General features: G+C 36.2%; 2 protein-coding genes across 2 annotated transcripts; one reads left to right on the forward strand and one right to left on the reverse strand.

Annotated features, from left to right (window-relative positions):
• The first annotated feature begins 31091 nt into the window (after positions 1 to 31091).
• LOC111916313 (ubiquitin C-terminal hydrolase 13) lies at positions 31092 to 40085 on the forward strand. Its single transcript, XM_023911953.2, has 31 exons — positions 31092 to 31249; positions 31607 to 31676; positions 31819 to 31966; positions 32086 to 32243; positions 32408 to 32673; positions 32754 to 32972; positions 33599 to 33707; positions 33777 to 33892; positions 34054 to 34152; positions 35262 to 35371; positions 35506 to 35580; positions 35673 to 35751; positions 35842 to 35988; positions 36074 to 36274; positions 36356 to 36478; positions 36565 to 36642; positions 37086 to 37174; positions 37263 to 37371; positions 37451 to 37519; positions 37610 to 37723; positions 37808 to 37863; positions 37958 to 38135; positions 38215 to 38316; positions 38400 to 38471; positions 38562 to 38627; positions 38708 to 38773; positions 38859 to 38942; positions 39019 to 39135; positions 39228 to 39302; positions 39401 to 39487; positions 39606 to 40085. The coding sequence occupies exons 1-31, from the start codon at positions 31220 to 31222 to the stop codon at positions 39645 to 39647; spliced, it is 3354 nt and encodes a 1117-aa protein (XP_023767721.1). The 5' UTR covers positions 31092 to 31219; the 3' UTR covers positions 39648 to 40085.
• A 28954-nt stretch (positions 40086 to 69039) lies between these two features.
• Positions 69040 to 70150, reverse strand: LOC111916223 (uncharacterized). Its single transcript, XM_023911842.2, has 2 exons — positions 69803 to 70150; positions 69040 to 69722 (listed from the first exon to the last, which is right to left on the reverse strand). Exons 1-2 carry the CDS (start codon positions 70136 to 70138, stop codon positions 69246 to 69248), a joined length of 813 nt encoding a protein of 270 aa, XP_023767610.1. The 5' UTR covers positions 70139 to 70150; the 3' UTR covers positions 69040 to 69245.
• Between the last annotated feature and the right edge of the window lie 1939 nt (positions 70151 to 72089).

Raw genomic sequence — 72089 nt, forward strand, 5'->3', positions numbered from 1 at the left:
CTCGTCGAGTAGAAATCATAAATCACGCGAGCTGACTAGGGTCGACACGACGAGTTGGGGTCTCTAACTCATTGAGTTCCCTCAAGAAAATGAATATAAAGATTTTAAAACTTATACCTAGGAGTCGGGATGTCACATGCCCTAAAGCCCATCCAAATATCCTAGTCCATACACTTGTTCTCGGATGGCCTAACAAGAACCCAAACACCTAAGCCCAAAGAAGGCCCAACTCAAAGCCCAACATAATTAGGGTTTTTACATAAAATGATGATTAGGGTTAAGTAAAAACACTTAACCCGTTAAGGACTTCCATTAAGTCCATCTCTCTACTAGGTCAATTATACAATATGGTCGGGCATAATTCATAATTCCAATTCGACGGTTCAAACGCGGGTCTCGACAAATCCCAAACTAAATTCTCCAAAAATTAGGGTTTTCTAAACCCTAATTAGGGTTTCCAACTCAAGCACTTGTCGTAGGGTCCAAAGTTAAGTTTTTTGGTAAATTCGGGTTTTACTAGGTCGGGCACCACCCACTGCCATCTCGGACGGTGGTGGTCGACGGTGGCTCACGGCGACAGCCACCACCTCGCGGCGGTGGTGGTGGATTTTCCTTAATCTTTCCAACCAAAAATTTCTTCTACAACCTCACGCCATACTTCACACGCATATTATCACAAAACACACACACAGCCACCTCCTACGGTGGTTGGTGGCGGCACGAGATGGCAGAAGGTGGAAACCACCATGGTTGGTGGCCATCGTGGTTCTTTTCGGTTTCCGGCCAACAAACACGCTCACATAGTTGACAACCACAACCAAAACACACCTACACACATTGTGAACACAGTTGGTCCCTTCTTAAGGTAGCGAACCTCGACCGGAGCAATTCTGAAAGGCAGGTTGCACGAGCGGCGGCGGAGGCTAGCTGTTGCGGAACGGAATCAGGATCGAAAGGGCAGCCGAAATAGTGCCAAAAACTGTTGAGTGCGACTGTGGACGGCGATAGAAAGAAGATGAAGAAGAAAGGTGGCGGAATGGTGGCAACGGACACATCCCGTACTCACGTCGACAATCTGATCTCGTCGGAAGGGTAACGTGGGCAGTGACAGCGACATCGACATTAGGGATGGCAGCGTCGGAGATGGTAGAGACAAGTGTAACAATGTAAGGTTACAGTTCATCCGTGAAAACTAGATGGGAAGGAGGCATCAGGTTTAATCCTGTGTTCCTTCAAACTTTTATTCATTTTTCCAAGTTTAGTCCATCTTCATAAGATCTTTTCAAATTAACTCCCAAACTTACCACCACTGCCTTCAAAAATCTTTACAAAAGTACTCCGAAAATTACATTTAACCCCCAATATTCCCAAAATTATGACATTTAACTCCCGAACCGAACAGCCTGCTAAATTATTAAGGAGTTAGGGTTACAATAAAATAATATGATTTACATCTCGGGGTTAAGGGTTTATTTATTTATTTTCAAACGGAGTGTTACAATCTTAAAAAGGATAAAATTTTGAGAGTTATTTAAGCATGAATAAAATCACATCTCCAATAAAAAGAGTAAAAAACCAAATCTTGTCCTTTTAACGGGGAAAGTCACAACAGTGGTTGGGGAACATTGGTTGTGGTGTAGTTGTTTAGGGTTAGCAAAAGGAGAAAGTTGTTTTTTTAATGTTAATTGAAAAACTTAAAATTCTTATGAGTTTTAGAGAAAAAAGAAAATAAGAACCGCCAGAATTCAAAGAAAATGCACAATAATTGCTTCAAAGTTCGAATAGAAAATGACATAATAAAGGCATCAACTTGCTTGTTTAGATCAGTTGAATTGCTTTGAAAGATTGAAAGCCCGACTTCAAATCTCCTATTTAGCTCAACTCACTGATTTGCGTTTCTATTATCATTTGCCAGAAAAATTCGCTGTGGATATTATACCCATGAGTAGTGTGGACCATCCCAACACTAAAATTGTTGGAATAGTGTCTAAGGCTGCAACTATATTAGGCAAGTATTTGACCCGGTTGTGCATGGTCCTTTTGGGTTGCCTTCACCATAGCAACTTGATAGGATGATTTATTAAGAGAGAATAAATATTATTAATATATTATGGGAATAATATAAAGAATAATAATATTGTTATTTGATTAATATAAGTCATAGAATTAATTAGAATTAATTTGGTGACTTAAAGAGATTAATTAAATAAGACGGTATAAACTGTCAATTGTTTGATAGTTAAACTTTAGACTGTAAATCCATATTGGATAGGGGTTGGACGAATTCTAGAAGCTAAGGATAGCTTAAAATCATCCAAGTCTATCTAAGGAATGGATTTGGATTGCTTTAAGAGAAGATTATCCAATCAGGGTTTAAGCTGTAACCCTTAAGGAGTCTACAAGTATAAATAGACCCTATGGCAAAGGGAAATCGGTACTTGATCTAAAGTAGAGAACCCCTGGCCGAATTCCTCCTCTCTCCTCTCTCTCAAATCATCCTCCTTGCTATTTGGTGTCTATAAGCCGTTAGAGGAGTGACAGTTGTGACTCTAGAGCTCCAAGACAACAAGATCAAACAAGAGATTCAAAGGTATGATTCTAGATCTGTTTTTGTATTGTTCTTCAACCTAATTAGTCATTAGAAGTCTTGGATTCAAAGCATGTTTAATTAGAAAGCCTAGATCCAAGCATTAGGGTTTTGCATGCGCACATAGGAAAGTTCTTATGGCTAAAACCCATCAGTGGTATCAGAGCCTAGATTGGTTTCTATTAAATTGTTGCTTGTTTGTTTGAAACTTGTGTGCAAAATTCGAATTTTGTGTTTCTGAGTCGTAAACTCGACGAGTCCCATGGTGGACTCGACGAGTTGGCCTAACTCGACGAGTCTAGTTGGGAACTCGACGAGTCTAGTTGGGAACTCGACGAGTTCAAGCGTCAGGAAGGGCCAGATTCGGGATTTTTTCATATTTATCTTATGGAAACTTACCTTTATCATATTAGATCAATCTTAATCCGATTTTCTGAGAAGTTAGTGGAGCATGTGTGGTTTACCGGCACACTAATTGGTTATAAGCAAAGGTGGCAAAGGGTGATTCATTGTTTATCATAGTTCGATGGAGCGTGTGTGGTTTACCGGCACATCGAATAGGTGATCGTTACAATGAAGGCACCATGTGAATTTGCATGGTAATTCACACCTGCTTTGTGATCCTCGGTATCCCAATCACAAACAAGAGGGGCATATTGAGATTTAAACATGTCATTGAATAGTTTCAATGAATCTCATCCGTACCTAGGAATTCTCAATACATTTAGGACTTAAAGTTATGTTTTTATGGTGGAGAATTAGTGAATCGTCATTCACTTACCTTCATATTATTTGCATGTTAGATTACGACATCCCTTTTCTAATATGTAAATATTGTTGTTGGATCCTAGCCCTAATTTTTCTTATTGGGTGATAATTAGGGATTCATATTCTAATCTATCTTTGTCCTTTCTAATTGTAGATGTCGAACGCAAACAACGTTGCTGCTAGTTCTTTCACATTGATGAGCCTTTGCCAAAAGGTCACTTTCGATGGAACGAACTTTAGCGAATGGATAAGATACATTCGCACCATTGCTCGCTATGAGGATAAGGAGTATGTCCTCGATGAGAAGCTCGAGAAAATCAACCCTGAAATCGCTACTCCGGCTGAAATGACCGCTTTTGAAACTCATGAGCGAGATGCAATGAAGGTACATTGCATCATGATAGCCACCATGAACTCCGAATTCCAAAAGTCCTATGAGGACATGTACCCGTACGAGATACATCAAGACTTATTGGAGAGATACCACCAAAACGCGAGACAAGAGCGTTATGAGATTTTCACTAACATGATTTCCGATAAGATGGGTCATGGAGAGTCTCTTACCGTGCACCTGCAAAAGATGCAAAGGTATGTCGACCGCCTTCGCAAGTTAAATGTTGACTTTGGGGAAGACTTGGCGATCGACATGGTGCTTCACTCTTTGCCTTCGAGCTTCAATCAATTTAGGATGACCTATCACATGAACAAAGAGGAGGTCACCCTAAGCAAACTCCAAAGTCTCTTGAGGGTCGCTGAGAGCAACTTCAAGGACAAGTCTGTTGCACCAACTCCCAATCCGCCCGCTGCTCCTATCTTGGCTATTGGACAAGGAAAGGGAAAGAAGAGGAAGGCTTCATCTAAGAACTATTGTAAGGTTAAAGCCCGAGATGGCGCCTCTTCTAGTGGGACCAAAGTCGATCCTGCTAAGCCATGCCCTAACCCAAAGGATGCAGAGTGCCACCACTGCCATAAGATAGGACATTGGAAGAGAAGCTGCCCAGAGTACCTGCAAGCCATTAAGGAAGGAAAGATCAAGCCGTCTTTCGCAGGTATATACACAATTAAATCTAACGATTCTAATCATGTTATTTCTTGGGTTCTTGATACCGGTTGTGATTATCACATTTGTTCTAATGTGCAGGGACTAAGAAGAAGTAGGGATGTGGAGCAAGGAAGGATCAATCTAATCATGGGAAACAGAAGATCGTCGCCTGTGACCAAGATTAGAGTGTATTCTTTAGTGCTTAGGAATAATTTATGTTTAGATTTGAACAATTGTTGCTATTCGCCAGAAATGGCTAGAAACATCATTTCATTTCATGGTTTGTTTAGACAAGGTTTTAGATTTTCTTTTAATAATGAGAATGGTTCTATTTTGGCTTATCTAAATGGCATCTTTTACTTTGAAGCTATACCATGTAATGGAATTTATGAAACCGTTATGATTGTTGATAACTTAGGAAATGATGTTTTGAACATAGATTCTTCCACTAGTATGGATAAAGCATCCTTGTGGCATTGTCGTCTTGGACATGTCAACAAGAAACGCATAGCCCAACTCCAAAAGGATGGAGTGTTGGAGTCATTCGACCTTAGGGAAGATGACACGTGCGAGTCTTGTTTACTTGGAAAGATGACTAAGTCACCCTTCACAAGTACGTGTGAAAGGGGTGAGGGTCTGTTGGACCTAATACATACCGATGTATGTGGACCGTTTAGATTAACCACGAAGGATGGGAACCGCTTCTACGTGACTTTTACCGATGACTATAGTAGATATGGGTATATCTATTTGATCAAGCAAAAGTCAGAAACTTTTGAAAAGTTCAAAGAGTTCAAGAATGAAGTGGAGAATCAATTGGGCAGGAAAATCAAGATGCTTCGATCCGATCGAGGAGGAGAGTACCTAAGTCTTGAATTCCACGATTATCTCAAGGAGTGTGGAATAGTTTCACAATTGACGCCACCTAGGACACCACAATTGAATGGTGTGGCAGAAAGGCATAATCGAACCTTATTGGATATGGTTCGCTCTATGATGAGTCGTGCTTCAATATCAATCTCTTTTTGGGGGTATGCCTTAGAGACTTCCGCCCATATCCTTAACCGAGTCCCTACTAAGAAGGTTGCCAAAACACCTCACGAGATGTGGACAGGGAAAGCTCCCTCGTTGGCACATATCAAGGTTTGGGGTTGCGACGCTTTCGTAGGACGAGATACTCACGAAAAGCTAGAACCTCGAAGTGAGCGATGTATTTTCATCGCCTACCCGCAGAAATCCTTTGGATATCTCTTTTATAGACCGAAGGACAATGTCGTCTTTGTTGCGAGGAGAGGAGTTTTCCGAGAGCGAGAACTCATAAGCCAAGGAGACAGTGGGAGGCAAATCGAGCTTGAATAGATTCAAGAGTCGATAGATGAAGGAACCTCTACCACTGGCACTCAACTCGAGGAGGAAACTCAGGTTGAACTGATTGACGAGTCCTTACCTCTTAGATGTTCCGATAGAGTTCGAGTTCAACCCCAATTCTATGGTTTTCATATTACTACCAAAGGGGACACGTATATTAGTGATGGTACACTAATAAATCTTGATGAACCTAATAGCTATAAGGAAGCCATGGCAGGCCCGGAGTCTGCAAAATGGAAAGAGGCAATGGATAGCGAGATCCAATCCATGTATGATAACCAAGTTTGGAATTTGGTTGATAATGTACCCGGACGTAAGACCGTTGCGTGCAAATGGATCTTCAAGAAAAAGACCGACGCGGATGGAAAAGCACACACATATAAAGCGCGATTGGTCGCGAAGGGCTTTACTCAAACTCCCGGAGTTGACGATGATGAGAACTTCTCACCAGTTGCGAAGATAAAATCTATTAGGGTGATGCTAGCAATTGCCGCATTTCATGATTATGAGATTTGGCAAATGGATGTCAAGACCGCTTTCCTTAACGGAAAGTTGGCTGAGGATGTTTACATGGCTCAGCCAGAGGGGTTTGTGGATCCGAAGCATCCGAATAGAGTGTGTAAGCTTGAAAAGTCCATTTATGGACTTAAGCAAGCGTCTCGTAGATGGAATCTTTGCTTCGATGAGAAAGTCAAAGAGTTTGGATTTGTACGAAGCGAAGATGAATCTTGTGTATATGTCAAAGCCAGTGGGAGTATAGTAAGCTTCCTCGTTCTATATGTCGATGACATATTACTCATAGGAAATGACATCCCGACTCTGCAGGAATTTAAGTCCTGGCTTGGGAAGTGCTTCGCTATGAAGGACCTCGGAGAGGCTTCTTACATTTTGGGAATAAGGATAGTGAGAGAAAGAAGTAAGAAACTAATTGGACTTAGTCAGAACACTTACTTAGAGAAGGTACTAAAACGTTTTAGTATGGAAAACTCAAAGAAGGGAGAATTACCGATACAAAGTAATGTCAAGTTGAGTAAGACTCAAAGTCCGAGTACCGAAGCTGAAATAGCATAAATGAGCCGAGTACCATACGCTTCCGCAGTTGGCTCAATCATGTACGCTATGACTTGTACTCACCCTGATGTAGCCTTTGCTTTGAGCATGGTTAGTAGATATCAAGGGAACCCTGGCAGAGCCCATTGGATTGCAATGAAGAATATCCTTAAGTACCTTCGGAGGACGAAGGAATGGTTCTTAGTCCTCGGAGGGAGTGATGACTTGAAGGTGCGAGGGTATAGTGACGCCAGGTTTCAGACCGACAAGGACAACTACCGTTCGCAGTCGGGCTGGGTCTTTACCCTGAATGGAGGAGCAGTGACTTGGAAAAGTTCCAAGCAAGAAACCGTAGCTGATTCAACGTGCGAATCATAGTACATTGCAGCGAGCGAAGCGTCGAAGGAGGCAATATGGCTGAAGAACTTCATCGGTGATCTTGGAGTTGTACCTGCCATAAAGGAGCCCATGGAGATTTTCTGTGATAATGAAGGAGCGGTTGCCTTGACCAAGGAACCGAGGGATCATGGTAGATCTAGACATATCGACATAAAATGTCACTTTATTAGACATTGTGTAGAAGAAGGACAACTCGTAGTGAAGAGGATATCATCAGAAGATAACCCAACAGATCCGCTTACGAAGGGACTGAGCAGGGTTAAGCACTTGCAACATGCTAGGAGTATTGGGCTGAAGGATGATATTAGCATAGATTAAATAGTAGTAGAAACGTGTAATAGATAAATGTAATTAACATTTGATGATTAAATAAAGAAGTTTTATTTATGAGTAATGTTACTGTCTTATATTAATTGTTTAACTATCGTTTATTTTGCATGTTTTGACTTCCAGAATAATTGAAATTGTTAAGAATAATCGAATTATTCAAATTGTCCACAGTCGTTCATATGTTGGAAGTAGATATGAATGATGATTGTCATGAATTGGTGCGTAGATTGTCTTAATGGTATTAGACATGGCAAAAGATTGTTGTGACGTTCATGAGTGCTTATGAACTGGTTTTGAGCATTTGAACAAACCCGTGCTTGCTGGAATCACCTTATGGAATATGATATAAAAAGGGTGATCGCAAGATGATAATATCATATAGTCTTAAAACCTAGATATATGGTTTGTTATTTGTTAATTGGTTGTACATTGATAATGCGAAAACGCATCAGTAACTTGGTGTTATAAAACGTATTGTTGTGTATAGTTGATTAATGAATAAGTAAATGCATATAAGTCGAAGTTTATCTGTAACTTTTATCCTAAGTAGGTAAAAGCGATATCTCGGCCGCTCGATGATTTGATTTGACTTATGTGTCGGGCCCTGTCAGAACTGAATTGATGTGTTTGATTAAGTTCTATGTCAAATAAATCGGAGATCGAGAAACCAAAATGCTAGACGAATTATTCCATAGAATTGTCAGCATGATATCTAACAGAGGACTGTACGATCCCTTATCTAAAGGACAAGATTGATTAGATCAGAGTTTGACAATGTCTTTGAGAGCTACGATTGCAAATCGAATTGTACTTGTGCATATAGTTACTAGACTTATCCAAGTGGGAGACTGTTGGAATAGTGTCTAAGGCTGCAACTATATTAGGCAAGTATTTGACCCGGTTGTGCATGGTCCTTTTGGGTTGCCTTCACCATAGCAACTTGATAGGATGATTTATTAAGAGAGAATAAATATTATTAATATATTATGGGAATAATATAAAGAATAATAATATTGTTATTTGATTAATATAAGTCATAGAATTAATTAGAATTAATTTGGTGACTTAAAGAGATTAATTAAATAAGACGGTATAAACTGTCAATTGTTTGATAGTTAAACTTTAGACTGTAAATCCATATTGGATAAGGATAGCTTAAAATCGTCCAAGTCTATCTAAGGAATGGATTTTGATTGCTTTAAGAGAAGATTATCCAATTAGGGTTTAAGCTGTAACCCTTAAGGAGTCTACAAGTATAAATAGACCCTATGGCAAAGGGAAATCGGTACTTGATCTAAAATAGAGAACCCCTGGCCGAATTCCTCCTCTCTCCTCTCTCTCAAATCATCCTCCTTGCTATTTGGTGTTTGTAAACCATTAGAGGAGTGACAATTGTGACTCTAGAGCTCCAAGACAACAAGATCAAACAAGAGATTCTAAGGTATGATTCTAGATCTGTTTTTGTATTGTTCTTAAACCTAATTAGTCATTAGAAGTCTTGGATTCAAAACATGTTTAATTAGAAAGCCTAGATCCAAGCATTAGGGTTTTGCATGCGCACATAGGAAAGTTCTTATGGCTAAAACCCATCAAAAATAACTTAGGGTTAAGAAGAATGTTGAAATATAAGTTTTGTGGAATATGTTCCTAATATGATTTTTTGTACCGAAATACTTTACGATACTAACACTTATTTGGAATAACATTTACGATTTTGAACAAAGAATCCAACAAAGAAATGAAAAGGAATTAGAGGGATTTATGGAGTTGTTTAGATTCTTGGATGAATTCGCACTTCATCAATGGTCATACATCGTCACTGAATCCATTTATGATATCCTTGAATCCTCTGTAATTGTAATGAAATGAAATTGTAAATTTTATATTAAAAAAAATAGACAATGATTTGATGGCATCCAAGAAATTGTTTTTTTACTCACTTCAATTTGTTTAATCGGGCATGTAAAATCCTCATTTTTTGGTTTTTCATTATCGTTAATGTTTTTAGTCATAGACGGGTAACCGAAAAACCAAAATATTAAATTTTATTAGATAATATGGTGTTTAAGTCTACACTTTAGTCTTTATATTTAAATAGAATTTACTTAAATTACCATAAATGAAATAAAATCATCATTTTGAAGTAAAGATACACGATTATTGCCCTAACCTATTTTATTCGAGTTAGAAAACAAAATAAGATATTAATTTATCATAAAATTACACAATCAGTCATTGATACCTTGCTAATTAGACAACATCGCTTATTGGTGATCTCATATGTCATCTTTTATTTAAGTGTTAGGTTATTATCTTTTGGAAATTATATATCCTCCCTAATAAATCAAAAGCTTTTTGCCAAATGCCATTTTATCTTTCATTACGACACTAGACATTTTTCTAGAATTTTTTAATATTTTATTTTTCATTTGTCATTTTATTGTAATTTTTCATTTTATTAAATTAAAATTTCCCATTTAATATGTAATATAATATATGTGTAAGATATTTATTAGAAAGTGTTTATATATGTAATGTATTCAATGTATTAAAGCCTAATTAATTGTAATAATTTAAATTTTTTTCTCATTTTTCTTATAAATTCAAACTTCTTAAATTGTTAAAATTTCATATTTAATTTTTTTTTTAAAATAAACTCATGTAATACATGGATCTCACACCTAATCTCTAAATATTATTAAAAGAGAAACTTTATAACATCATCTTAAACAATTATGACCCTTGATTGTGTTTTAATCCTATGTTTTCCACCCTTAGATCAAGTTGTTGACATCATCTTTCCCAAATGGAATGTATTTAATTTCAATAAAAGCTTTCCATATATTAAATCTTGAATTTCCGGTTATAAAAATTTTAATATTGTCAACCAATTTTATAAAACGTAACTTATATTAAATTTAGGAAATGTAATAAAGACTATTAAAACTCACCAAAATTAAATTGAATAAGACGGAAGTGCCCTAATTTCAATTGAGTCTATGTTTTTTTCTTCTTATCAAGGCGCATACACAGACACACAAATCCTCCATCCCGATATGTTGAAGCTTCCTTCTTCCCTACCATTGTCGTCACTAGCGTCTCTGCCTCCGGTCGGGGTTGACTATTACACCTCCGACGACTTCTTCAGGTAATGTTTTCAGTCTGTCTATTTCTCTTGCTATGTAACCGATCTTCCCCTTTTTCCTAAATTCAAGGATTTGACATAAAATTTGTTGTTCGTCAATATGCCACTATAATTTAACTTATGGTTTGTTCAAAATCGTTGGTAATAATAATAATGATAAAATTGGTTATGTATGTTTTAATGGATTTGAAAATTGGTTATGTAACTTTGGCGCACTTTTGATTTTCTGAATTGAAGATGAAACACTGAAGTTTAAGAAATTAGCACTCATCAACGTCAGAATTCTGTTGCCATTAGGATATTAGAGAGTGAACAAATGTTGAAACATAAAATTGATTCCAGGCTAGTCTTTATTTGTAACAATCCTACATTGTTATTACTTATGAGATGGTCGTGACCTTTTTTGTTATTTAATCTTTACTTCATACTACATATTTGAATTTAAATTTGGGGGTGTGCTCAATTGCGGGATTCTGAGAAGGATTGCTAAGAATCAGTCATTTCATTCATTTCCCCAATTCCATCGTATCAAACTGTAAACTTTCTTAATATTTATTTTTGGCAGGAATCTCAGAGTTATCCAACGAAACATCTTTTATTGTTATTTTCTTCTTGTGCTTAAATCAAAATCCTTATTCTTATAAACAATGGGTGGGTTTTGTATAAACCGTTTTTTACTATTTAGTTCACACAAAAAAAAAAGTTATCATTGGTTTTGTTGCTTATTGGTTTGGTTTTATCTATCTTTCTAACCATAAACCAAACCGAAATCTAATAAAATTTATTTTTATTGCAAGTTTTTGATTTGTTTTAATTAGGATAATTATTTTACTTATTATAAATTATTTTTTTAGCTAATTGTTATATATTTTGTTTTATATTTATATTTATATTTATATTTATGATTTTTAATTAGGATAATTATTTTACTTATTATACATTATTTTTGTAGCTAATTGTTATATTATATATATATATATATATATATATATATATATATATATATATATATATATATATATATATATATATATATATATTTATGATTTTTATCGAGGACTTTAGAATTAATTAACTTTGATTCAACAAGGTCTATGTTATACTTTAGAGAAAGTTTTAAAAATCTTTTTCGCTTTTTCTCATATTTACTAAAAATCGTAACTTGATTAGTATCAGTCCATGTCATAGCTTTGTAATGATTTTGGGTTTCCCTTGATTCATGAATGATTGTTTTGGCATATCATAATTATTATCACTACTAGACAACTGATTTATGTACACAAGCAATCGAAATAAATAGTAGTGATTGATCCCAAGTATACATAAGTATACACAAGCAATCTGAACACTATTTCTTATAGCATTATGTATTATAGTAATCGTAACATTTTGATTAATTATTATCACATAATCATTTTCTATCTTTTTTTTACATTAATTAATGTATATGAATTGTTTTAAACACACTGATATAAATGAAGTTGCATCAACATTCACTATGGTAAAAAGACAAACGGTGGTGAACCACTGCTCTTAGAATCCAATAATGATGCTTAAATTCTTTCTGAATCATCTTTAAACAAGTTTGTTGGAGCTGCTGACATGCACAACTTAGAGGTACATTTAAAATAATTTAACTTATGTCTATTAATCTTAGAAATAAAGTCAAGAAACATCAACACACTTTCATTTATATGTGCCTTATATCGTTTCTACTTTTATTTCTTTAATATACAAATTAATGAAGTACAACCATCAATAGTACTTCATTTTTCATAAAAATGACTAAAAAGCCCTTGTATTTTTGTAGGAAATGGATCATCCAACTACCCTTACATGTAATTTAAGACCATATGAGAACCAAACTATTTATTGGATGACAGAATCAGAGAAAGGTATGGATGTTGAAAAAGCAGAAGAAACACTTCATCCATGTTTGGGTGCATATAATATATGTGATGAGTATGATACTTTAAATCTCAAATTTTAATTATATAAAGAATTTTTTTTTTTTTTAATTTATAAATTATTTACTTTAACAAAAGGGTCACGCAATTTATGTAAGTATGTTCTCTAGGGAAGCAACTACTAAATTACCAAAAGCAACAAAAACAATCATTAAAGGGGTAAGTTTGTTTTTACTTAAAATTGATTAATTACAAGAAATATTAATGTACTTTTACTTCCATTGATTTATTTATTAAAGCGTAATGTTTTAATTTATTCTTGTTACAACATTGTACTTTTAAAATTAGGCTAATCTGATTAAAAACCTTATATTTTGTTATTTTTTCCGGATTAAAACTCAACTTTATTTTTTTTCTTAAAAATACCTTATATATTTTCATTTTTTCCAAAAAAAAATCATCAACCTTCTAACTATTTCCGAACAAATCCTGAAATCTATTTTGTTTTTTCAAAAAACCCTCAAATTCTACAAGTTTTCAACAAAAAATAACTAAAAGGGTCTGATCAGAAAAAACCAAAAAATACAAGGTCTTTAAAAAAAAAGAGGTGAGGTTTAATCTGAAAAAACACAAAATATAAGGTCTGTTATGAGATTAAACCTTAAAAATCTAAATACAAAGTGTAGATTTAAAGTATAATGTCGTAATAAAAAAGACCAAAACTTTAATGTTGTAATTGACTGAATTCTTCATAGTAAATTTTATTAATAAGAAAAAAAGTTAAAAGTAAAATGTTTTAAAAGAAAAAAAAAGAAAGTTAGATGCTATGACACACAGATAAATGGAAGTATTTAGTTTTTTTTGATAATAAATAGTTAATGTAACAACCCAAAAATTTCGTTTTTCAACATAACCAAAAACCATAATCTGAGTGTCATATCATAAACCATACATGATGTATCTCAAAATAATAATAAAACACTGTGCGGAAAACTGTATCATATCCATGTCATATAAAAATCAAGAACCAAATCAACTCCCAGGATAAAAGCTGAAGCTGTGGTGTGTGCGATGCCATCATCCCGAGCTCTTCCCTCTACAAGCGGAAGTATCTGAAACCAAAACTGAAACTGTAAGCACGAAGCTTAGTGAGCTCCCCCAAACTACCACATACCATACAATACATATAAATCACATACTGGGCCTTGCCCACTGCATCAGACCGAGGTTTGGAACTAATGGACCATCCAGCTCCCCTGGAGCCCTACTAAATCTCTTGCTAAGCGCAAGTGATACGAATGATCGGGTAGCCCCCGAATCGAATAATACCAAAGCAGAAATGTCGTTCACAGAGAACGACCCTGAATAAAACATACCATCATAAGCAATATTCAATCAGTAATAATAAAGAGATAAAGGGAAGATACATACCCGTCACCACATCAGGAGTCGCTCGCGCCTCCTCTGCTGTCATCTGAAATGCCCTACTCTTCGCCACTGGCGCATCAGCTCGGCCCTGCCGGCCATCTGTAATCCTCAAGGTAGCAGGGGCAGGTGCAGCCACCTTCCCTGCTGCAGCTAAACTCGGACACTGGGACTTTTTATGTCCCCTCTGATTGCACTGAAAGCAAATCAGATCTGATGCTACGACGGCAGTAGCAGGGGCCGTACAATCCCTACTCAAATGCCCGATACGACCGCACTTGTAGCAGTCGGAACTCCCTGCCTTGCACGCTCCCTCGTGCAATCTCCCACACTTGCCACATCGACCGTGGCTCTGCTGACTCCTAGGTCTGTGATCCAAAACCTTGGGCTTTTTGCCCGAACCGCCTGAACCCGAAACCGCCTCCGGTTTCCTCTTCTTCTCCATCTCGAGATCAATCTCCCTCTCCCGAGCCCTAGCAATCATATCTTCCAGCGTTTTACAGCTGGACCGGCTCACAAACTGGCGGATATCGCTCCGCAACATCTCATGATAACGGGCCTTCTTCATTTCCTCATCAGCCACGTACTGAGGAACGAGAAGAGCCCTCTCCCTGAACTTGGCGGTGATCTCCGCCACTGTCTCTATAGTCTGGGTGAGGTCCTGAAACTCCCTAGCCAACTGCTGCACCTCAATAACCGGTGCGAACTCCGCCCTGAACCTGGTAGAGAAATCAGCCCAAGTCATAGCGTCCAATGCTGCGTCATCTCCAATGGAATGTCCGACCTCCTCCCACCAGTCCCGTGCCCTGTCCTTCAGAAGACAGGATGCCAATCTGACCTTGTCCCCCTCGGGACACCTGCTAGTGCGGAAAGCGTTGGCCACATCCGCCAACCATCTGGTACTCGCTATGGGGTCCCGCGCCCCATGATAGTCCAGAGCTCCACATGCCCTGAACTCCCTGAATGTAAGGGTGCGCGACCCCATCATGCCCGCCACCTCGGCACGGAAGGTGCCCAATCTCTCATCCATCAGCTCTAGAATCCCCTCCTTGATCGAACCGAAGATCACAGGAGTCTGCTCTATAATGATACGCGTAATCTCCGAAGAAAGAAACTCTCGGGTCTGCTCATCCATGCGCTCATCCCCCGAGCCTGAACCTGATCCCTCCCCGGCACCTCCGCTGCCGGCTGCTGGTCTCGAACGCAAAACCACCATTCTGAAACACATCACAACTACATTAGAAAACGGAAATATCTCAAGGGATCATTGATACTACAACTAGATTCCTGGTCTTGTCTCAGCCTTTCTTGATTCGAGTACGGATCCTCTGCTTCCAGTAGTACGGGCCCATACTACCTTCCACATCTATCCGTACTTTCTTCAAGAACTGCTCTGACTCCACCAAGTCACTTCTACTACTACTGATCTCTGCTACTCTCATCCTAGGCTTGCCCCAGGGAACCTCAGACTCAACTCAACTAGTCCTCAGCTGCTGCAGGTCTCCTTATAATGCTAATTAACCACCACCTGAACACCATCACATGTGACGAAGATCAGATAATCCTTCAAGTAAAAGACCCGTCCCTATAACGGTTGGACTCAAACAAGAGCTGCGCAATAGGGCCAGTTCCAGCACTCCGGGATTATTCAACCCTGATCACATGTGGTGTAACGTGTTCATCTAATGGCTAACTTCCATCACTCAGAACTCCCACAAAGCACAAAGCAAGCAGCATTCGGATAAAGGAAACATACTCAGGCAAAACTATTCTCAAAACGAGAAACTGATCTAGCATACAGTGCTAAGCTCATACTATCAGGCATAACCTAAACAGGCTATCCTACTGCTGTCTACTCAATACTAGCATGCAATACTCATAAAGCTGTAACACATAAAGCAGGCACATAAGGCATCCTCCTAGATCCTTAGTCCTATACTAGCATGTTGTTCTACTGAAACTGAAACTGAACAAATAACTTGTATGGGTAATTTGGGAGTACTTACTTGAGCTCAGCTGATCGCATGCACCACACCCTTATCTTGTTTAAAAATTTCTTTCTTTCTAAGTGCTTTCAAAATTCTTTTAGAAAACATTTTCCTTTTAAAAATCTTTTTATTTCCCCTTAGTTTGAGTTCAGATACACCCGGAAGTGTATCCGAATCCCTCAAACTAGGGCTCTGATACCAACTTGTAACAACCCAAAAATACGACCCAAAAATTTCGTTTTTCAACATAACCAAAAACCATAATCTGAGTGTCATATCATAAACCATACATGATGTATCTCAAAATAATAATAAAACATTGTGCGGAAAATTGTATCATATCCATGTCATATAAAAATCAAGAACCAAATCAACTCCCAGGATAAAAGCTGAAGCTGTGGTGTGTGCGATGCCATCATCCCGAGCTCTTCCCTCTACAAGCGGAAGTACCTGAAACCAAAACTGAAACTGTAAGCACGAAGCTTAGTGAACTCCCCCAAACTACCACATACCATACAATACATATAAATCACATACTGGGCCTTGCCCACTGCATCAGACCGAGGTCTGGAACTAGCTGCATCGGACCGAAGTCCGGAACTGACTGGGACCTTGTCCCCTGCATCGGACCAGAGTCCGAAACTAACTGCATCGGACCGAAGTCCGGAACTAACTGCATCGGACCGAAATCCGGAACTGACTGCATCGGACCGAAGTCCGGAACTAACTGCATCGGACCGAAGTCCGGAACTGACTGATCATGACATAGCATAACACATATCAACTAATATAGACACATATACTGCATACTGCATCGGACTAAAGTCCGGAACATGTAACACATAAACATGCTTGAATCACATAGACATCAAGCATACTGAACTACTGCATCGGACTGAAATCCGGAACTACTAAATGGGCCGGCATTGTGGCCGTAGACCCGTTCCTACTGGAAGGAAACTCACCTTGTGAACTGGCTGCTGAGTGTATGGCTCTGAAAGCTAGCTGCTGCTGCTCCGGTATCTCCCCGGCTACAAGTCCATAAACACACTCAATCAAATACTAAACACTGCGCTTGGGGTAAAATGACTCTTTTACCCTTGGTCAAAGTCAACTCTCTTTTGGGCTGACTCGCCGAGTTGGGCCGCCCAAATCGCCGAGTCCTACTCTCACTTCTCAGTTCTACACGCTGCTACTCGTCGAGTGTGGCATCGACTCGACGAGTACCCACTTGATCCAAGAACTCAGACAATCTTCATCCGACTCGCCGAGCCGTATGAACAAACTCGACGAGTTGTTCTTGATCTTAAGAAGATTGCCTTGGACTCGCCGAGTTGTATGAACAACTCGCCGAGTCCCTCCATCACTGAGTCTACTCTCAACTCGCTGAGTCCACTCTCTAACTCACTGGATCCACTCGACACTAATAAAAATGAAGGAATCGGGAACTCGCGACCCAACTCGCCGAGTCGTTCTTCCCGACTCGCCGAGTTGCCGCCATGCAACTGATTTTTACTCGATTTTGTTTGAATCCAACACGAACAATTGATAGATCTGAGTCCAATAAGCTGATTTACCACGTAAAGTTTCCAACTTTACGTGTACAACCTCATGAATAAGGGAAATAAGGCTAAAAGATGCACAAAATGGGTAGATGTATGATTAATATGCAAAGTAACTCCAAAAAGGCAGTAGATCTGGGCTCTACAACACCCAATCATTCAGATCTAAAGATATCTCGACTTATTAAGGCATTCATGCAAACCTAAGGCTTGGAACAAGCATCAACTAGATCCTAGGAGAGCTCTAATGGAGGTTTAAAGCATATAACAAGAGGGAAAATCCGAAAATACCTCAAATAACTCAGATTTGCCCTTGGATCTTTGCACTACACCTCTTCTCCTTGCTCCTTTCTTCTTCTCCTTCTTCAAACCTTCACAAAATGGCACAAAACACTTAGCTCACACAAGGGAGGATTAGGGTTCTTTCTCACAGTGTTCTCAGGGTGAGGGAGGCGAGAATGGGGCTATAAGGTGACTTAAATAGTGGGCAACCCGGGGATTTAGGGTTTCACCCAGACGGATGGACTCGCCGAGTCAGGGATATGGACTCGCCGAGTCCCCGGCTCACATGTGCTCGAAGTCCCGACCCTACTCGGCGAATCAGGCTATGAACTCGCCGAGTCCCTCATGCAAGACTTACAACAATTACCAAAGAATTAACATACCGGGAACGGGTCGTTACAGTTAAATACACATACAAATGATTTTTTTTCCTTTTTTTGATTTGATTATAATTGTACAAATATTAGCCGTTGCAATGAGACTTGGTAAATTTGTGATGGGAATTTCTTTGATCCTTGCAAGAACAGGAAAAGGAACCCTAGAAATCAAGGGAAAAATATTTCATAAAAAGTAGAATAAAGATTCTTAAAAAATACCAAGAGGTGGAATACTCATTGTTTGTCCTATGGCTTTGTTGAGTCAATGGAAGGTTTGACTTTTTTGTTTTTATATGTTGCACTGACAATGACTTACTTGATTTTGTCTATGCAAAAGACGTAAGTGCCATTTTCATCTTCATAATTGAGAATAGCCATAGAAAAAGTAATGTTAACTCTGAATCATGAAAAATCAACCATTTTTTCAGTTATTTTTTGTATTAATGAAAGGTTTGACTTTTAGTCTTTATATGTTACACTGACATGACATGACAAAACAAGTTGTGACAACGATTGTGACATATACTGATAATTTACTTACATGATTGATGATGTTGTGTTTTGGAAGGTTTTTGGCTTCTTTGCTTCGGCTGCAATCAGGATTAGGATAATAGGAATTAGAAGGTAAAAAAAGTCAAGTGCAAACTCTAAGACCAATAAATTCATAGTACTGAATGGTGTTAAAAGAAACAATGCTAGTTATACTTGGGACCTAATTTTATCAAAGGTATAGCTGAAGATTAATTTAGTAACAAAATTAATCTTTTTTTTTCTTATTTTTCTTAATGTTGTGTTGGTTAGACTCTTGGATTTCTTCATGGTATTTTCAGGTCATCAATAATCATTTTGACATGCTTTTGGTTGCTGGTGCAGGTTGTCAGTCCCTTTCAACAAGGCTAGATCTTCTATTAAACTATTTATGGTTAATTATGTTCAGTGTAGACTTTATGGTTAATTCTAAGTTATCAGAATGTTGTCTATTATAACCTTTCATGAATTATTTTGAAATGACATATTGTAGGGATCCTTGATGAAATCTTATAGCACTATAATTCTATGTAATGCCTTATCGACATATTTACAAGATTAATAGAGCTTGCATCGGGATATATGGACATCAATCCAAACTAGAGGTAAAAGGCAACAACATTCTGTTCATATTACAATTATATTTTATTTCTAATTCCGGAGAAGTGGTTTTTATTTTGGGTCTTCCTCATGGCTGCTCGATGGTGGAATCAAAACTACCCTAAAAGATTTATTTTTAACTCAAACTTGAGCAATGCTTTGGTTCATCAGATTTAGTAACCTCTGAAATTTCCAATTTCCTATTTCACATTTTTTCTATAATTTACTAACCATGTTAGTATTGAAGAATTTTTGCTTAAATTTATTAATCAAACTTACATTTTTTTCTTTAAGTTCCAATTTTACACGGTTTGCTCTTTTGTCGTGGTAGGGGGCAGTTTTGATGAAGTTGCTCTAAGCAAATACGTATAATCATTGAAATGAATAAATTACATTATAAGGGTTGTTTTCTATTTTTATGTTGATAAAGTGCAAGAAGCATCATCCAAATTCCGTGCGACATTTATCTTTTTCTTTAACCTCCTAATATGTACTGTATGCTTTCCTAAAAGTCAAAAGGTGCACAATGTTTACAAGTTTCTTGACTTTAGTACCCACTATGTGTTTGACAAAATTTTACAAAGAAACCTACCTTTCCTTTGTTTCTTTCATTAAATAGAGTATATTCAAAGATTTGATTTTTTAGGGTTTGGTTGAGATTTTAGTAATTCTTTTTAACAATATTTCATTGAATTGAAATTTCATCAGTTTGATATTAAATGAAAATTTGTTTGAGAACTCATCATATGAAACTTCTTTCATATGTATCATTTGGATGTCATTCTGATACGTAATTGTATGCTTACTTCTCTATTTTAATGTCATTATTCTTCATTTTCAAAAATAAGTTATGTTTTTTTGTAAGCCTATTAATTATAACTTATATATAAAAGTTTTTTCCTATTATTTCAAGAATTTTGTGGCTAATAACTACAAATTTGATAGCATAAACACAAGGTAACCATTTAAAGTCTAATTGTATCTAACATAATCAATGTTGGAAGATGCTAAATAGATTAACTGAAGCTCTTTGTTGGTTTTAGTTTGTTCTTACTTATCTTGATAAGAGACAAATTCTTATTCAAACAAACCCTATAAAACTCATCAAATATGGTACATGAAAATCACATACCATTTTCGACTTTCCATTTTTTATTCTCCTTAGCAAAAGTTTTGGTTTTTATGTTAAAATTAAAGACTTTTTTCTTAAATTTGATTAATAATCTTTTCAAAAAAAAGATTATAACCGGTAGGAAAATGTAAGATTTGGTTTGGATGTAAGAAATAACAATGCACTTTCATTGACTTGTTTATTATATAGTTGTATTTTGGAAAATCTATCCATTTATTAAATGTCATCTATATACAAATCAATTTTCACTGTATAAAAATATAAAATTAAAACGCTATAATTCGTAATGTCTTAATAATAAAACTGAAAGTACATTGTTGAAATAGAAAGAACTTAAAGTAGGATTCTATATTACAAAAATAATTAAGTTTACGTTGTTATTTCTTGTAATCATTTTTTATATATTAGTCAATACGATTCAAAAAAATGAGTCGCTTTGGGTATAATATTGTATTGCAAAAAGGTTAAACTGATAAAAAAAATAAAAAAAGAAATTGGGTGTACAGTTTATAAGTTGTATAAAACATACCAATATATTATTATATCATTATTTCTTTTATATCTGTTTTTTTATTTGCAAGAAATAACAATTAAGTTTCACGGGTTTTTTTTACTAAGCATCTTACTATCAATTTTTTTTCCTAATTATAATATTGTATTTTGAAAAGTCTATCAATTTATAACAATGTCATTCATATACAAAGCAATTGTTATCTAGGTATAAAAAAACGAAAGTATGCTTTAATTTGGGTAGATTCTCTAAGTTGCATTGTCTTATTATGAAAAGAACTTAAACTACTGTTGAAATGACATACATTGACATGAATTAGCAACTAAGATTTCGTTTGTGACGAAGAAATACGTTCAACTAATAAAACAAAAAATATTGTCCAAAAAAATTTCCTTCAATGATTATAGATATTTATCAATTTCAGTGTATTTTATACATATTTCAATAACACCAATAGCCATAATTTTTTTTATAATTATTGTGCAATATCTATATACAATTCTATGTATTTTTATGAGTTCCACGCGTTTAACGCGGGTTATAATCTAGTATATGAAATATAATACTATCAGCAAAAAGAAGACCGCTTTAATTTCGTTGGTTGTAAGAAAAAGATGGTATGATACCATAAATTGAGACTATTCTTTTTGAGACCATTTTTGGGTTCTCACGGTGTCAAATAAATTAAATAATAGTAGAGAGGTTTTGCTTACCTATAACTCCAAGTATAATAATGCACATTAAGTTATACATTTTTGTTAGGGGTGAACATCATAACCGAAAAACCGAACCAAAACCAAATTAACCAATATAACCGAACCATTTTAAAAACCATTGGTTCGGTTTCTAATTTTTCTTAATAAAATAACTAACGGTTCGTTTATGGTTTTATAGGTTAACCGATCCATTATTAACCGAACCGCTAACTTTATATATTAATATATCAAAATTATAAAAATTATAGATTATATATAAAACAATAATCAAATTTATTTAAGACCTATTAAAATTTCAAAATATAATTCATTAATCATCACTTATCAGGAGACGAACGAACAATCAAACCATCAAAGGTTGATCACACATATAACAGAGACACACACAATCTTCCAATCATATATTGAGTTAGATTATTGATTAATGTTGTAATTCATAATTGGCTAATTCTATAATTTTAAACATTATTCACCATTAGTTTAATCTTCACACTCATAGTCCTAATTGGAAGGCTTCCCACACCGTTAATCCTAATCAAAGATTGTTTTGACTTTATAGTTATTTTCGAAAGATTTTTTTACTTTATAATCACAACTTCTAGGTAGGTTAAGTTTTTTGTTCTTCTTGACTTTGTGATATATTAAGAATGTATTTTTTTATTTTTTTATTTATTGTTTTTGACTTAATCACATTTAGTGTATATGAGTGATTGACTTTTTTTTTATCCATATACGACATAATATGAATGTTTGACTATTTTATCTTATAGTTTTTGATTTAATCGCATTGAACGTGTATGAATGTTTGGCTTTATTTTAATGTTATTATCAATTCTCAATATATGAAATTATTTATGTCAATTTTTTTAATGTTTTATATTTTTATTGAATGTTTTTGATTTTGAATATGACTATGTGTTTTCTCACTTCGAATATCAAAGGTACACATTTTATTCTATTAATATAAGCTAGGTTACAAACATTGGTTCCAATGACTCTTTTGTATTCTCTTTTCATTTTTTATGCTACTATACTTTCGTCATTTACATTATTTTGAACATTATGGTTAACCAATATTAACTATTAACCAAAACCGTTAACCGACAAAAACCATTAACCATAACCAATATTAATCATACCCAATGGCTACCAAAATGCATTAACCAATCATAATGGTTATGGTTCGGTTTTGACCAATAACCGAATCAAACCGCCCCATACACACCCCTAATTTTTGTTGTCTGTAAGGACCATGTTATCTTCAATGTGAGAGTATTCAAATCAAGCAAGTTCATTATTCTTCTAAACCATCTTTTTATAGGTTTCTCAAGAATTCAACTTTTTCCAATCTGAATCAAGCTAATTTTTATACCTATAAATAGAGTATTTTGTAATTAGTAATTATCAAAACTGTCATCTTGCAACACAAGAAATAAGTCCACCATTTTCCAAAGTTACAAAACAAAACACACATAATATTACAAAATTACATATAAACCACAAAAACACAGCGGTATTTAAAACTATATCTATCGGAAGGTATGTTCATATATATATATATATATATATATATATATATATATATATATATATATATATATATATATATATATATGGAAAAGTGAATATACCCTTAAGGGTATACAAGCTTAGGTACCCAAACCCACCATAATACGTCATTTTGTTTGGTATATTCATTATAATGTTCTTTAACGTCAATTCCTAACTTGACTTACAATCAAGATTTTCGATATTTCACTATTATCTTACTCCTACATCACATCTTTTTACCGAACACCTACTATGTTACATATATTATAGTTGAAAATGAAAAATATGTAAGAGTGAGATAAATGTGAAATTTATACAAATCTTGGAAGTAAATAAAGTTATAAGTTGAATTATAAGAACATTGGACAATTATAATGTATATATATGATACAAAACGACGTAGTATTGTAAGTTTGGGTACCTAAGCTTATATACCCTTAAGGGTATATTCACTTTTCCCTATATATATATATATATATATATATATATATATATATATATATATATATATATATATATATATATATATAGTGGTTCAAATGAGAACCAAAAAATGTTAAGAACCGTAAGAACCTGTAACTTTAGATGTTTATAAAGGGTTTAGGATTTAGGGTAACCCTAAACCCTAAACCTTTTATAAACACCCTAAACCCTAAACTCTTTATAAACACCCTAAACCCTAAACCATTTATAAACATCTAAAATTAGAGGTTCTTACGGTTCTTAACCTTTTTTGGTTCTCATTTGAACCTTTATATATATATATATATATATATATATATATATATATATATATATATATATATATATATGTATATATATATATATATATATATATATATATATATATATATATATATATATATATATATTTGGTTAATTAGATTTTTTTTCGTTTATATTTACCCATTTAACTTGTTAAACTGTACACATTCAGTTTTTATGACCGGTCACTTCAGGTTAGCCAAAAAAAATAACTTAATAAGATAATATATTTCTCATTTTGTACACATTTAGTCATTATTTTGGTACACATTTACACTCTGTTCCCGAGTCTCATTTAACGAGGGAAGTAGAGAGAAAATGATGGAATCGGAGAGAAAAAGTAAATCATCGTGTTCTCGAGTTTTTTTTTTTATGATTTAGGAAGAAAAGAAAGGAAATCAGAAGAAAATCTTTCCTCCTAATCTTCCTCCCAAATTGGAGAGTTTTGGAGAGAAGGGAATCAATGATAAGGATAGCAACACAAAGTTATATAAGATCACATATCATTCTCAACATACAACAAAAAATCGGTCTTTCATCCTGTGTTTCGACGTCCCTGCTGCATGTTGCATTCTTGCTCACAATATACAATAAAAATTCGGTCCATCATCCATCAAGTTTCATTCTTCTCCCTTTTATTTTTTTGTTGTTAGATCATGTTCACAAGATATTTTAGAACCTTTTTTTGCTTCATTATGCTTTGTTTCTTCTTCATTATTGTTCTTACAGTTGACTTGATTCATTAGGTTAACTGTGATTATATGTTTCGAACATAATTATATAAAAAGTAAATATGAATGTTAATTATATGAAAGTAAATATGAATGTTAACTAGTTCTTTCGTGAACATCTTTGAAGAATGATTTTTCTTTATGGCATAGCACATGATCGGTAGTTATACATAATGATATACACAATAATGGTACTGTGCTAGATGCATGTGGGTTGTGTGAGCACTTGTTTAGGGTAAGTAGCTATAGCCCACATATCCTTGTAAAGTGCATAGTTTCTTGCTACAGGTTTCATTCTTATTTCTTTTCATGTATTTATTTCTTCTTGGTGGTGTCATTCTTCTAGAAACACATGAGCATAAGACATGTTATGTTTCATCACAACAACGACCATTGTTTTATATGTAAATTAGGTTTCGAATGAGTAGGAAAATATTATATACTAGGTGTGAGACCCATGTATTACATGGGTTTAACTTAAAAAAATATGAAATTTTAACAATTTGAAAAGTTTGAATTTATAAGAAAAATGAGAAAAATTTTGAATTATTAAATACATTACATATATAAATCCTTTCTAATAAATAATTTACATATATATTACCTTACATATTAAATATGAAATTTTAATTTAATAAAATGAAAAATACAATCAAATGACAAGTGGAAAATAGAAAATTGAAAATTTCTAGAGTATGCCATGTGTCCAAATAAAGGAGAAGATGACATGTGGCAAAAAAAACCTTCATTTATTATAGTAGATACAACTTACACAATTCTAATTATGAAGTTAATTTGATTTGTTTATGTTGGTATCATATTAGCTTTCACTATGCGTTCATGCTTATAATAACAAACTGTTAAATCTAATTTTTTTCTTTATAAACCCTAATTATGCAATATCCAGAGAATTTCCATACTGTTTTGAGAAAACTGGAAGTAGTCCAGATTTCCAAGAATGATCATGAAATCAATATTACAAATTAAAGTTTTATAATGTTCATTTAGGATGCTCTCTTTATGGTCCTTCACATTTTCTAAAGATTAGTTTCATTCATATTTTCATTTTTTTAACACTAGTAATCGATACCAATCAACAATAATAAGCCAAAATGTGTTGTTGTTTTATGGTTTCAATCCTTCTTGCTGATTCTATATGTTCTTCTTTGTTGTTCTTGTTGGACTATTTTGCCTTTGCTTTTATTTTTGGCATGTGACTGTCTTTTGCTGATGTCAGGATGCCCTATTTATGGTCCTTCACATTTTGTACATAAAATAGGTCACATTGAATTCAGTGGATAATGACCTTCCTTCACCCGGTCATATTTTGAATCAAGACAAATGCAAGTTGTTCATCTAATCTGCTTGTTGATGGCTATTATGGCACAACGCAAACCTACCATCAGCAATGGTCCTAATTTACCTACTAGAGAAACTCTTTTAAAAGTCAACGTGTACGGGAAGAGTTGTTACATAACCTTTCAAATGGTGGCCATTGTCGTGAGCTTATCCGTATGAGTGAGCAAGCTTTTAAGAAGTTATGTGTTATCTTACGATGTGTTTGTGGTCTCCAACCTACTCAACGCATGTCGTTGAAGATCATGTTGCAAGATTTTTACACATTGTAGGTAATGATTTGAGAAATACATTTGTTTCTTGGATGTATCGGCGCTCTAAATCCACAACGAGTAAGTGCTTCCATAGAGTTTTTTGCTCGGTTATAGCATTAGAAAGTCTTTACATTCAACAACCACAAGGTGATGTTGTCCCCAAAGAAATTCAAGAAAAAAAAGATTCTTTCCTTACTTAAAGAACTGTGTAGGGGCAATTGATGGTACACATGTTCATATCAAAGTACCTAATAGAGATGCCCCTATATATCGTGGCCATAAGGGATACCCGATGATAAATGTCTTAGTTGCTTGTTCATTTGATTTAAAGTTTACGTATGTTTTAACCGGTTAAGAGAGTACCACATCAGACTCAAGGATACCAAAGAATGCGCTCAATAGAGATGATAAACCAGTAAGTCCAAATGATAATTTTTAATACCAACTTTTCATTTTGTGTTTAAATTATTATGAAAAAACTAATTGCAATTTAATTATAGGTCGTTATTATTTAGTAGATGCGGGTTTGTCTCACTCAACTACAGCGCCATATAGAGGTGTTAGGTATCATTTAAAAGAATATTCCACTCGGGCCCCACAAAATGCTAGAGAGTCGTTCAAGCTTCATCACGCTTCATTATGTAATGCTATAGAAAAAGGCATTTGGTGTTCTAAATATAAGGTTCCATATCATTAGAACTACATAGGAACCTTTTTATTCTTGTGAAACACAACCAAACATTTTTTGGAGTGTTGTATTTTACATAACTTTTTGATAGGTGAAGAGTGTGACAAAGATCTTGAAGATGAGGTATTACAAGAGGTGTTAAGTGCACCAACAGAGGAAGCGAGACATAATTCAAGTGGTGCGTGTGAGGGTAACGCATAGTAGAACAACCGAGGAACTCAATTGCAAATCAAATGTGGACTAATTACTCATTGAATCCAAACAATGAAATAAATATGTCAACATAGTTTAAGAGTATTTCGTTATATTACTTCATTTGCGAATTGGTTTTTTATTGAACATTGTTTTGTGAATTTATTTGTGTTATTAAGTTTATTTTTAATGTTATTTTTTATAACTTGTACACTTTATACCTATGTTCTTTTTATAATAATGTATGTTCCTTTTTATGTTATGTAGAAACCAATAATGAACATGCAATAACCTTTTGTAAATACTGGTAAGAAGTCACTCGTGAACCGGACAGAAGATGGACTACATTTGTTGATGCAATGGTACAACAACAATAAAAAGGATATAGGCTTCATGGAAATTTTACTACACAAGCGTATGCAAATATGGTTGAGGAGCTCAATAAGAAACTTAACATGAATTTAACTAAAAGTAATCTAAAAAATCGTTTGAAAAGTTTGAAATATGGTTTTTCACAATGGTATGACATGTTCCATAAGATTACCTTGAATGGGTTCGGTTGGAATGCTAAAACGCGGCTAATTGAAGCAGATGATCAGGTTTGGGATCACTTAATTAAGGTTAGTGTTCGTCTTACATTGTATTTAGTTTTGTTTTATATTTTGTTATTATTAAGAATTTTAATGTATTTTGGGGTTTTTAAACAGTCAAAACCTGAAGCAGCTATACTGAAGACAAAAAAGGTGGCCAACTTCGAGCAAATGTTGGTATTATTTGCGAGAGATAGAGCTTCAGGAGAAAATGTTGAAATAACAAAGGAGAGAAATGTCAGGTTTAACAAGACTATTGACATCAAAATAGAAAGTATTTCAGAGGTTGATGATTTATTGGTAAGTAATGATGTTACAGTGGAGAACCAACGTATAGATGATGATGATGAAGATGATATTCAAGTGGTATCTCCTACGCCTGAACAAAATCCAAGTGCGAAAAAGTGCAAAAGTAAAAAAAAAAAACAAAACAAAACAAAAAAAACCTCGTAGATGAAGTAGAAAAGGAAGTTGAACCTCAGCCTCAACCTGAAACTAAAACATCTGAAACAAAGATTATGAATGTTGTTGGTGATGTGGCTAATGCTATGAGGGAAGGTAAAAAAAATCTTTGAAAGAGCTTACCAGCATGAGTTAACAGGTGATGAAACTTATCAAGAATTGCAACGGATGGGTTTGGAACCCCATGAAATACCTAGTGCTCTCATGTATTTGGCTCATAACCAAGCAAATGTGAGGATGTTTACTTGTCCAATGAACATACAAAAGGATCTACTAAAGACAATGATGGACGCAGGTAAATGATGAATTGGGAGAATAGGTGTTTATTTTTTGTTTCTTTGTTGACTTATTTTTGGAATCACGAATTGAATTATGGTTTTTGGAATCATAGTCTGGTTAAACTGCATTGTTTTGGACATTTTTAAAGTTTGGTTTCTTTTCAATTAGACAGATGCTATTAAAAGATAGCCACAAATGTTTTCATTTTAATATTATTTATGTTTTGCTACCCATTGATAACTAGTGTTATACCTGTCCGGTGGACGGTTGATCGATGTAATAAAAAAACAATAGATCGATTTTACTTTTTTGTATAACATCGTATTTTCATTTGTTCAAACTATAACATTGTACTATAAAATCATTATTTTTTTTTTGTATTTTAATATTATTGATGTTTTGCTACGCATTGATAACTAGTGCTTACCTAAAACTTCTTCCCTTTCAACAGTATGATCGACTCCCTGTAAAACCCTAGCCGAAGGCACTGTTGTTGAGGACTTATTCCCTTCCCTCGCCCTATAGACGATCTGTACCATCATTCGAGAATAAAATGAACTCTTGCAATAAAAAAATCTTCTATGTGATTATGGCTTTAGAGCGCTCTAATTGGCTTGAACATAAGGTTATAATTTTCTCCTATTTAAGTTGAGTTTCTTGCTGAAAATTAAATCCAAAGAATGCTTACTTATCTTCAAAATCATTTTTGATTATATACATGATTGTAGAGTATTGCAAAACCATCTCCCCAATCGTAACTTGTAATCCTCCTGAAATATGTATGGGTAAGCTCTTCAATTGGATTTACCACACTTTTATTTCTTGAATTGATTAACCCCTTTGAAAACCTAATTTAGGCGTGAGTAGAAATTTGTAGCTTCCGCTCACCACTCATTCGATGAAATGCCTCAAAGGTCTCGAGAAAAGTTGTAAGTGCATCAATGACAAAAATTTGATCATCCAAAAGCTAAAGTTATTCTACGAATTATAAATTCCATTGAAAGCTACATATCTTACTAATTTCCTCCAAATTAGTTTTATTGTTATTCGGATTGTAAATTATCTAAACAGCGAATCCTTGCACACGTCGGACAAAATGTGGTGTTTTGTTACTACTCTTGCAAAAAAATCAAAGAGTTTACAATATTTTCTTAGCCTGTTTGAATTAATATAAGTTTCAACTGTTTAGGGAGTAACGGTATAGAAAAGGAGGTGGTAATCTGATATGTATCCTATTCTGATTCAATGAAATTGACATCTTCAATGCTGAGATAATTAATTCAATGAAATTGACATCTTTAATGCTGAGATAATTAATTCCAGGTCAATTATGTGTAATTTAAATTCGCTTACTTGGTTTACCTCTTTGAAATTTGGAACATGCATAAACCTTTTGGTTTAATGAACTTGACATATTTCTTTAATCAAACGAATACAATTTGGAAAAGAAGTTGGATGTTTTGTATAGTAAACAAACAAATGAACAAATGATACAGTTAGATGTTTATCTCCAGGTATGATTATTCTTACTATAATATTTATTCATTCTAGACGACATGACGAGAATTTGTATTTGAATCAAAATTATTGGTCCATAATTTCAATAAATGCTTCTAATATACTAATGTTCATGGTTGTAAACCCATTCTTGATCATAAATTCGTATCAATCCTTTTGTATACAATGGATATAAATTGTTCATTTTAGTTTTCTTACCATTGCATCTTATCTCTAAAACTATAGTTCTTTGAAATTAATATTTTGTTTCGAAACTTTATCGAAGAGTAATGACATACATGTAGGCTATTTATTTATTTGGCTATTTTGTATTTTTATTTATTGGGTTTCAGTTATATATATATATATATATATATATATATATATATATATATATATATATATATATATATATATATATATATATATATATATATATATATATATATATATATATATATGGGAAAAATGAATATACCCTTAAGGGTATATAAGCTTAGGTACCCAAACTTACAATACTACGTCGTTTTGTATCATATATATACATTATAATTGTCCAATGTTCTTATAATTCAACTTATAACTTTATTTACTTCCAAGATTTGTATAAATTTCACATTTATCTCACTCTTACATATTTTTCATTTTCAACTATAATATATGTAACATAGTAGGTGTTCGGTAAAAAGATGTGATGTAGGAGTAAGATAATAGTGAAATATCGAAAATCTTGATTATAAGTCAAGTTAGGAATTGACGTTAAAGAACATTATAATGAATATACCAAACAAAATGACGTATTATGGTGGGTTTGGGTACCTAAGCTTGTATATATATATATATATATATATATATATATATATATATATATATATATATATATATATATTACCTTTGTAAGTAGTATTTTTTTTAAATAAACGATGAAATTCACACTTTTTTTAATAGCCTGTGTACCTCATGGATCCCGAGACTACCCTCTCCCTTGTTTCTAAAATCTAAACCCAGCCAAGACCCCATCCCCATTTATTTATTTATTTATTTTATTTCGGCCCACGTTTTCTACAGACCCCCTCAAAATTTCCTCCACCTCTCACCGCCGATTCGTTCACCAATTTCGACCACCAATCTCCGCCGATGACACTGATGACTCCTCCTCCCATGGATGTAATAACAATCATTCTACAAACATATATACACGCACACACATAACCCGCTTCTTTCTCACTTACTGGCACATATGCACGCGCAACACACATATACGTTTGTATCTGTATCTATATCTACTGTTTCAAGTTTCGCTTGCTTTGTTATACTCACTTAATTGGATTATCGAGTTGTGATCTCATAAGCGATCTTTCTAAAATATGTTAAGCATGATGTTAAGTGGCTTGAATCTCTTGTTTTCTTTGTTACGGTTTGGGGAAATTCTTAATTTCTAGGGTTTTGAATTCTGATTGATCCGGAACTTTTTAATAATTGATGCCAGATCCAATTCGTTTATTATTGAATTTAATAACGCAGGCAGAGGAGGACGAGATGCTAGTACCACATTCTGATTTCGCTGCCACAGAAGGGCCTCAACCAATGGAAGGTACTACACAATCCAATTCGTTACCTTTTTTTTTTCCAGAGTTTCTGTTTGCAATGCCCTTGTTAATACATAGAATTTGATATAATGAATTGCAATTCTGCTTTTCAAACTTTATTAATGCGAGTTATTCCTATTTTTTCAGTTGCACCAGCAGAAGCTGGCAATGCTGTCGATGCACCAACTGTTGATGATCCACCATCAGCACGATTCACATGGACTATAGAAAATTTTTCGAGGCTGAGTAACAAAAAGTTGTACTCTGATGTTTTCTTTGTCGGAGGTTATAAATGGTATGTTGAACTGTAGCCTTCATCTTAGCTATTTGTTGTCAATTTGTTGCATTGTTAATGTAAAGCCATGTGGTGATTGGTTTATAAGACTCTGTTCACATTGTGTTTTGCTTGGGCAGGCGAGTGCTCATATTTCCAAAAGGAAACAATGTTGACCATCTTTCAATGTACCTTGATGTTGCCGATTCCTCAACATTGCCATATGGTTGGAGTAGATATGCTCAATTCAGCTTAGCTGTGGTTAATCAAGTTCATAATAAGTTATCGGTTAGAAAAGGTAAACTTTTATTGGATTTTTCTATATGAAGCATACTTTCATAGACAAAACACTTCGAGACTGGATGCCCTTATGTTAGTAAAATAAAGACGTGAATGATGTCATCTTTTATGCATAATAATATAATATGGTTTGTGATATTTGGGCATCTTCCCATTCGGCAGATACACAACACCAGTTCAATTCAAGAGAAAGTGATTGGGGTTTCACTTCATTTATGCCTCTAAGTGAGCTATATGACCCCACTAGAGGCTATCTTCTCAATGACAAATGTATAGTTGAAGCTGATGTGGCAGTCCGGAAAGTTGTTGATTACTGGTCACATGATTCAAAGAAGGAAACAGGTTATGTTGGCCTTAAGAATCAAGGTGCTACTTGCTATATGAACTCCTTGTTACAGACATTATATCATATCCCATATTTCAGGAAGGTTGGTGATCTTACTACTACACATAATGCACACTGATATCACTTGAAAGAAAACACTTACATTTGCTTTTTGATAATCAGGCTGTGTATCATATGCCAACAACTGAAAATGATATGCCATCAGGGAGCATTCCTCTGGCTTTGCAAAGTTTATTTTATAAGCTTCAATACAGTGACACAAGTGTCGCCACAAAAGAATTGACAAAGTCTTTTGGATGGGATACATACGACTCTTTTATGCAACACGATGTTCAAGAACTCAATCGAGTTCTCTGTGAGAAGCTTGAAGACAAAATGAAGGTATTATCAAAGTTGAATATTGTTACTTGTCAACAATGTATTAAAACCCGGTTTTTTTGTTGACCCGGTGTGGTGACCAGTTCAACCCGGTTTTGAACGCCATATATAATTAAATATAAGTTATTTCTCCTAACAGGTGATCAACAATGCATAATTAAGCAGTAGTCGGTAGTTGACTTTCACAGCATTAAATACTATTAATCTATCAACCACAGAACCCTATTTTTCTTGGCCTATTCTTCTCACTTGCACTTTACAACTTAACTATGCACCTAATGAATCACAATTAAGTCCGAACCATTTTGTTCATGAAGTTCACCTAAGAGGATAAATTTGACTTTCGAGGTCAGACATATTGGATTTTTACTTCAATACAAATACATTTTTTTTTTAAATTTTCAAATGGGGTGGGCAAAACCGGTTTAACTCGGGTTTTTAGCAATTTCGAATCACCAGTTAACCGGGTTTTTAAGAAACCTGGTTCAATCCGAGTTAGAAATAGGCAAAAATGTTCATGATTGACCCGCTCTCTTCACCCGGTCACGTTAACCGGCCAGGTCAATTTGAGTTTTAAAACATTGATCATCAATAATACCCTTACTTATGCACACTTTTTATTGACACAGGGAACTGTTGTGGAGGGTACAATTCAACAGTTATTTGAAGGACATAATATGAACTATATTGAATGCATAAATGTTGACTACAAATCAACAAGAAAAGAGTCGTATTATGGTAAAAATCTTACTTACGATGATAATTTTCATATAGACATAATTTCTTGCTAATCTATATGTTATGTAGATCTTCAGCTTGATGTTAAAGGTTGTCGTGATGTCTATGCCTCTTTTGACAAGTATGTGGAAGTAGAAAGGCTTGAAGGTGACAACAGATATCATGCCGAACAACATGGGTTACAGGTTGGTGTATTAACTTAACTTATTCAAATGTAATTTTATTTGTAAAAATTCTAAGTTAAACATTTTATGTTTTTAGGTGACATTTTGTTTGTTTGAATTAAGTTTGATGTATACTATTATCTTGGTTTTCACATGCAATGCTATGAATATGATCTTTACAGGATGCAAAGAAGGGCGTATTATTCATTGATTTTCCCCCTGTTCTTCAACTCCAGTTGAAACGTTTCGAATATGATTTTATGCGGGACACGATGGTGAAGGTTAGTTTCTCAACTTAAGTTTCTTTCACCTCACCCATTAAACTATAATTGAATCAATTCAATACATTCATTAGTTATTAAAAATATATCTTACAACTATCTTCGATTAACAATCTATCATTTACCATAAACTCAACAACGTAGTCCCGGATGGATTCTGTATGCTTCAGCTCACAAAGTTTCTTCATCACTATGTTTTTAACATTATGTGATTATAATTTTCTATTAAGTTGCATCTTGAATTCTTCCCAAGTGTCTATGGTGTACAAGCCTATCTCTATGTCTCTACCATAGAACTGCGTTCTCGCATAAATATAGGACGAGCGTATCTACCTTCAACTTGTCATCCTTAACTTTAGTAGCGCTGAAGTTACATTCCAGGGTCCAAAAGATTAGTCATGTTCTCTAGGTCCGTGTTTACCTCCAGACTTCAACGATTTAGGCGCTTCAATGTGTGGCGTCTCCCTTGCATTGTAACAAAGAAGGCTTCTATTACTACAAAGAACTTGATAGTTTACAAAGCTACTTTGTGCGGTCTCTTAATGGTCTGGAGTGAGCTCCCTTACTTAATATTGGTAACTTACACTTCTTCTCAGGAAGTTTCTAGACCTCCAAAAATAAATGACTTACATTTCTTCTCAGGTCATTTCATTTCTAGACCTCCATATTATACATGACTATTTTAGAATATTCTTACATCCTCTATATCTATGTACAAGGATCCGTACCATTCAAGACCATTCGTTGACGTCCTAGATTCAATCTAGGGTGTTTTTGGGTCTTCCAAAATACTCTAGAATGCTCCATACTCTTCTAGGGTCTTCCACTATGTTCTTAACCTTCCTAGGTTTTTCAGTTTGTTCCAAAACCATCGAGATTCTTCCAAGACATTCTAAAATCTTCTAATATCTTCCAGGATGTTCTATAATCTTCCAGAGTATTCTAGTGCATCCTAGATTTGTCCAGAGTCTTTTCGAGCATTTCTGATTACTCCGGTGTTTTCCAGAGAGCTTTGTAAACTTCAAGAAGCTCTGTCTGTGACAAGAAGGTCAATTGCTAAACAATCATCTCATTTAGGATTTTCTAAGTAAAAATATTTTTCCATCCAGATAAATGATCGCTATGAATTCCCCTTGCAACTTGACCTTGATAGAGAAGATGGTAAATATTTATCACCCGAGGCAGACAGAAGTGTGCGCAACCTTTACACTCTTCACAGGTACTACTATCTATTTGCACATTTCCATATGTTAATAGAAACAAAATACTCCCATGTCATTATTCTCTCATGCTTAGTTTCCATATTTTATTGAATGATTTTTGGTCTGACCCTCCAACATTATCTTATTGCAGTGTATTGGTTCACAGTGGTGGGGTACATGGTGGACATTATTATGCCTACATCCGACCAACCCTTTCTGATCAATGGTCTGAACTCTAACCCCTTTACTTTTTATTTGTGTACTTGTATTTCTTTTCCATATCCATTCATGGCATTACTGAAGTTAATTTGACTATAGGTTTAAATTCGATGACGAACGTGTAACCAAAGAAGACATGAAGAGGGCATTAGATGAGCAATATGGGGGAGAGGAGGAGGTGATCCGATAGATAACTTGTTATGATTTATATAAAAGTTGCTATCCTGTTTTTATTAACTTAACTTCTGATTATATTTTTGTGTGACAGTTACCTCAAGCGAATCCCGGGTTCAATAACTCTCCATTTAAATTTACAAAGTATTCAAATGCATATATGCTTGTGTATATACGTGAAAGTGATAAGGAGAAAATAATCTGTAACGTGGATGAGAAGGATATAGCAGAGCACCTACGAGTAATATATTAAACTGTTGATATGAATTCTTTTTGTTCCTGTACCAAAATTTCAATAATAAACATTCTCTCATCATCCTCTTCAGATAAGATTGAAGAAAGAACAAGAAGAAAAAGATCAAAAAAGAAAGGAGAAAGCAGAGGCACATTTATATACGATTATAAAGGTTGCTCGAGATGACGACCTTCGTCGACAGATAGGGAAAGATATATATTTTGATTTGGTGGATCATGACAAAGTTCACAGCTTCCGCATTCAAAAACAAATATCTTTTGCCCTTTTCAAGGTAAGATATCTAGTTATTTTGTTTATATTCATAACAGATGCAATAGCTCTTATCACTTATTCTGTTGGATTTCATTTTCAGGAAGATGTGGCTAAGGAATTGGGTATACCAGTGCAATACCAACGTTTCTGGCTATGGGCAAAACGCCAAAATCACACTTACAGGCCAAATCGTCCATTGACACCTCAAGAAGAAGCTCAGTCTGTATGTAGTTGTTAATCATTGTGCACATGCTTAATAGTATTAGTATTGATGGTGTTTGACATGAGAAGTTTATTGTGTTATTTTAGGTTGGACATTTGAGAGAGGTGTCAAATAAGGCTAACAATGCTGAGCTTAAGTTGTTCTTGGAAGTAGAAGTTGGACAGGTATACATGTTGACAACTTGTTTTTTTTTTTTTTTTTCAACTGTTGGTGGATGTTATGTTATGAACTGAGTTATAACAACAGATTCAATAACACAAAAAGTAACAACAACTTCAAATATTGATTGATAACCTCAAATATACCCAAAAGATTACAAGAACAATGATAGTTTAGCTGATTTGAGATAGCCAATCTCCCAAGGAATAAATTCCAAATTTCACACAAAAGATAGATACCTCACTCCCTGCCCACTACCCTCTTCTTATACTATCTGTCATAACAAATTCACTAATATAAAATGCCTAAAATGCCCCTGCACTAATAAGATTATCTTTAGTTAATGATTTTCCCATATTGCCCTTATCTAACATATGTGGCCGAAGTTGATGCATAACATGTTATTGAATTCAAAATCTCAAAATCTTTTTTTTTTTTTTCATTGTAGGATTTACGCCCAATTTCTCCACCTGAGAAGACTAAAGAGGAGATTCTACTTTTCTTCAAACTTTATGATCCCTTTAAGGAGGAACTTCGGTATCCATTCTCTCTCTCTCTCTCTCTCTCTCTCTCTCTCACACACACACACACACACACATTAATCTGAAGCTCTTTTACATACCAGGTATGTTGGGAGGCTATTTGTGAAAGGCACAGGAAAGCCAATAGAAATACTAGCAAAGCTCAATGAACTGGCTGGATTTGCACCTGATGAAGAAATTGAACTATTCGAGGTTTGTTTCTTATATATAAAAATGTTACACTCTTTTGAATCATTTAAGTTGTTGCCTTCATATTCTTCATTACATCCAGGAAATCAAGTTTGAACCCAATGTTATGTGTGAACATATTGACAAGAAGCTAACTTTTCGGGGTAGTCAGGTATCTGTTTTTCAATTTCAATCTTTCTGATATCATCATTGCACTTTCTTTCTTCCTTTCTTTAATCACCATTATGTGATTGCTTTACAGCTTGAAGATGGGGACATCGTGTGCTTTCAGAAGCCTCTTAAGGATGAACCAATTACAGAAACATATCGTTATCCTGATGTTCCATCTTTTCTTGAGTATGTTCACAATCGTCAGGTACACCATTATCCATGATATTGACATGATTTTTTTTTTTGGATTTTTATTTTGTTGCATTATCTAATACTGGATACTGCATAGGTTGTACGCTTTCGTTCACTGGAGAAGCCCAAGGATGATGAGTTTTCTCTAGAATTGTGAGTTGATGTTATGGTGATTGAATTCATGAAGAACCTGATTATTGTTTTTATTGACATGGTTGACTTGATTTTCTTTGTTGTTTCAATTCAGGTCAAAACTTAACAATTATGATGATGTGGTTGAAAGACTTGCTGGGCATCTAAACTTAGATGATCCATCTAAAATCAGGCTCACATCTCACAACTGCTACTCTCAGCAACCTAAACCTCAGCCAATCAAATATCGTGGAGTTGAACATCTCTCAGACATGCTGGCCCACTACAATCAGGTTGCTTTTTCATTGTTTTGACCTCTTAATTTTCTAATAGATAAATTAACTGAAACATATATTTTTGTTGTTGTTGCAGACTTCAGACATTTTGTATTATGAAGTATTGGATATCCCTCTGCCAGAATTACAAGGTCTGAAAACTCTGAAAGTTGCCTTTCATCATGCTACAAAAGATGAAGTAAGTGCTGAGTTACATGACATCCATCTCTTTTTAGAAATTTCTCCCTTTTCTGATTTGTTTATTTATAAATAAATTGTTAGGTGGTAATACATACTATTAGATTGCCAAAGCAAAGCACAGTAGGGGATGTAATCAATGACCTTAAGACAAAGGTATCTATCTATTGTTCATACTTCATACTATAATCTAAACTTTTTAAAAGTCGTATATGGCTGGCTAACTGTTGAGTGTTTTGGAAACAGGTTGAGCTGTCTAATCCTGATGCAGAGCTTCGATTACTTGAGGTTTTCTACCACAAAATCTACAAGGCATGTCATTTTTCCAAGTTCATTTTGGTTGTATGCAGCCAAATCATTAAAAACACAATAACATGTTTCCATTTATGCAGATATTCCCTCTGAATGAAAAAATCGAGAACATTAACGATCAATACTGGACTTTACGTGCTGAGGAGGTATGATATACTACTCATGTTTGGTTTATGTGATTTCAAATATTTATTTATTTATTCATTTTGTTGAGGTGGTTTGTTACTGCAGGTTCCAGAAGAAGAAAAGGAGCTGGGCCCACAGGATCGTCTGATCCATGTTTATCACTTCATGAAAGACACAGCTCAAAACCAGGTCAGGGTTTTCACATTTTCTTGATTTGATAATACTGAATAGTTAAATACTAAAGATTTCATTAATATCTCTACAGCAGGTCCAGAACTTTGGGGAACCCTTCTTCCTGGTGATTCGTGAAGGTGAGACATTAGCTGAAGTTAAACTACGGATACAAAAGAAGTTACAGGTTCCCGATGAGGAGTTTTCCAAGGTATATTATTATATATTAGTATTAAAAAAAAATCATATGCTGATTTTGATTTTTAACCTTAACCTCATACTTTGTAATGTTATATGTATCAGTGGAAGTTTGCATTTCTGTCTTTGGGGCGTCCCACATACCTTCAGGATTCTGATATTGTCTCAAGTCGTTTTCAGGTACATAAACTTTTCCCTCTTGAGAAAAATATATTTAGTGTTTGTATGTATGTATTGTGTTGATAAAGTTGATAGATATATATAATATATGGTTTCAGAGAAGAGATGTTTATGGTGCTTGGGAACAATATTTGGGATTAGAACACTCTGACAATTCACCCAAGAGGTCATATGCTGCCAATCAGGTACTTGTACTACTACATCATATATATGTATTTACATAATCTAATGATAATAATATAAAAACCATGTGAGGAAACAGAAGATGTAAAATTTTGAATGAAATGTTTTTTTTTTTTGCAGAACCGACACACATTTGAGAAACCGGTTAGAATTTACAACTAAAAGAATGGAAGTAAGTCATTATAAGGTTTGTGAGTGGGGCATGTGACATGAAAAGGCAGAGGAAGAGAATGGAAGAAAGCATATAATGGTAGATGATGTGTAATTCTTTGTGAAAAAAAGGCATATATATACATAACATATATATTAATATTATACAAGACAGGTAAGTGCATAGTCTGTTTGATTGTGTAGCGTCCTCCTTCCTTCGGGTGATGATATGTGTAGTTTATTTTAGGTTTTATTTAATTAAATATTTGTCATCCGAGTGTAGCTACACCTACCTTAGACAGACATTCGAGAGCATGCATTGAGATTTTTGGTTGGTGGAGTTAGTTGTATAGAGGTATAGTTTGTGTTTCCCTTTGCTTCATCATTCTATCACACGATAACTAGAGATCACATTCATTTCTGTGTAATGCTTATTTTCTTTTTATTGCATTTACTACATGATATTCCTAAATTATATATATATATATATATATATATATATATATATATATATATATATATATATATATATATATATATATATATATATATATATATATATATATATATATATATATTAATTTATTATTCCTCTGCTGTTTTCTCTTTATATTTTTAAAATGTCAGACAATTCAAATTGGGATTTTAGGGTCATCCAAACAAAAAAATTTCAAATTTAGCATAAGAAAAAAGAAGACACTAATTACAAAATTCTTTTTAAAATAATTTAGGAACAATATCAACATTCTAGAATCATTCAAGCAAAAAAAAAAAAAAAATACAAAATTTTTTCATCTGGTTGTCTCAAACATTTTTAGGGGTTTAGCTATTCAACTTTTAAGTTCTGTTCGATTGTTGTGAATAGACTTGACGGTGGAACGAGTTTGGACGAATCAATCTTGATCAAAACTGTTTACCAAATATAAAAAACCGGAAGTCTGGATGTTTCCTCGAGCCTTAGGTAAACATAGTTTGGCCTATTGCATTTGTCTTTTGAAATTTCGATTGAAATTAAAAATAAATGATAAACAGTATAAAATATAAATATATAATTTGGAACTTTATACAAGTTATGAACTGAAAATGATATATTTAACCCTTTTAATAAAAGGGTCAATGGGTATGAAACTATGGATAGTCAACTAGTAAATGAGTTAAAAACCATCTTCCAAACCCATATAATTCTTATGGGTTTGGACATATTTCATTGTTGCTCTCTGGGTTAGAATTTTTCTAATTGTATTCAGTGAGTTAATATACTTTCTTTTGCTTCTCATAAAACCACTGGAGTCGATTACAACCAGATAATTTTGCCGTATTTGATGTCACGGTGGATGTCATATTGGCACCATATAGTATACACGTATATGAACAAATTATGTTACATTGGACGCCACAATGGATGTCACGTAGGATTCTATATCAATATATCCGGTTGAAACCATCCAAATGGTTTAATGAGAACCTAAAAATTTGTTTATTGGTTTACTGAGTGCAATTAAAAGATAAGCTAAAAAACAAATTGAATACCATTCACAATAACCTTTATAACATCCTTTTCAATATTATGAAAACATTGAAACAGTTTTTAATGACTTTTGTAAGTATAAGTAATTGTTTGTAATCAGGGCCGGTCCTGAAAAATAAAATATTCTTAAAGGCCCAAGACGAACAAGAAAAAAAGACCTTATCTTTATTATAATTTTGTATTTTTAAATAAAAATATATAATGAAAAAAATTGGGCCTTGTGCAGCAGTCCACTTTGGCCCCCTCTAAGCCCCCATGTTTGTAATTGTAGCCATTTATATTTAATTCTTCAGTTCGATTGTATAATCCGTGGTATGGACACACAAAGTAAACTATCAATCTGCATAGGCCTACCATGAGCAAGTTTACTTTTCAAATTGTGTGTAGGATATCCATGGACACGCCAATGCACCCATGACCTATCTAGTATCTACCTTTACCAAGCTTACCTTTCATCTAAAACACTTACAAATTTGTCTTTTCCTAATACAAATGTCAACACCTATGTAATGTTGTGAATAATATTATTTACCAACTCAAGACATATCTCAGTACAAACTCTAGAAAATTAGGATGTTACCCTCAATTGTTTTAGTAATGCTTACGTTAAGCGTGGGATTTAAAATAGCAGGACATATAAATTTACTTGCAAATCCTAAAATATTATATTGATTTATCCATTACATCTTTAACTATTTTATTCAGTTTGTAGGTACTTTGATATTATGTTAACTTATTTGACATTATAAATGTTCGTTTAATACTTAATATAATTATACACAACAACAACAGACCTAAGAATCCCATTAAAATAAAATACTAGATGGTAGGTAGATGTTGACAGTCATGTCTCTATAAAAGAAATAACAAGTGTGCCACATAAATTATTAGTGTTTGCATATAAAATTCCATCGAAATAATATTTTAATAATATCCTAATCTTATCTAGCAATATAATTTATTAGTTTCTTTTTTTTTTGGTATAAAATTCCATTATTTCATGACCGTTTATTTTACAAAATCTATAGAAGAATACTTTGGCTTTAACTACCACTTCTGTAAATAAAATAAAGACAAACGTCTAAATTTCTTTAAACGGGTTCAATAAATTTGAAGTCACGTTTTACCACCAAATTCAAAAATTATAATAAAACATAACTTTTGCGAGAGAAATATTTATTCTAAAATCAAATTTAAGTTTGTGATTAATTTTCAAACACAACTTGCATTATTATTAAAAGTATCTTAAAATAAGTATGAAATTAGAGCCTTGTCATCTTTGCCAAACTTTTCACCAAATTTCGAAACATACCATTTTGTGTCACTTGGCTTCACCCCATCAACAAGAACATTGTCGCTCTGTCTTACAAATATAAATTCAAGAGACTCCTGTGAACTTAACGATTTCAAACATATAGTGTGTGGGCATATAAACAAATCGAACAATCATCCTTTTAGAATTTTGTATTATACACCACATTTCTTTCTTAGACTCGAAAAAAATTGTAACAATGGTAAAAGTTTCTAGTTATTCTAACCACATCATGCCAAGTCCATCATATTTGAGATCGAAAGAAGGCGCATTACATAATTTGATTCATATGTTTTTTATTTGAGAACAATATTTGTAAGAATGATATGTGATTGCAACATCTAATAATCTAGAAATATATCATATAGATATGGAAACCGAACCCTCTAAACGAAGATTTCGAAGTATAAATCTACATATAACACCCTAATGGCTAAATTGGCCGAGGAAAAGAAGCAAAAATATGTAAAATTGAGAAGTTAGTATGTGACTTGTAGCAAATTTTAAAACAATGATATCAAAAGTTTGAATATGTCATGTTAGAGTATAAATCTAACTTTAATATCTATGTGGGATTTGTTTGGATTAACTTCACTAATCATTTGGATTCAGGATCCTTAACAAGTGATATCAGAGCTTCTAGTTTTTCGTTTGAGTGAATTTGGGGCTTTTGTTACTCTTTTTTTTTTTTTTTTTTTTTTTTTTTTTTTTTTTTTTTTCTTTTGTGATGCATGCCAAGTGTTTAATAATAAAATGGTTGACTTGTCTAAGAGTAATATTTTGGCTATTGATTATCATCATCATATGTTAATGGCTCTTATGATATTTTGGGCTCCACTATTCATTATGAAAAAAATGAATATGGGTGGTTATTTTTGGTCGATGGAAATTGGAGATGAGATACTGGCATTTAAACATCTACAATTAGCCGTGACAGAGAATGTGATTGGCAAAATTTGTAAAGTAACCAATGCCGTGGGTATTTGGTATAAGCTCAAAGAATCTTATTTGAAGATGTCACTTATTGACAAGCTAGATTCTCTATAGTAGATTCTCATTTACAAGCTAAGGGAGGGATCAAGTAGGAAGAATCATTTGGTGGCATTTGATGATTTGGTATGAGATCATTACAGCATCTGATGAAAAATTGGCATCCTTGGTGATTAATTGATGATGTAGATGTGTGTATTTAGTGATGATTTACTTGATAGCGGTATGTGTTGATGATTTTAGTGTTATCAATATATTTTGGTGTAACTATTATTAATAATGAGATAGACCGAGTTTCATTTACTAACCGAGCTTGGACGTGCGGGGTACACATTCGGTGTGATAAATGTGAACTCGGGAATATGAGGGTTCGGGGGCAGCGCCCCTAGGTGCAGGGTTCTAAGGGGCTGCAACCCCTTGGTGGGCTCTAGGGGCAGCGCCCTTATCGGGGTCCAAGGGGAAGAGCCCCTGGCGGTGGTTACGCTGTGACATCACTGTGATGTCAGAATTAGTTATGTCTTATAACCATATATCTAACCACTTTGTTTGGCGCCAAAATTGCATGTAACTACCACCAACTACTTTTTCCTCTTATATAAGAACATATTGCATGTTCCAGAAAATGGGTTATAGCGCCATAATTGCATGTAACTACCACCAACGACTTTTTCCTCTTGTATAAGAACATATTACATATTCCAGAAAATGGGTTACAAACTTACTCTCAAAAATCATACTTTTGGTTCTTTGTATCTCCAAAGAACACAAAACAACAAGATATATTTTTCTGTGTTTCGAATTTGGAAGAGACCTGATTTCTAAATTTCATTTCTTGGATTATCCCAAATCAGATTTTGTGATACCCAGACATAAGGGTCGAAATCATAGATTTTGGAAAGTGATTGCAATCACGATCCCAAAAATTATCCTAGTTAACTGATATTCTAAGACCCCAAAATCTTATAGTATGAATGGTGTTTGAGCGGCTATGTGGACACATATCAAAATACCATCTCTAAGCAAATTTTGATCTTCATTTTGTATGGATGTAGATTCAAAATTTGTCTCCAACACTCAACAATACTACAAAATGTTTTTCAAAAGAATTTGCACACACACACACACACACACACACACATATATATATATATATATATATATATATATATATATATATATATATATATATATATATATTCAAAAATAGGCAAATCAAAATGTTTTTTTTTCTTCTAGAAATTGAAATGAAATCGCCAAATCTGAATAAAAAAGCTAAGTATCCGTTTCTAATCGTTTGACATGACATAGTTAGTTACTTAGGGTATGTTTGGGTTAGCTTTTTTATGTCAAAAGTGATTTTTAAGAAAAGTGCTTATTAGATTATGGCTTTTAGGAAAAGCTGGTTTTAAAAAGTGTTTGGATGCGAAAAGTTGATTTTTCAGGAGTAAAATGGTTAAAAAGCTAAAAAGCTAAAAAGCTAGGATTTTCCAGCTTTTTGAAAGCTTTACTTTTTCCTATCCAAAAAATTGTTTTAAAAGTGCTTTTTAAATAAACAAACACTTTTTTTAGCTTATTAGCTTTTTAAAAAGCTAAAAAGCTAATAAGTTTTTTTTTAAATCTATCCCAAACACCCACTTAGAGGAGTGGAAACGAGCTTGACGTTTGAGATATTGATGCCTTGGAAATTGGAATTTGGAAGTCGAATCCCGCTCACTCCCTCTTACTTGGCACCTAGAATATTAGCTTAACATGCCTATTTCTAAAATAGCATGGTAAAAAAAATAAGATTTCAATATATACCCATAATAACAACTCCTAATCATGGGCCAGTAGACATTTAGAGGTTCGAGATAGTAGACCAGATTGCCCCTGACCATGGGCCAAACTGCATAATGCTTTGATACAACCATTTGAGAATTTAGGAAATTATCGGAAGAATTTTGTACAACTCAAAATTGCCACATGCTATAGTCATTTGTCGGTTTCTTAAAATAATCATGTTTTTGAATATTTTGAATCATACTAGATTCACCACTTGTTAGACCATGCACATCAGTACAAGACTACTAATCTTTCAATTATACCACATTAGCTTTTACAGTTACCATTTACACCGCTGCAATACCAATGCTCTTTCAAAATGGAACTCATTAATACATCAACAACTAATTTATAATTTTAATATATATATATATATATATATAATAGATTATAATTACTATATATTATATATGCATGTGTGTGGTATAACATAATACACATAAACTGCAAATCATAAATTCATAAAGCAAAGAATAGTCCCATTTTTTTTAAATGACAGAAATTATAATAAACTAGCAAGAAGCTAGAAAAAAATTACATGACAGTCGTAGCCGAAGCGGGATTATGAAGCCAAGCAGTCAAACCTAACTTAGCTTTACTACATATATTAGAAATCCAAAAGAAAACCTTATCTACAAAATTATCAAATAATAAATACTTTTTTGGGAACCGTTCCAAAGATGCTGGAATTTCAAAATTTTCAAATGCACCAAAACATAGTCAACCCAATTACATTAAAGACCTTTCTTTGTCCTCCCCTCAGATTCACCACATTAGAACAAGTAAGTAAAGACTACACATAAATCTGATTCAGAAGACGTAGACCCCACAAAATAGCAATACAAGTCCAAATATCCATAATATCATAACATCCAAAAAAAGATGATTAATTTTCAACATTGAACGGGAACAAATCGGACACATGATCGTCGCCACCGTAATACCTATGGAAGATAATCTCTCTCTCTCTCTCTCTCTCTCTCTCTCTCTCGGGGGAATACTTTGAAGCTGCAACCTCTAAATTATAATATTAAGTTTAATGGGAACCCAATTATTCCATCTAGTGACCATATCACCTAAAGTAATCAAACCACTATCCAGATAAGAACAATTTGAAGAAACCGAAAAGATGTCAGAGGTATCAAGAGACCACCCCAATCTGTCTGGGATTGCAGAAAGTTGAACACCCTGCATCAGATGTAGAAAAGAATCCCACTAGGTCTGCTCAATACCTCCCCTGGGAAACCGTCTAAAATTATGAAAATTCCAGTCAAAGGAAATACAATCTTTGACTGTAGAAGTACAATGGTTATCCAAAGCGAAAACCCTATGAAAAGAAACAACAAGTGGAAGATCTCCCATCCAAACAAGAATGGTCTCACTTTGTTATGGTTGCAAGACTTTTTACAATAAATTTGCCAGTATGGTTTTCAAACATTGTACATGTGGCTTTTGCAATGTAATTGAAAGCACTGCTGTGGGTACTCTTAGTCACTTTGTTTCCATATGAAGTGATTTTTCACTTAAACGACCACTTGGTATGGCCACCTGAAGTAGCGGCCAAATAGCCATTTTCTAATGAGTTTACTTTAAATGTCAAATTTAGGTCATTTGTTGGGCACTTTCTTCCTACTTTATCTCTAATGATTTCTTTGAACATAAAGGTTTTTTTTTGCTTCATTTTGGATATTTTGTAAGTGATTTGTAACCTCCATTTAATTGTTAATTAATAATGCAAAGCGGCTGGTCCTCTCAATGAATTTACACAATCACCTAATTGTGAAACCATGTTAAATGCCGATGTCTCATAACTTTATTTGTTTTCTATTTACATTTGCTATATCTCGATATGTTTTGCTTTCACTAGTAGACATTCTTATTGCATTTTCGCATCCTAATTTGTTATCTATTTTGTTGTTGAGTTTTACATTTCTTTTTGAGACAAAATGTTTGATACATTTTGGGATATGTTTGAATTGAAATTGGCAGTCAGCTGGATCTGTCATAAAATTCTAAAAAAAAAGACATGACAAAATGACATAGTGCTAGGGATTCGTGATTTAAAAAAATAGAACCAAGAAAGTATATTGAAGTTAATTAAAACTAAATCTATTGATGTCATTTCCATTATAAAATCAAGTTTGTAAACTAGACAAGAAAAGATAGACTAATATTTGAATATTGGATATGTATTGTTGTATAGATAAGATCCTTTATATTAGGATCTATAATTTTAATCATTTCTATATATATTGATATCAATACTGAAAGGGTTATTCATGCCAAATACATCTATTTTCACTTGGTATGAGAGCATGATCCACCTACTTCAAAACCCTAAACACATATCTGACTCTGTTGGTCTCCTTCCAAAGAGTATTTCTCATCTTTTACAATGTCTGCACCAGTGACATCATCCACCATTGCTACTGCCATATCGTGCAAATTAACCCAAACTAATATCTTATTATGGAAGGAATAAGTCACTCATATCTTACGAGGTATCCATCTTTTTGGTCATCTCGATGGCACTACGACAACACCTCCTGCCACATTGACTACATGAACTAGTGCTGCTGGAAAAGAAGCTACCAAAATTCCAAAAGAATCTCCCAATCCAGCCGATGAAATGTGGGTAATTTAAGATCTGGCTGTGATTTGAGGTCTCTTATCCTCCACGACTAAGGAAGTTCCTCATCAACTAATTCGTTGCATCAGCACAACTTAATAGTTGTGGACAACACTCCACATAATGTTCTCAGCACAACATCGAGGAAATTCAATCCAAATTCGCACACAACTCTCAACTACAAATAAGGGAGACATGAGTGAAACTGAATACTATTAGAAAAAGATTGGTTTTACTTATACAATGGCAAACATTGGTCAACCAATGAATGATGAATAAGTAATTGGTTATAGGTTAGCGGGCTTAGTACTGGTGCATGGTGATTTATTCACCGAAATTATTGTACTAAGCAACAAGCGTAAGATAACTCTTACCAAATTTTATTCTTATCTGATTGCTCATGAGGCCTAAGTCGTTGATATGGGAAATACAATTAAATTCAAATCATCTGCCAATAATATCTCTCGCCAAGAATCAAACAACATCAATAGTACCCCATGTCGAAATTACAATAATAACAATGGCTTCAACAACTCTCACAATCATCAACTAAGAAACTACCATGGCATAGGTGGTTGTGGATGAGGTCGTGACCGAGGTTGAAACAATGGTGGACCACATTGTTAAGTTTGTGGTATACTAGGTTATACTGCGTTGATTTGCAGAAACCATTTAAACCACACATATCACTCTAAAAAAATATTGTAGTGGAAACAATGTGACTTCGACATGATATAATCCTGACACAAGTTGGTACCTTTATACAGGAGCAACCGATCATCTAACCAACGATCTTAATCACTCACTCTACAAGATCACTACCATGGAAAAGATCAAGTCCAAGTAGCCAATGGTGCACAAGATCACTACCATGGAAAAGATCAAGTCCAAGTAGCCAGTGGTGCAGGTTTGTCTATTTCACATATTGGTCATTTTATAATTCTCGGTTTAAGTCGACCCTTTTCTCTTAAAAACATCTTATGTGTTCCTCACATTAACAAGAATCTATTATCTTCTCAAAGACTTGTATCTGATAATAATGTGTTCATTGAAATTTATCCTAATGTTTTTTTTTGTTAAGGAAATTGCCACTAAGAAAACATTTCTACTCGGTAGAAGCAAATAAGGTCTATATCTTGTGCCTGTCATGCACTCTAGAAGTCCAACTCATCATGCTTCGTCAAGTGTCAAGGTCTCCACATTGCAGTGACATCAACGTTTTGGTCACCCTACTTCAACAATTGTCAAGACATTTTTGAATTCTAATGAATTAGGTTGTCCTTTTTATAGTGAGTCGTTTGTTTGTGATGCATTTCAATGTGAAAAGAGTCATCAACTTCCTTATAATTGTCACAACTGGAATTTTCCTAGAACAATTCAAGTCTAAAACTCCAACCATGTACCAATTGATTTACAATGTAATTGGATGCAATAAAATTATGACTTTCATGAGCCATACTTATGGGTTTGATTTAAGTATGTGTGGTAATAACCCATGTTAGTTTAAGTTATTATAAGCTAATACAAGTTAACTAAACATTAAAGACTCAAAGAAGTCAACACTAATTCAAGTAATATGTATATGAGCATGCTATGATTTAATACTTAACTTAAAATCATAATATATTATATGTATATATAGAATTAGGTTTGGGGAATCTTATCCCAAACTCAAAACCAAATTCACTCTTTGGAATAAAGCAAAAACCGAAATCACCTTCTTCTAGAAGGCCTTGACCGAATTTCCTTCTCTCTTTGACCTTAGGACCGAATTTCCTTTTCTTTTTGACCTTAGGACCGAAAACACTTCCTTCCATGTGAAGTTATGACCGAAAACCCCTTAATATCTTCATATCTTATCCTTATTCAACTTCCCAATGTGATAATCTCACTTACCAACGTAAGTATCACATCACCTCTTCATATTTACTTCATATATAAGTCTCACATAAGATTATTCTTTCATTCTACAATTATAGTAACAAGTCTCACCACTTTTCCTCTTAACCTTCATATCCTCTCAAGACCAATTAAGCTCCAGGAAATCTTCACCTCAACATAGTTATAAGTTTTGGTAAGTAACTTTCATATAAACTAGTGTTTATACCACAATTTTCATCTCTAATTCCACATATTCACACATTAATATGTGTTTAAACTATTAGGATACGACTACCATTACGTAATCTAAATCGAAGATCATCGTTCTATCCCGTTATCAAAACCGTTATCACACTCGAGGCGAGTTCATACCCTTACATTTTCATAAGTTTTTCTATGTTTTAATGGGGAGAATACAGAGACTTGTGTTAATATACAAATTATGGTTTATATTTTATTATGTTTAAGTATCTTTTACATAAGAATATCAAACATGCAACATAACGTTATTACTAAATTTGCAAACGGTTACATGCAAAATACATTAAAACGAAACGATTATCATTTTCAACGAAACAATACATTTTAAACTATAATAGGTATAGTTTGGGAATCAATCACATTATTTTACCCTTTTGGGACAAGGAAACGATTATATAAAAATATAATTATTTTTATATATTATAATCACAAAGAAAGGAGTAACAATTTTATACATGAACATTTTCATTACAAAAACACGTACCTCGTTGGAAATTTGTGAGTCATTCATGTTCATTATACATATCAAAGGTATCCATGGAAGTCCTGTTTTATAAGCAAAGTCTCCTCCCGGAGAGCGTGACACTTGTGTATAGATATACGAGACTGATGATCCCGCAACTTGGTTGTTGGCTATAGCACGACCGACAGGTTATGGGTGACAATTCATTTTCAGCACGGTTATGAAAATTCACATGATAAACACCAATACGTTATTTTTATGTCAATTTGGTAATACGCTTATTTTACGTAATTACATATCTCTTCAAACGGTTTTATTTACGAATAAAACTACATACTACTAAACTAAGTATGACATATATATATATATATATATATATATATATATATATATATATATATATATATATATATATATATATATATACTTGCACATTTTGGTCTTAGAATAGATAAGACTACAATTTAGTTTTATGGAAAATATAGGATTTTCCGACATAGATATGATTACCTTACAAACAAACACTTTACAATTCAGCTTTATGGAAAATATAGGATTTTCCGGGATAAACACTCTCATTTTTATAAACAAACGAATTACAACTTATTTTATAGAAAATATCGGATTTTCTAGAAAAAAAAACGTGATTTCATCTCAATGAATGGAATACATTTATTCATACAAACGCTTATGAACTCATCAACTTAAATGTTGACACATTTTCTCAAATAACTTGTATTCTCAGGAAACCAGTAAAACAGATTATCGTCAGCTTTTGAAGATTTGACGCTAGGGCGTTAAACAAAACTTTTGACATCATATTGTAATTGACATTTTGAAACATGTAACGTATATAACAATGTAACTTTTTCAATTACGTATATGATGGTTGTGTTTGCTTTCTTTACTATTCAATTGTTATGATACTGCACATGACGTCATTCACCCCCGAACGTTTCTGCTGTTTAAGTTTGGGGGTGTGACAGATTGGTATCAGAGCATTGTTTATAGTGAACTAAGTATATCGAACCATATGATATACAACTATAAATACAATAAGACTAAAACACCCTGACCGAGATTTAAACTTTTTAAAATATATTAATATTTTTATAAAAAGTATACATGCATAGATACATACTAAGAATAGTATCGTAATAAAAACAAAACAACAGTATTAAAGATGCGTTGAGCACTCCGAGTACATCTGAGGGTATGTAATCAGGTCTGGAATGAATATAGCCTGATCAACTATATTTATTCGAGAGGTGACTAGCATACGGTTGGTAATAGTCGTAGTGGGAAACAAATCTAAAAACTTACCAACCTCATAAACTCGGGAACCAAACGTAAATTTAAAAATACTATAGGAGTATTTTGTGATACCATAATAACCGTAAATACTATATTTAGGCTTCGACGTATACACTATATTTATGCATCCCTCATATCCCTATTCTTGCACATACACAATGGCAAGATTTCACCCACATGGAGACCCATATTTCCCAAATCAAGGAAACGAAGGTTGGATCATGGAAGATCCAGAGGAGGATTCTGAAGAAGATCCAATGGAAGACGAAGACGAAGAGGATTCAGAAGACACCGACTCAAAGCCAGAGGTCTACAATCCACCACAAGCTGTCCGATACCCCGCAGCCAGACAAAACTTCCATGGCTCGGCGCCAAGATGGGCCACAGACTTACAAAGATGGATCCAAGATTACGGGATGGAAAGAGGCTTCTATAACCTCTCCAAAGGAAGTTCAACAGATAAGGCTCTCCCGATCATAGTTCGCCACATTGCTAACCAAGGGAGACAGGCAAGGGCATCCGCCCACCAAATCATGGAGGTTGGTGCTACCACCAAGATTACTGTTGTCCATCTTCGCCATCTGGACGAAGACCATGATCAGACCAGGAACCACACCGAAGCTCTTCAAGATGAAATGATTGCTGCCTAAGCTGAAATTAGAGCACTTCGGGAGCATCAAGCTACCCTGGAGCAACGTTTGAGGGAAGCAGAACATGAAGTGGCAGAGTCCAGTACTCAGAGTAGCACTCGCCACGAGTAGTGTTTATACTACTCATTTTTGATATAAACTAGGACTGCGGATATGTGTTAAATATTACTCTTATCTACATATAAACCGAACCCTGTGTCTAGGTGTTTACACTATTCTGGGAATTGTAATGCTGTCAAGATTTTACTTTAAACTTTGATGTATTATAGACCGGTGTCAAGGTCAAAATTTTCCAAACATTATGTATCAATATATCAAAGAAATTGACAAGCATTTTACTCTATTAGGAGTATTATTATTGAAATTCATAAATTTATTCTTACATAAATTTCTACTATTAATTGAATACAAAACATATTATGAGTCGGAACATAATACATGTAGAAACTAATAAAATTAGTTCATTAGCTCCCGACTTACAATTATTATTGAAGACTTACCGTCTTTTCACTTTTTTACTCTATGGCAGAAAGATGCCACCAAGAAAAAATCCCAGACGTTTCAAAAATACTCCACCAACTCCACCACCGCAATATGACCCCGCTGGGTTCCAAGCTGCGGTAATTGCTTCCGTAGCAGCCGCCATAACACAAATAAATGCAAGCGGTACGAGTGGAGCGGGAAATGACACTAACCACTCGAACCATGGAGAAAGTCACGGACACCCCAAGGAGTGTTCATATAAAGACTTTACCAACGGGAAACCTAAAACCTTAATTGCACTAATGCAATGGTTCGAGAAGACTGAATCAGTCTTCGAAATATACGCGTGTCTGGAAGCAAGTAAAGTACAATATGCAGCTTGCACCTTCTCTGACAGAGCTCTTACTTGCTGGAAGAGCTATGTCAAGGAATTAACCCTCCCAGTGGCAAATTCCATGAGCTGGGAAGACCTGAAGATCTTAATGTTAGAGGAATATTGCCCAAGGGGCGAAGTGGAAAAATTGGAGCATGAGCTGTGGACCCTTAAAATGATTGGATCTGACCTCGTCGCTTATACGGCCAGATTCAGTAACCTAGCCGTATTGTGTCCCGGGATAGTCACCCCGAAAGCAAAGAAGGTGAAAAGATACATATGGGGATTGGCACCCTAGATTCCCAGGGCACGTAATAGCTTCCAACCCTATTACCTTCGACAGTGCAAAACGCTTGGCGCAGTGACTTATTGATCATTGAGTCCGTCAGGGCATGATAACAACCGACCTTGAACAACCGAAAGAAAGTGACAACAGAAAAAGGCCTTGGAACAAGAGAAAGAGCAAAACAATAGAGGAAACCTCAAAAACCCGCTAAACCTCCAAAACCCGCTAAACAATATGCTGAGACAACAGAAAAAGGCCTTAGAACAAGTGGTGGCAGCTCACGCCGTCACTGTCCCAGCAACCCCAACACCTGCTAAACAATATGCTAAGAGTCTACTGAAATGCATTAAGTGTAACTACCACCATGTCGGTTCATTTCGAGAAATGTATTGCATGAAGTGCAACAAGAAAGGACACACAATCTGTTTCTGCAAAGAGCCAATTCAACAAGCTGCCCCAACCGCGAATACATGAGCGAGCCGTAATTGCTACGGATGCGGAGAAACAGGGCACATTAAGAGGGATTGCCCGAAAACAAGGAATGCAGGGGGAGTAGGAAGAGTACTGACCATGGGACAGGAGGAGGCAATAGCGGACCCAACCGTGGTCACAGGTACATTTCTACTCAATGATTCTTATGCATGCATATTGTTTGATAGTGGAGCGGAGAGGAGATTTGTGAGTGTAACACCCAAAAATACGAGCCAAAAATTCCATTTTTGAAAACATATATTTAGCAAAACATTCGAATAAAACGTTTACTGGTCATAACATTTTATAAAGATATCGCATGTCTGGAAAAACATTTCAATAACATAAAAAATGTCAGAGTACAAATCCCCAGGAAGGTCTCATGATGCGGAATACGAAACATGTGTGTGATGGGCTGCTACCGCGCCAGCTCCTTCCCCTTTGAAGAAGAAGTACTTGAAACCAAAACTGAAAACTGTAAGCACGAAGCTTAGTGAGTTCCCCCATCGTACCGCATACCATACAGTCACATATCATACATATTACCGAGCATTTCTGGGGTGCCCGACCTACCCGGTACGGCCATTCTGGGGTGCCGAACTACCCGTGTCAAGCCATTCTGGGGTACTGACTACCCATGTCACGCCATTCTGGGGTGCTGACTACCCTTCGGTCCTGACGACCGAACCTCGGGGACTAGTCCCCTCCTACTACCTCTATCGCATATAACGTAAATAGCCAGCATGCAAACATATCATCATATACTGTCAGACGTATCTGGGGTGTCTGACTACCCTTCGGTCCTAACAACCGAACTCTATTACTATCACATGTAACATATCATGCTAGCATATAATATATAAGGTAGTAGCAAACCTAGATGATATCACAAAGACAATCATCTATCATACATTTCCTACTGGTGGGCCGGCATTGTGGCCTTAGACCCACCGCTACTGGAAGGTAACTCACCTCGAAGTAGCTGCTGATCTGCGTGGGAAAGGTCTGTCTGCTGCTTCGGAAATCCTACGACTCAAGGAAAACGTTGAGATGCCACAAAAATGCTTGGCCTCCTTCTCCTCTTCTTGATCTACTCCTCTTTCTCCTCAAAAATCTTCAAGAACACACCCAAAACACTTCAATCTCACAAGGAAAAGGGCAAAGACGATGTTGGGAGCTCTGAGGGTGAATGGGGGCGAGGTTGGGGTGGAAATGAGTGTTTAAATAAGGTGCAAACCCTTGAAATTTAGGGTTTCAACAGACAGCGGTGACTCGCCGAGTCCAGAATATGGACTCGCCGAGTCGCCAACTTAAACGTGCCCCCGGACCGCGTCCCTACTCGGCGAGTCGGACCTACAACTCGCCGAGTCCAAGGCTAAAATGACAATTAGTAGGATAAATTTTACGTACCAAGAACCAGGTGCTACAAATCTCCCCCACTTATTTTAGACTTCGTCCTCGAAGTCTGCCGCTCGATCCTGAAACAGCTCGGGGTAATGCTCCATCATTTCTTCCACCGGCTCCCAAGTCCATTCCGAACCCTTGCGGCGCTGCCATTGCACTTTCACTAGCTCCACCCTCTTGTTCCTTAGATCCTTCAACTTCCGGTCGAGAATTGCGACTAGGCGCTTAATGTAATTCGGGCTGTCATCAACCTGTATATCCTCTAATGGCACCACCGCTGAATCATCCACGAGACACTTCCACAGCTGGGAGACATGGAAGGTGCTATGGATCTGGCTGAGCTTGGCTGGCAGATCCAACCTATATGCCACCTTGCCTACTCGGGCTACAACCCTGAACGGTCCAATGAATCTCGGGCCCAACTTTCCCCGCTTCCTGAATCGAATGACGCCTTTCCAAGGCGACACCTTCAGGAGAACCATATCCCCGACCTGGAACTCCAGGTCTGATCGACGCTTGTCGGCGTAACTTTTCTGCCGACTCTGCGCAGTCTGAAGCCTGCTTCGAACCTACTGGATTCTCTCGGTCGTCTTGAGCACCACCTCGGTGCTCCCCATGACCCTTTGGCCAACTTCACCCCAACATATCGGGGTCCTGCACCTCCGACTGTACAACATCTCGAATAGGGGACGATCAATACTCGCGTGATAGCTGTTGTTGTACGAGAACTCAGCCAAAGGAAGATAGGTATCCCAGCTACCACCGAAATCTAACACGCACGCCCGCAACATATCCTCCAAAGTCTGGATGGTCCGCTCACTCTGACCATCCGTTTGCGGGTGAAAAGCGGTGCTAAAATGCAGACGAGTGCCCAACTCATCATGAAACCTCTTCCAAAACCTGGAAGTGAACCGCACATCCCGATCTGATATCACTGACACTGGCACCCCGTGCCGCGCCACTATCCCCCTTATATAGATATCAGCCAACTTTTCGGCCGAGATACTCTCCGGAATCGGAATAAAATGGGCGCTCTTGGTCAACCGATCCACGATGACCCAAATCGAATCTACTCCTCGCGCAGTTCGTGGAAGCTTCGTGATAAAATCTATCGTAATATCCTCCCATTTCCACAACGGGATATCCAACGGCTGCATCTTGCCGTGCGGTCTCTGATGCTCGGCCTTGACCTTCCTACAGGTCAAACACCGGTCGACGTACCACACCACATCCCGCTTCATGCAGGGCCACCAATAGTCCAGGCGAAGATCCCGATACATCTTCGTTGCCCCTGGATGAATAGAGAATCGGGATTTGTGCGCCTCCTCTATCAAGATCTGGCGCACGCCTCCATGATACGGCACCCACACCCTACGGTGTAGTGTCAACAACCCCCGGCTATCATAATCAAAAGAGGTGACTTGACCCACTATTTGCTCACTCTTCCGATGCTCCTCCTTCATAGCCTCCTGTTGAGCCTTCCGAATCTGCTCCAATAGGGGAGTCACCACAGTCATCCTCATGCAAACATCCATGGTCGGCGCCGCCTTGCGGCTAAGCGCATCGGCCACCACATTGGCCTTCCCCGGGTGGTAAAGGATCTCGCAATCATAATCCTTCACCACGTCCAACCACCGACGTTGCCTCATGTTCAAATTCGGCTGATCCATGAGGTACCTCAAACTCTTGTGGTCCTTGTAAATGGTACAACGAACCCCGTAAAGGTAATGCCGCCAAATCTTGAGGGCGAAGACCACCGCCCCCAACTCTAAATCGTGCGTCAGGTAGTTCGCCTCGTGAGGCTTCAGCTGTCTTGAGGCATAAGCAATGACATGCCCCCTCTGCATCAACACTGCGCCTAAACCTGAGATCGACGCATCACAATATACCACAAAATCCTCCATGCCCTCGGTCAGGGCTAAGATCGGCGCCTCGCACAATCTCTGCCTCAGAGTCTCGAACGCTGCCTACTGCTCAGGCCCCCACCGAAAAACCACGACTTTCCTAGTCAACCGCGTCAGGGGTACGACTATCTTGGAGAAATCCTGAATGAACCTCCGATAGTAGCCTGCCAATCCTAGGAAACTCCAAATCTCGGATGGAGACTTCGGAACCTCCCACCTCATCACGGTCTCCACCTTGGACGGGTCTTCTGAAATCTCGTTCTGATTGATGAGGTGCCCAAGAAATTTCACCTCGCGCAACCAAAACTCACATTTGGAGAACTTGGCGTACAAGCTCTCCCTCCTCAGGGTCTCCAATACCTCTCTCAGATGCTCCTCATGCTCCTCTTGAGTCTTGGAATAAACCAAGATGTCATCAATGAAAACTATCACAGATCGATCCAACATCAGTCTGCACACGCGGTTCATGAGGTCCATGAACGTGGCAGGAGCATTGGTGAGCCCAAACAACATCACCACGAACTCATAATGGCCATAACGCGTCCAAAACGCGGTCTTCTGTATATCCTCCTCCTTGACCCTCATTGATGATAGCCTGAACGCAAATCGATCTTGGAGAACCAAGATGCTCCCTGCAACTGATCAAAGAGATCATCAATCCTCGTGAGTGGGTAACGGTTCTTCACCGTTACCTTATTCAGCTCCCGATAATCTTTACACATCCGGTGCGACCCATCCTTCTTCTTCACAAACTGGATCGGGGCTCCCTAGGGCGAACTGCTCGGACGAATAAATCCCTTGTCCAGCAGCTCCTGCAGCTGCGTAGACAACTCCTGCATCTCGAGAGGAGCCAACCGATAGGGTGCCTTGGCTATCGGAGCCGCACCAGGAACTAGGTCGATCTTGAACTCTACCTGGCGCTCCGGAGGTATTCCAGGAAGCTCCTCCGGGAACACATCAGCGTAGCCTCGCACCACTGGAACCTTGCTTACCATCGCCTTACCCGTCTCTCGGGTATCCATAACATACGCGACGTACCCCGCGCATCCCCGCTGAAGGTAGCGCCTAGCTCTCGCTGTTGAACATACTATAGGTCCATGCTGTGGCCTCTCGCCGTGGATCACCAACTCTCCCCCGCTTGGGGTCCTGACCCGCACTAGCTGCTGTGCGCAATCTATCACCGCCCCATTAGGGCTCAACCAATCCATGCCTATAATCACCTTGTTCCCCCGCAACGGTATGGGAACCAAATCCACCAAATAACGCTCCTCAAATAACCTCAAAACACAATCCCTGAACACTGCTGATGCTCGCACCGATCGATCATCGGCAATCTCTACCTCTAAAGGGCAATCCAACATGCCCGAGGACTCAGTAAACCTCTTGCTAAGCGCAAGGGAAACAAATGATCGGGTGGCACCCGAGTCGAACAACACTTGAACCGGAATACCGTTCACATGGAACGATCCTAATGTATATACACAGAGCACAAATCAATAACATAACATCATAAAATAAAATAGAGAGAAAGAATCATACCCGTCACCACATCGGGTGCAGCGTGTGCCTCTTCTGCTGTCAGCTGAAACGCCCGGCTCCTCTCCACTGGAGCCTCTGCCTTGCCCTGCCGGCCATCCGTAATCCGCAGGGTAGCTGGAGCTGGCGCCTTAACCGGCGCTGATGATGTTAACTGGGGGCAATTGGCCTTCTTGTGGCCCCTCTGGTTGCAGTGAAAACACAGCAACTCTGATGTCTGAATCACAGGTGCAGGGGCGGTACAATCCCTGCTGAAATGCCCCGTCTTGCCGCACTTATAGCAGCCCGACGATCCCAATCTACATGCCCCCTCATGAGGCCTGCCGCATTTCCTGCAGCGACTCGGTCTTGACTGGCCTTTCGGCCTACCATCTGATCCCTTGGGCTTCTTCCCCGAAGCCCCTCCTGTCTGTCCCTCCTCTGACTTCCTCTTCCTGATGTGTTCCAGGTCTATCTACCTCTCCCTCGCCTTGGCAATCATAGAGTCCAGGGTAGGGCAAGCTGAAAAACTGACATGCTCCCGAATATCAGCTCGTAGCATATCATGATAGCGGGTCCTCCTCATATCCTCGTCACCTACGTACTGGGGCACCAACAATGCCCTCTCCCGGAACTTGGCGGTGATCTCCGCCACAGTCTCCGTCGTCTGTCTCATATCTAGGAACTCCCTGGCCAGCTGCTGAAGCTCGACAGCTGGCGCAAACTCTGCCCTGAACCTGGTCATGAAGTCCGACCAGGTCATAGCCTCGACAACCGAGGCTCCCAACGAGTCACCGACGGACTCCCACCAATCCCTAGCTCGATCCCTCAAACATCCTGCTGCAAATCTCACCTTCAACCCCTCAGAGTAGAAGCTAGTCAACTGTGCAGACTCAATGTCTGCAATCCATCGCCTGGCAGCTATGTGGTCCTTCGCCCCATGAAAATCTGGTGCACCACTGCCCCGAAAGTCCTTGAAGGACAGCGTGCGAGATCCCGAATGGCTAGATGCCATGTCGCTCCTGAATGCCCGGAGGCGATCCTCCATCAACTCCAATATCCCTTCCTTGATCGACCCGAAGATGATGGGGGTCGACTCAAGGATGCCTCTGGTGATCTCTGACGCGATGAACTTGCGTAGTCCCTCATCTACTGGCTCGGAGCCTGATCCCGAACCTAACCCCTCTCCTGAACCGCCATCTATCGGCCTCGAACGTAGTACCACCATTCTGCAATACATAAATACAACCGTTAGTGATACTGATACTCCTTGAGGGATCACATCTACTACAAGTTCCCTGGTCTTATCTTGGCATTCCTCGATTCGGGTACGGATCCTCTGCTTTCAGTAGTACGGGCTCATACTACCTTCCACATCTATCCGTACCTTCTCCAAGAACTGCCTTGACTCACCAGGTCCCTTTCACTACCGCTGATCTCTGCTACTCTTATCCTAGGCTTACCCTAGGAACCTCTGACTCCACCAAACCAGTCCTCAGCTGCTGAAGGCCTCTTGGTGATGCCAATTAGTTATTACCTGAATACAATCACATGTGACGAGGCTCGGATAATCCTTCGAGTGAGGGACGCATCCCTACCACGGTTAGGACTCAAACAAGAGCTACACAATAGGGTCAAATCCAACCCTCTGAGATTATTCAACCCTGATCACATGTGACTTTAACGTATTCACCTAACAGCTGACTCCCATCACTTCAAAGCCCACATAGCACAAAGCAAACAACATTTGGACATAAAGGAAACAATCTCAAGCAGCTCTATCCTCGTAGAGAAAAACTGGACTAGCATACAATGATAGACTCGTACTATCAGGAATAACCTAAACAGGCTACCCTACTGATGTCTACTCAATTCTAGCATGCAACTTTTCATATACTAAAGCACAGAAAGCAGGCACATAAGGCATCACTCCTAGATCCTTAGTCCTATTCTAGCATGCTGTTCTACAGAAACTGATAAACATATATAAACTTGTATGGGTACATTGGGGAATACTTACTTGAGCTCGGCCGGTCGCACGCATCACACACTTTGTTCTTTCTTAAAACCCTTTTACTTAGCCCTTTTAGAAAACATTTTCTCTTTCCAAAATCTTTTAATCCCTCGATTTGAGTTCAAACGCCCCCGAAGGTGTGTCCGAATCCCTCAAACCAGGGCTTTGATACCAACTTGTAACACCCCAAAATATGAGCCAAAAATTTCATTTTTGAAAACATATATTTAGCAAAACATTCAAATAAAACGTTTACTGGTCATAACATTTTATAAAGATATCGCATGTTTGGAAAAACATTTCAATAACATAAAAAATGTCAGAGTACAAATCCCCAGGAAGGTCTCATGATGCGGAATACGAAACATGTGTGTGATGGGCTGCTACCGCGCCAGCTCCTTCCCCTTCGAGGAAGAGGTATTTGAAACCAAAACTAAAAACGGTAAGCACGAAGCTTAGTGAGTTCCCCTATCGTACTGCATATCATACAGTCACATATCATACATATTGCCGGGCATTTCTGGGGTGCCCGACCTACCCGGTACGGCCATTCTGGGGTGCCGAACTACCCGTGTCAAGCCATTCTGGGGTGCTGACTACCCATGTCACGCCGTTCTGGGGTGCTGACTACCCTTCGGTCCTGACGACCGAACCTCGGGGACTAGTCCCCTCCTACTACCTCTATCGCATATAATGTAAAAAGCCAGCATGCAAACATATCATCATATACTGTCAGACGTATCTGGGGTGTCTGACTACCCTTCGGTCCTAACAACCGAACTCTATTACTATCACATGTAACATATCATGCTAGCATATAATATATCAGGTAGTAGCAAACCTAGATGATATCACAAAGACAATCATCTATCATACATTTCCTACTGGTGGGCCGGCATTGTGGCCTTAGACCCACCGCTACTGGAAGGTAACTCACCTCGAAGTAGCTGCTGATCTGCGTGGGAAAGGTCTGTCTGCTGCTTCGGAAATCCTCCGACTCAAGGAAAACGTTGAGATGCCACAAAAATGCTTGGCCTCCTTCTCCTCTTCTTGATCTACTCCTCTTTCTCCTCAAAAATCTTCAAGAACACACCCAAAACACTTCAATCTCACAAGGAAAAGGGCAAAGACGATGTTGGGAGCTCTGAGGGTGAATGGGGGCGAGGTTGGGGCGGAAATGAGTGTTTAAATAGGGTGCAAACCCTTGAAATTTAGGGTTTCAACAGACAGCGGTGACTCGCCGAGTCCAGAATATGGACTCGCCGAGTCGCCAACTTAAACGTGCCCCCGGACCGCGTCCCTACTCGGCGAGTCGGACCTACAACTCGCCGAGTCCAAGGATAAAATGACAATTACTTGGATAAATTTTACGTACCAGGAACCAGGTGCTACAGTGAGCCACAAGTTTAAACATTTACTCAATCAAACGCCAAAATCATTAAACGAAACATTCACCGCCGAGATGGAAAATGGAAAGACGGAAAATACTAACGACATATACATAAACTGTACCCTCTCACTAAACAGTCATTCTTTTCAAATCAACCTCACGCTATTCTCAATAAAAAGTTTCGATGTCATCATCGACATGGATTGGATATATCCCGATCGTACTGATATTCTATGCTACGAGAAGGCTGTTCGCCTTAATCTACCAAGTGATGAAACCCTCGTCATTTATGGCGATAAGCCCAGTACGAACCTTCGCATCATTTCTTGCGCCAAGGGTCAGAAATACCTATGCAAAGAATACCACGTATTCTTGGCACATGTCATGAATGAAAAGCAAGAAGTGAAAGACCTCAAGAGCATTCTTGAATTCTATAATTTTCCTGATGTATTTCCTAAGGATCTTCCAGGAGTACGTCCTACGCGGCATGTTGAATTTAGAATTGATCTTATTCCTGGAGCTACCCCGGTAGCCAAATCACCATATCGTCTAGCCCCAGCTAAGATGTAGGAATTATCCAGCCAACTAAACAAACTACTAAGCAAGGGATTCATTCGACCGAGCTTCTCACCTTGGGGAGCACCGGTCCTGCTCGTAAAGAAGAAGGATAGATCGTTCCGAATGTGCATCGACTATCGTGAACTAAATAAACTCACCATTAAGAACCGATATCCACTACCACGAATAGACGACTTGTTCGATTAACTCCAAGGAGATGGTCGTTACGATTGGATGCGACTAGATGTGAAGGGTCAAAATCCATCACAGTTTGAAGTCTTTGGATGTGAATGAGAACCATTTCGGAATGTGAGTTGATGCAAATCTCGGAACCTTGGTTGCGAATCTCGGAATTCTAAGGGCCTTTTGTACTCGCCTTTATCAATTCCAATACGTGTATTCTAGTTTGATTCAAATTCAATTCAATAGGTCTTGATTTGTTTTCATCGATACTCAATCTATAGGTATAGATTGTTTATCAAAACTATATTTTTCTTGTTTTCTTGTAGAGAAAATTACCCTTGTTCTCATTTTCTTATCTTATTATTGAATTTTCCGTTGCAATCTAAATATTTAGAAATCACCCCCGATACACGTATCATATCTGGTATTAGATCTCCAAAATCCTACCATATTTTTTTTGATATCATTTGATGTTGTGATTCTTGTTTTGATTTGCTGTTGGTTGTGATTTTCTTGTTGTTGTTGTGATTCAGCGAGGTCTTGTCCATATTTCACTATTGATTCTGTTGAAATCGCATTTAAAGAAGCCATGAATTTCGAAGATCCAGATTTTCTAAATGTCGTGTGAGAAGCTATGTGTGGATTACAAGAAAAAGAAATACGACAGGCTAGGCGTGGACCGTTAAGGATTATTGAAGATTGCAAGATAAATGAATTGCCCGAGTTCATTGGTGGAGCCGATCCAGAAGATTATTTGGAGTGGGAGATAAAGATCGATCAGATTTTTGAGTACTAAGAATTAGACGATGAGAAGTGCTGTAAGTATGCAATCTTGAAGTTGAGTGGAGGAGCCTCACTTTGGTATAAAGGTTTGAAGAGGGTTCGTGAAAAAGATAGAAAAGATTACTTCTTGGGTTTCTTTGAAGAAAAAACTTCGAAAGTGTTATGTACCTGTTCACCATAGGATGACTACTTGTAGGAAGATGGTGAATCTGAAGCAAGGGAAGTTGAGTGTGGGGGATATATGAATGAGTTTGAGAAGTAAACGCTGGTGGGAGACATTGAGGAGGTAGAAGAACAAAAGATGGCTCATTTTCTTTCGGGGATGAATTATAATATCTATGGTATGGTGGAACTTTATCCTTTTTCATATTTTTATACACTTTGTAGCCTTTGTTTGAAGTTTGAAACCCAGACGAAAAGGGGTTATGAAGCGAATTCTAGCTTAGAGGATGCAAACACCAAGATTGACGCCTCTACTTCTGTGGATGCGAATGGGTCTTTGGTTGTGGGTGCTAAAATGTTCATCGTCGGTTCCTAAAACCACTATTCCATCCAAAGAGACGAAGGAGGTTACCTTGTCAAAAGTCTGATGTTTCAAATGTTAAGGTTTCAGACATTATCAGAATGTTTTTGCAAATAGAAGGGTGGTAACGTTGAGAGATGCTGTTGAAGTTCGATACAAGTTACTTGTGGAAGAAGAAAGAGTCAATAATACTTTTTAACTGAAGAAGCATGTGAAGGAGAAGAAGAAGAGGAAAAATACGTAGCACCAAAATGTGATATGATTTTGGCTCGTAGATCATTGCAAACACAGGTGGTGCAAGTTGATAGCAATCACCAACTATTTCATACGGAGTGTTGCGTGAAGGACAAGTTGTGTAGCTTAATTATTGATGGTGGGAGTTGTACGAATGTTGCTTGTAACGCCCGGGTTTCAGGGCTAAGCATTTTTGTCAATGTAATACTCTAGGTCAACTCTTGTAACTCTTTTTGAAGTAATAAAGATGAAATATTTGAGTATTATGTGAATTATGTGTGTTTATGTGTTTATTATTTAAATATAAATGTATAATTAATAGAGAATAAAAATAAGCGTCAAAATTAAAGTATGAGATAATCCCGATATCTCTACATAAAGTTGTAGAATATGTCTCAAGGTTTCCGTACATATAAAGAACGCCGAAATCCGAGTTATAACGAAGAAGTTATGGCCCGTCGAAGTTTTACGGCAAAACCGGCACGGCACTGGGAATCGTAAATAGTGAATTTACGATAGAGCGAGATTTAGCCTTAGTGATCTAAACGAAAGTCGTAGAATATGTTAAACTAAGAACATCGATAAAAAGAACGCCCAAATCTGACTTCGTATGAAGAAGTTATGAGATTTTAAACAGACAAATCCTGTCCCGGCTTGTTAAAAATATAACTTTAAAAATAAAGTCAAAATTAGCCGACGGAGTCTAAACGAAAGTTGTAGAGTACGTCTTCACCTACGCGTGGATATAAAGAACGTCAAAAACGGAGTTCGTATGAACGAGTTACAAATTATAATAGCATATTTACGTATTAAAATAAAGTATAAATCATGTATACGTACACACACACACACACACACACACATATATATATATATATATATATATATATATATATATATATATATATACATATGTATATATCATTAGAAAGGTATCGACGATGCGGTCATTATAAGACTAATGTTGAGTTCTTTCGACATTAGTTTAGTACAAATATCATTAAATCCATTTATAATAGTATTATAGAGGGGTGTTTAGTTGTTTATATAACTAAAAGGTCATTAAGTAATTATGGAGGGTAGTTTTTGAAAATTCAATTGGTATAAATAAGAGCCTTGGGCTTTCATATTTCTTACACCATTCTCTTGATTCAAGAGTCTTTCTCTCCTTATCCCCCGAGCATTTCGGTCCCTCGTGATTCGACTTCTCTTTCTGTAGCTTAGTATAGTAAGGTGAGCGCTGAAGCGCTGCACGAATCTTTATTAGAAAGATTCAGCGACGAAGTGCTGCCCCTGCAGAGCCCGACTCCTAGCTAAAACCCCCTTGTAAGTAAGTTATGCTTACCTTATTTTAATATAGCTTATATTTAAAATTAGTATTGTTATTATGAACTTATAATAAATATTTGAGCTATTATTATAACTTATATAAGTGTTGTTATAATATTTTTTTTAACTACTCGCGGTACGGGGAATCTGGTTTAAAGGGCCGCATAGGGTTGTTGGATTTCAGAAGTGCTATATGCCAAAATGGTCCTGCCCTCCGGTGTTTTATGTCTGGCCCCTGTCTGTACATAGTGGTTGGAAAATATTGTTTAACGCTTATATAATAATAATAATACTAAGACTAATAGTTGGTCACGGTAAATATTAGACTAAAATTTAGCGATAATAATGCTAGGTTTCGTCGAAGTAAAATAGAATCGTTAGAAGCAAGCGCTGCCCGATTTTGGAATCATCACCTTAACAAGTGAGTGCATAGTTACTTTCAACTTACACATAGATATGAAGTATTTTATATAAATTACGTGCTATGTGTGCATATTATCTGAATACTTGCTATCTATGCTAGATGAACGTTGTTATACATGTTTTCAATGATTTAAACTGTATATGTATTTTATATCTACGAAAATGTTGGGGTAAAACATGGGTAGATGCAATAGGTGATGTGTGATAAAATGATGAGAGGCCTCGATATTGATGTTGTTGATTCTGTCATCTAGCGGAGTATGGATGACGACCACGGACTCTTCTAGACAGTCCAGTGGAACACTAGCAGGCTCGCAACCTGTAGGTGTTTGTGAACGATATGTTCACCGGTGTACTCCATCCCCCACATGGTTGCCTTTAGGACATTTATTGCTGAGGAATCCCCTTAGCAGTAGTGTCCGTCCCGATGATGATCCTTAGGCTAGGTCCCTTATGATAGGTGTTTAGGGACGTAAAGTGAGGATAACGGGAACGGGTAATCGGGTTATTGTTGATCGATGAAATTAATAAACTTATTTATTGTGGGTTGAAAACCCTATGTGCTCACCAGGCTCCTAAGCCTGACCCACTCAGTTTTATGTATTACAGGTAGTGGCGCATGAGCATAGGTATGATGTTTTGGACGAGGGATTACGGATATAGGCCTGTAGATATGAAATAATGTAGTAAGGCTTATATTGTACTATTTATGATTTTGATCTGTACGAACATGACATCCCGAGTCTTTTAATGAAATACATTTCTATGGAAATGCTTTAGATAAATCTTTATCATATTTTTGTTTTGGGACAAATTCCGCAACACTTTCATTTAAAATGTAACTCTGATTTTTAAACAAAGCATAAACAAACCGGTCTTTTATGACCGTGATTTTGGGGATGTCACATTGCTTCTATTGAGATGGTTGCGAAGTTGGGTTTAGCTACTGTTGATCATCCTAAGCCATATGTACTTCATTGGCTAGATGATGGGGATAAGGTGAAAGTAACAAAATAGGTTCGGGTTGGTATAGTGATGGGATCGTGTGAAGACGAAGTCTTGTGTGATGTGATTCCAATGGACGCTTGTCATATTCTTTTGGGATATCCAGGGAAATTTGATAACAATGTGATACATAGAAAACGAAGCAATCAATATGAGTTGAAACATATAACGGTAAGAAAATTGTGTTATCACCTATGTCTTTCGCTGAAGTGAGATCAATGCATAACAAAAAATCAAAGAAGCTAAACCTCGCCATGTTGGTTAGCAATGGGGAAGTGGAAAAAGTTTTTGAACAAGAAGATACGACGGCTAAGGAGGTGAAGGAGATTGTGAAAGCAGATGGTTTAGTTGCGGATGTAGTTGCGGATATGATCGGAGTTTCAACGAAGACCAATGACTACTATGAAGAAACAAAGAACGAAACAAAGCCTGTGAAAGTTGATTCTCAACCATAACTTACGATGAATGCTCCATCTGATGTTCGTTCGAGGCCAAAAGATGTTGAAAATTTGTTAAGTCCAACTGTGGTTTTGAAAAATGATCCTAACCAAGTAAATCTGTTAATTCTTTGTTTGATGTTGAATTTGGTGCTAAAAATTATCTAGAATTGGAGAAAAAGATTGTTGATTTATCTGAAAGTGCGATTGGGGTTGTTGAAGATCGCTTGGAATTGAGGACAATTCCTTCCAAAAGGGGAGAGAATGACGCGAATGCAAAAAGGAGATTTGGCTGATGGATGCGAAAAGGCTAATGGATGCGAAAACAGTATTGGATGCGAAAGTGGAATCAGTTGCGAAAAGGGTCGTTGCGATTGGATGCAATCGATCACAATCCATCGCAGTCCGAAGTCTTTGGATGCGAATAAGAACCATTTTGGAATGTGACTAGATGTGAATCTTGGAATTCCAAGGGCCTTTTGGGAAGAGCTTGCATGGCTATTGATGCCGGTTAGAGCTGGAAGATTCTAGATATGTTTTTGACTTATTTTTAGCCTTTATTTAATAGTTTCCTTTTTTTATTAACATGTTTCTTTTATCTATTAGTTTTCTTTATCAATTCTAGGACACATATTCTAGGTTGATTCAAATTCAAATCAATAGGTCTTGATTTGTTTTCATCGATACTCAATCTATAGGTCTAGATTGTTTATCAAAACTATCTTTTTCGTATTTTCTTGTCGAGCAAGTTACCCTTGTTCTCGTTTTCGTATATTATTCTTGAATTTCCCGCTGCTCGAACAAGTTACTTGATAATCTAGGAGCAACTTACTTGAAAACAATTCCAGTTTTCATGCTCGAACAAAACATATAGAAGTCTATTTTCATTTTGTTAGAGAGAAGGTAGCAATGAGAGCAATGGATGTTAGATTCATATCTTCGATGATGAAGTTGCAAATGGACTTACAAAGCCTACAACTCGAAGTATGTTAGATAAGCTACCATACAATTTGAATCTAGTAGCGGTTAAGATTGAGGGAGAATATTGTAAACTAGATAAGAAAAGATAGCCTAATATTTGAATATTAGATATGCATGTTGTATAGATAAGATCCTTTATCTAACATCTTTGAATGATCAAGTTGCAGATGGACTTACAAAGCCTACAACTCGGAGTATGTTAGATCTAGGCTACGATACAATCTAAAAAAAACGGTTAAGATTGAGATAGAATGTAAACTAGATAAGAAAAGATTGACTAATATTGAATGTTGGATATGTAGATAAGATCCTATATCATAGGATCTACGGTTGTAATCGTTATATGTTTTCACAAAAAAAACATAGAAATTAAATAAGGGTTATTACTTTATTATAGCATCCCTTCTTCTTTTCTTATTTATTTATATATTTATTTGTTAACCTTATCAACCAAACGACAAGGATCTAAAATAAGTACGGGATTAGAGCCTTGACATCCTTCCCAAACCTTCCACCAAACTTTGAAACGTACCATTTTCTGGTCGCATAGCTTCGCCCCATCAACAGGAACGCAGTGCCTAGAGTCAAACAAAACGTAAACCCCGTCTGACAAATGCATGAGACTCCTACAAACTCCACAATTTCGAACATATAGTGTGGGCATATAACCAAATCGAACAATCCTCCTTTTGGGATCTTATACTCTCTATCGTCTTTCTTTCTTACGCTTGAGAGAATGTAATGATGGTAAAAGTTTCCAGTTATTCCAATCAAGAACATGCCAAGTCCAACGTATTTGAGATCGAAACCAGGTTGAGCAGGGGATTCTTGAGATAAATATTGGGCATAAATCATTGTAGCAATTGACAAAGTGTAGCTTAAACCGATGGTTATGGCAGCGTCAAGCATCATAGATCCGCTAAACTTGTGAACGAATAGGACCTGCACACGAAGCATGTAGTATGAAAACATTTGAACTGAAGTTTATAATTAAACAAGAAAAACATTGCATGCGTACGTACCTCGAGGATCCTCTTGAAGAAATGAATGGTGAGTACAGATATAACCATAAGGAATCGGCAATCTTGATGGGGAAAAAAGGTAAAAGAGGCAAGACCCACGAGGAATGATGGTGTATAGAACACAAGCATCCCGATTCTACTAGGCAGCTTAAGCTTCTCCTTGGCTTTTGGCTTGTTTGAACCAGTGTCGTCGTTATCACAAAACTTGGCGTACTGCTTGTTTTTGCCTATCAATTCCATGTAACCGGAAGTAATGAGAGCTAGCAGGTTGAAAATAGACATTGCATTGATGAACAAGGTAGGTGTTGATGGAAATAAGAATAACGAGATTACCATTTTAATTCTTGATCTCTTTGATGGTATATAGTAGTTGGTGCTTTTCAAGTAGGTATATATAAGGGCCAAAAAATGATGGTATGCAAGTGGGACAAAATGTGAATTAAAAACCAACGACCTGAATTCAATTCAAATTATACTTAGAGGTTTTAAAAAAGTTTCAATTTTTTTTACAGCTTATGTTTTTATAACGTTTTACATTTTAAATCTTTCTACTTATATATTTTAATACTAGTTTATAACCCGTGGAAATCACGGTTATAAAATTAATTCAAATTTTATAGCAAAAATTCATAATTATTAATCAATTATTTTAAATAGATAATTTTAAATAAATTATTAATTAAGAGATATACCAAAATTTTAAAATTAGTTATAAGTTCAAATTTTACATATAATTAAAAAAGTAAATGTTTCTATATAAAGTTTAAAATCTATTATTTAAAACATTAAACTCATTAATTGTGATAGTGATTTGCCTAATATATCTCATTGACACATGACATAATAGTAATATGGAGTTGTATTAGAGTGACACATGGCACAATGAGATTAAAACTATTCTTTTATTAGTATAGGGATTTTTAGGTTGTAATTTAAAAAAAAAATTATAGAACGGCATTAGGTTGTAATCTTTACATTGTTGTTTATTTTACGAATTTACGAAATGCCTGGTCCAGGGCTGCAGCGGCTGCTGTTGGCTGTTGGTGTTGAATTGAAGTATTGTTATTTGTTAAGCACTTAATCAGGGTTGCTGAAAGACTGGTTTTTCTTGGTGACTGATTTTGGTCTTGGTCCATTCAAAAGCTCATAATTCGTTTCTCATTGGTCTGCTCCAATCTGATTTTTATATGATGTCCCTTTTCCTATACTTTTTGTTCGTCTAACCAGCTCTTGGCTATGTTTTTCATTTTTTTATTTTTTATAAATATAATTACCCTTTTTTTTTTTGACGTAAGTATGAGTGTTTACATTTGCCCCATTTAATTTTGCCAAATCAATTTTTGACATTCATATAAAAAAAAAAGAATTTGGCATTTAATTCAACATTTTTTTAACCGATGAGAAACTTAATAAAAAATAAAACCGAGCCTAGCAAGTCACTAGATCCGGAGAAGGAAAAGTGCTAGAGAGTTCATACAAAATTGAAGGGAGAGTTACACCATTTGGTCCAAGGCAACTGGACAGAGAAACTTCTATATTTTCACCACACGAACACCAAAGAAATTATACCAACTACAATATATGAAGTAGAAAAGCATCTCCGGTTAAAGATTAAATCGTTTCTTGCCTTCTAAATGCTGAAAATCGTACCATATTATATAACAAGCAAGATTTTCTTCTTTTTTGTACATCACCTCTAATTGCTGCATAATCAAAGGAGTTTTGCCACTGATTGCACCTAGGGCTGTAAACGAACCGAATGAACACGAATTGGGGTTTGTTCATGTTCGTTCATTTAAATTAGCCAAACAAATAAACGAACACGAACGGATAAACGAACAACTTTTCTTGTTCATGTTCATTCGTTTAACAAATTACATTGTTCATGTTCGTGAACATGGTAAATGAACATAAACGAACACAAATAAACAAACGTAACTGAACATAAAATGAACTTATATAAACGAACATAAACGAACGTTCACGGACATAATTGAACGAACGAGATAATTGTTCATGTTTGTTCGTTTAACAAAACAAACAAGAATTTGTGTTCATGTTCGTTCATTTATTAAATAAACAAACATAAACGAACTTCAGGCCAAACGGTTCATGAACAGTTCGTTTATAGCCCTAATTGCACCTAATGAACTGTAACTCCATACCATAAGAATATCCATCTTAACAACAGCCAAACATGTAACCATCAAATGTTTTGAGGATTCCACACCACCATTGGAGCTCAAAGGCATGTTAACACCTTTCACTTGTAGAGCGTATGAAGTCA

This window comes from Lactuca sativa, chromosome 2 (genome assembly GCF_002870075.4).
Source record: "Lactuca sativa cultivar Salinas chromosome 2, Lsat_Salinas_v11, whole genome shotgun sequence".
NCBI classification, from domain to species: domain Eukaryota; kingdom Viridiplantae; phylum Streptophyta; class Magnoliopsida; order Asterales; family Asteraceae; genus Lactuca; species Lactuca sativa.

What these genes read in the sequence shown, in the direction of transcription:
- LOC111916313 (XM_023911953.2), top strand. Translation starts at nt 31,220, where the DNA reads ATGACACTGATGACTCCTCCTCCCATGGAT. An exon ending in AACCTTTACACTCTTCACAG is followed by an intron (nt 35,372 to 35,505) that starts GTACTACTATCT and finishes ATCTTATTGCAG; the next exon opens with TGTATTGGTTCACAGTGGTG. An exon ending in AGTATGTTCACAATCGTCAG is followed by an intron (nt 37,724 to 37,807) that starts GTACACCATTAT and finishes GATACTGCATAG; the next exon opens with GTTGTACGCTTTCGTTCACT.
- LOC111916223 (XM_023911842.2), bottom strand. Translation starts at nt 70,138, where the DNA reads ATGGTAATCTCGTTATTCTTATTTCCATCAACACCTACCTTGTTCATC. An exon ending in TCTTCAAGAGGATCCTCGAG is followed by an intron (nt 69,723 to 69,802) that starts GTACGTACGCAT and finishes CTTCGTGTGCAG; the next exon opens with GTCCTATTCGTTCACAAGTT.